Here is a 62,412-nt window from a genome sequence, read left to right as displayed (position 1 = left end):
ATGGTGTACATCCGGACTTTCCCAACCACCCTCCGGGGTCGTTTGGTTGATGAGCACCACCTGCGCAATCCAATTGTGTACATCCAGACCTTCCCAATCACCCTCCGGGGTCGTTTGGTTGATGAGCACCACCTGCGCAATCCAATTGTGTACATCCGGACCTTCCCAATCACCCTCCGGGGTCGTTTGGTTGATAAACACCGCCTGCGCAAACCGTTTGGGTACATCTGGATCGTCCCAATCGCCCTCCTGGGTCGTTTGGTGGATAGAAACGCTGACTGCGCAATCCAGGTGGACATCCAGACCTTCCCAGTCTTCTGGGTCGTTTTGGTTAATAGAGTGCTGCTTGCGCAATCCCATGGTGGACATTCGGACCTTCCCAAACACTCTCCGGGGTTTGGCGGATTAGCACCACCTGCGCGAATCCAGTGGTGGACCTCTAGACCTTCCCACTCACCTCCGGGTCCTTTGGTTGATATTCTCCACCGGCGCAGTCCAATGGTGGACCTTCCCAATCACCCTACGGGGTCGTTTTGGTTGATAAGCACCGCCTGCGCACTCCAATGGTGGATCCGCCGGACTCCCTAAGCTCCCTCCTGGGGCGTTTAGTTAATAAAGCGCCGCTGGCGCAATCTGGTGAGTGAACCTTTAGAAGTTCCTATTCCACCCCTGGGTAGTTTGGTTGATATCTCCCACTGGCGAGCCTGCGTCTGCCATGGGCAAGATTCTGAGAGGTGAGACTGTACACAGCAAGCCAGAGTAGGATGTATTTCCTCCTTGGTCACCTCCACTCCCCCACCTTTCCTCCCTAGGGTCACGTTCAAACGCACCCTCCCTCCCTGGAAAGGTTCGGTCTGAAGGGGGGGGATCAGTATTTCGGTCTCTACCGTGATTTTGGTGCGATCTTCCAAGATGGCGTCCGAAGTACATAGCAGTACTTGTCGTATGCATTACCCCCTTCCTTAGGCGGAGTATTTGCACTACTACTGGATACAGTACTCCCTTGGATATTACCTCTCTATTAGGGTCTAACGCACTAGCACTGTCAGTGCCGACAGTAGGCGTTCCTCCTTTTAGTAGGTGGCAGAACTGGATTCCCACTGGGGACAGCACTTACTGTAGGCATTAGCCTTCTTCCATAGGTGGCGCTATGGCATTATCCCTGGTTCAGTGTTTACTGTCTTACCTCCTTACGTAGGTGGGGTTTTGAGAAGGTATTATGCCCTGCCCTTTCCGTACGAGACGTATTCTCTATACTTGGATTCAGTTCCTACTGGATGCATTACTGCATTATCACCCTTCATTGTGGAGTATTACACTACCAATGAGTGCAGTACTTGCCGTAAGCATTGCCCCCTTTCATTGGTGGGATAATTGCAACATTGCCCCTTCCACAAATGTTCCACTACCGTGGGGAACGAGTACACATCTTGGATGTTGCACTTCAACTACGCCACGACTATAGATGCTTAGCTTCTTCTACAAGTGGAGCGTAGCGAGTATCGATACACGCTGGTGCCCTGTATTATTCTTCTAATGGTATTTCGGTGCCGCCAGTGGATACTGTGGCTGTTCCACGTTGTGTCCTTTTCCTTCGGTGCAGGTTTGGAACATGGAGATGACAACCTATCTCCTCAGGGGGTTGCCCAGCATCAGTCATGTGTCCTAGCGTCCCCTATCTCCATGACCCTCCACTGTTCAATGTGTCTCAACAAGTGCGTACTCCATGGCACGTAATATTGTGCTTACGTTCCAGCATGTCAAGTGTTTCACTGACTCTATATTCCCTATCCACCATTCCTGATGTTGGAAGTGGTTGTGCTGGCACTCTGGTTTAGCTTTGCAGCGCGTTCTCCTCCGCAGGTGCAGATGTTATGCTGGTACTAGCGCTCGCAGTCACTGCAGTGGGGCGATCCCTCAGTTAGTGGTTCTACCCTGACGCTGGCTTGGCGGTTGTTCCTGTTCAACGCCCTTCCCAGGTGGAGTGTTTAAGGTTAGCTCTCCTTCCCTGGGGCAGTGTGAGACCATGGCTTCTACGGACTCTAGTCTGCCTGTCAGTTTGTGCTGGCGGGCACGCTGCGACTCCTACGGTACGGGGGTCCTGGAGTAGCCATTACGTACTCTGGTTCCCCCCGCACGGCTCCTTCGTCGTGTGACGATTCTTCTAACGCCAAATTCGGTGGCGGACGCTGCATGGCCTCCTCCTTAGGCGGAGTATGGCACTGCCACTATCATCCGGTGGCTTATTCTGTGTAGTGCCAGTCTCAGATGGGGAATGGACTTCGCCCTGCCATTTTTTTATTTTTTATTTTTTCCTTCTCTGGCTCAGGGTTCACGGCCACTCCGCAAACCTTGGTAGCTCCTACGTTACTACTTCCCCTCATCTACGTTGATGCAGGGATTTGGTTCTGTGTTTTTTCTTCGTCTTGCTCCGGAACTGTTGGGCTGTGATGTTTTCCATATTCCCCCTTCTACAGGTGATTCCTACCAGTTGGTTCTGGGTGTACTACTCGTATCCACAACTACCTCTTTGAAGAATTGACTAGTGACTGCCATGTCAGTCCGATGTAGTCATGCATTTTCTGTGGCTAGACTACGAGACTCGCCACGCCAGACTGAGCGGGGGTGCTGTCACGACTGTTGATGGATCTCCTCGAGGCAGGAGTTTTGCTCTCATCTTGGTCTGATCGACTGTCAGTACACGGTCGCTGACGGAATCCCTTATCGTCTCTACTTCTCCTATCCAACGTATTGATTCCTTGGCTTGCGGTTGGTCATGCCTCATTCAGGCGTCTTTTTCTCGTTTCTTTATCAGCCGGCTTCTCAGTCTCCCCACAAGCCTCTTGGCTCGGGGGACATTGGTGGACCACTTACCGTTTACGTGGCGCGCTTCCCTTTAGCAGGGGTGGTTCCTTCGGTTCCGGGTTTTTGGTCTAGCCTTCGGTTCCTTGATGGGCCAGGTACGGCGCTGGTATCCTTTCCAGCGTCCTCTGACCCTCCCGGGGCCCATAATACCTCCCTTCTGGGAATGGCACATACGGTTTCTCCATACCGTCCTCCTTTACCACCTTGGGATCTGTACTTAGTCCTTTTTAGCGCTTCAGAATTCTCCCTTTGAACTCTTGCGGAAGATGTCATTCCGACTCCTGTCCTGGACGGTAGTTTTATTTATTTAATTTTTTTCTTGTGTCTATCACACCCATCAGACGGGTGTCCGGGTTGGGGCGCTCTCTTGCGGAAAGCCTCCTGGTTCTAACAGGGATAAGCGGTTGCCCGGCCTATTCATTCCTTTCTCCGACGGTGGTTTCTGCTTTCCATTTCAATGAAGAAACTGTCCTCCATCACTGTGTCCCTTCCCTTCACCCCCTAGGGAACGGGAGTTAGATCATTTGAACGTTGTCAGGGCTCTGACGGTTTATTGCCAGCCTCCAGTCCCTTCCGGTGTATGGACTCTCCTTTTTGTCATCACGGAGGGTCCTCGCAAGGCATTGGCGGCCTCCAGGGTGTCATTTGCACATCTGCTTTTGCTTAAGCGTACTGCACCCGGGGCAGGGTTCCGCCCTTCGGTGTCACGGCTCACTCCATCAGAGCGGTGGCGCTCTTGGGCTCGGAGGACTCAGTTCCGTCGCGCAGTTGTGCAGGGCGGCTACTGTCCTCCTTGCGTACATTCTCAAGTTTTTGCCAGATGCATGCTTATGCTTCGGCGGGCGCCGTCTTTGGACCACTGGTCTTGCAGGCGGCAGTTCTTAGTTACATACAGGGGCGCTTGTTCCATGGGTCTGTGTTTTTTCCCTCCCTGTGGACTGCTCTAGGACGTCCCACGGTCTCTGTGTCCCCCAATGAATATGGGCGAGAAAACTAGATTTTTGTAAAACTTACCTGTAAAATCTCTTTCGCGCTCTTCATTGGGGGACACAGCACCCACCCAGTATTGTTGGTCGGCCACGGTTGTGGTTGTTGCTGGTTAGAACCTGGTTTGGTTCTTGGCATTGTTGCTGTTCCACGTTTTTTTGTTGGTTTACTTGCTTCTCCTACTGCTTCTCACAAACTGAAGCTCTCTCTCCAGGCTGGAGGGGGTATAGCTGCCGGGGGAGGAGCTAACAGCTTTTACTAGTGTCAACGCCTCCTAGAGGACATAGCTATACCCACGGTCTCTGTGTCCCCCAATGAAGGGCGAGAAAGAGATTTTACAGGTAAGTTTTAAAAAAAAATCTCGTTTTTGCACGCCTACATCCACTTGATTGACATTCTCCTAATCGTGCGCCGTTCTGTTTAGTATTCGGCGCAGTGAATGACGAACGCTCGGCTGCTGCCAGCTTCCTCACTGCACCTGCGCCGATTACGTCACAGGTCTGCCTGGCAGCAGCCGAGCGTCCGTCACTCACTGCGCCTACGTCGAATACTAAACGGAACCCTTTAAATGTTTATTATGATTTAAAAGAAATAATCCTTATTGATAGTAGTGTCTCTTTTTTAATATTCTGGTCTACTACAGATAACTGAAGGCAGGTGCAAAGCTTCGACCAAGTGATGCCTACTCATGGCACCCAGCGTTCACTGGCAGTGCTCAGCGAGTGTCTCCTCACAGACATGACAAGCTGCCATTCATTTATTATAGTATCTTCACCTGGGGCACATTTGCTGCCAAAAAAATCTAGAGCAATCTGTGTGATAGTTTTGTCAATGTTAATATGTATTATCACCTGATCCAAGCAGAGTATGGCATGCTTGCAAATCCTCCGTGACCCTTTAAATATTTGCACTGATTCTTTCTCTGTAAAGTATGAATGAGGTTCTGAGTTATCCCCTTCACTTACATTAAATTTAGCATGCAGCAGATTATCTGTGTGAAATATGTACCAGATCCTCACTGTGTGAATATAGCCATAGTGAAAAATTGTGCATTACTATGTTCTATAGAAAAGCAAGATCAATACTCTTTTTTGCAATCCCTATATGGCCCGTATTTTATGTGCCAGAATCTGCTTCTAATGTTAATAAATAGGGCTGTTCACGTGGGCGTATAATTTCCATCATTTATTTTTTTTTTTTTCAATCTTCGGCATGTCAAAGTTTTGTATGACCATATTTTTCGCCCTATAAGATGCACCTAGGTTTTAGAGGAGGACAATAAGAAAAAAATATTTTTAATTAGACCTCAGGTCAGACAACCAATCAGACCCCCATGTTAATCAGACCTCAGCTAACAGCCCCAATCAGACCTCCAATGTTAATAAGACCCCAACAAGACCTCAGCTCAGACCCCAATGTGAATGACCCCCAATCAGACCTCAGATAAGAGCCCCATGCCTCTCAGCAGCCCCCAGCAGTCTCATATCAGCCCCCAGCAGCCCCATTCCTCTTATATTAACCCCCAGCAGCCCCATTCCTCTTATATTAGCCCCCATCAGCCCCATTCCTCTTATGTTAGCCCCCAGCAGTCCACATTGCCTCTCATATTAGCCCACATTGCCTCAGATCACCCCCCCCAGCAGCCCCATATTGCCTCAGATCACCCCCCCCAGCAGCCCCATATTGCCTCAGATCACCCCCCCAGCAGCCCCATATTGCCTCAGATCACCCCCCCAGCAGCCCCATATTGCCTCAGATCACCCCCCCAGCAGCCCCATATTGCCTCAGATCATCCTCCAGCAGCCCCATATTGCTTCAGATTACCCCCCCCCCCCCCCCCAGCAGCCCCATATTGTCTCAGATAACCCTTCAGCATGTAAATCAAGATTAAATACTGAAGCAATACTGATGGTATATCATCCAGAATCCGATTATTTGGCGGAGTCGGCATATGCATGGATTTCAATAGAATCATTTGAAAATGGCCTAAAGGTGGGAGTGGGTTTCTGCTTAGAGAATAGGGAAATCGCTCTCCCTCCATTATATGTATATCTAGTCACTTACCGCCCAGTGCTATAAAGACAGAAGGAAGAATGGATATTGAATGGCAGCTCTGTGACAATGCTGCTTTTCAGTAGCATGTCTTTTACTGTAGTGCTTACGCTTCACTTTTTTAATGAGACAGACGTGTTTAGTTAATCTTTTATCTATTTTTATTCTTTCAAGGACAAAAAAAGTTACAATATTATTACAACCTATTACCAGCAACATGGAGGTAGAGACATGACACATTCTCAAACTATTCACACGAGAATACAGCAATAAATGTTTACAACTAACTATATACAAGTAAAACTTGAAAAATTTGCATATCAGTAATGCAACTTAAAAGGTGAATCAAATATATGAGGATGCTTTTAATAGCAGCCTTCAGCTCTTCTACATTGTTCGGTCTCATGTCTCTCATCTTTCTCTTGGCAATGCCCCATAGATTCTCTGTGGGGTTCAGGTCAGCTGAGTTTGCTGGCCAATCGAGCACTGTAACCCCATGGTCATTGAACCAGGTTTTGGTACATTTGGCAGTGTAAGCAGGTGACAAGTCCTGCTATAAAATGAAGTTACCATCTCCATAAAGCTCGACTGCGGAAGCAAGAAGTGCTCCAAAATCTCCTTAATGAAGCACAGTGGACCAACACCAGCAGATGACATGGCTCCCCAAATCAACACAGACTGTGGAAACTTCAAGCATCTTGCATTGTGTGCCTCTCCATTCTTCCTCCAGACTCTGGGCCCTTGGTTTCCAAATGAGATGCAAAAGTTGCTCTCATCAGAAAAGAGGACTTTGGACCACTGTGCAACAGAGTTCAGACCAGTTTAGCCCAGATAAGACTCTTCTGACCTTGTTTGTTGTTAAGGAGAGTCTTGACAAGAGGAATCCGACATTTGAAGCCCATGTCCAGGATCCGTCTGTGTGTGGTGGCTCTTGATGCACTAACTCCAGCCTCAGTCCACTCCTTGTGAAAGTCCCCAACCCTTTTGAATGGCCTTTGCAGGTGTTATGGATCAATTATCTGACTAGAGTGTGACACTTTGAGCCTAGAATATTGAACCTTTTCACAAAATTCTAATTTTCTGAGATTATGACTGTAAGCCATAATCATCCAAATTATAACAAATAAAGGCTTGAACCATCTCGCTTTGCATGTAATGAGTCTATCTCATATGTTAGTTTCACCTTTTAAGTTGCATTACTGAAATAAATGAACTTTTGCACAGTATTCAAATTTTTCGAGTTTCACCTGTACATGTTATATATATATATATATGTAACCAGACAAGATCATAAACTTTATTTCAGAAATATGACTTGTAGCTGGTTATAGTTTTATGTGTGCTACACATGGTTTAAAGTTGGATGATCCTTGAATAATTAAGAACTAAAAAGGTATAATTATTACCAAAATGATTCCTTTTTTGGCACCAACGTTCCTAAAATGATACAGTTCATTATAATAATATACAATAATGCAAAATAACGTTCTAGCAAGTACATAGAGGGGGGACGCTCTTCCTTCTCAGAGAGCTGTTACCTGACAGCTCATAAGCACTTTTTAATTTAAGCTAAATTCTATTCAGTTTTGATACTGCTTATGTAGTACAGTGTATTATACGTCAGTACTATACTGACAGGGACTATTAGGCTGTATTACACGTCCGCAATGTGTTTTTCCGGATACAACGGAGACACGGATCCGCCAAACACGGAAAGCGGCAAATGTGCTTTCCGCATTTTGCGGACCGCACATTGCCGACATAATAGAATATGCCTGTTCTTGTCCGCAATTGCGGACAAGAATAGGACATGTTCTATTTTTTTGCGGAAACGGAAGCACGGATGCGGAAGTGCGGATCCGCAAATGTGGATGCGGACAGCACATTCCGTCCCCATAGAGAATGAATGGGTCCGCACCCTTTCCGCAAAATTGCGGAAAGAATGCGGACCCATTTTGCGGACGTGTGAATGGACCCTAAGGCTATGCCTCTGGAACAGCCTTTTAGGGAATACACTGCAGACAGACCTAGGGGCCATCATTAGACCCCGGCTGTCATATTAAGACATCAGCACCTCACAATTTCACTCGCAGGATGTCGATGCCTGACAGAGGGAGCCTTCTCCCTTTAAACCACTTAGATGCCACTGTCGCTATTGACTATGGCATCTGAGTGTTTAAACGGCATGGATCGGTAGGTGTGCTGATCTGGGCCATTAGAGCAGGAGCCCAACTTTCATATGAGAGGTGGGCTCCTGCTCTGCACTGCACAGGAGACCCATTCACTTATTTAAAGAGGACCTGTCACCTCTCCTGACATGTCTGTTTTAATAGCTATATGTATTCATCATGTAATAACTCGCTCGCTCATCATGGGTAACTGACTTTTGTTATTTGCAGCTTCATTGGTTTGTCTCTTGTAGCCATAGCATCCATTTCTTGGTGTGTGGACCCATTACTATGCTACAGTGCGTTTATTGGCGACTGGATATTTTTCTTTTGACATGTTATTGGTTTCCACACACCTTATGTTCATGGCTCTACTTTAGCAGTAGGCATAATAACTGGTTTCATGTTTATTATGTATCATTGATTACTGTCATTAACAGCCTCCAATTGCTGCGGCTTGTAGGCGCAGCCTACATGCTTTGATGTGTGGACCCACTAGCATGCTTTTGCGTGTTTGACTGGATAATGCTCCGGCCTGTTGTTGGTCCCCACACATTGTATGTATGCAGTTTCATTCAGATTTTCATGTACAACAATAGTCTGGTTATTTTTCATTGTATATGATTCCGGCTACATGTACATTTTACCTATGGGTATTTATACCACTATTATATTCAGCTGACTACCCGTGTTGCTTCTGTGTGGTCTCCTTACCAGGGGCTATTTGGGGTGAGGGGTTCTTTTGGCCTCCTCCCTCCTTTTTTGTCTTCACCTTGTCTATATATATTTTTGTACTATTAATAAAGATTTGCTACATATTATATGTCAATACTCTTTCATTATTATTGGGGGCTATTGGGTCGGTCAGGATAGGAGGTGCAACTTATATGTCTAGGCCCCCTTATAATTTGATATTATTTTATCTGAGGTATGTGTTGGTTCTTAGTACAGTACAGCAGACCTGCGGTTGAACAGGAACTCACAACCTAATAAATCACTATGATGCTGCAAGGTTTGGTCAGAGGAGCTGCGGTTGGTCTGAGAAATGTGGCCATCACATAGACCATTTTTCCCAGACCACACATGGCTGTCTGAAACCAGCCATACCCATAAAAATAAGCCATCTCATGGGAACCCTGTGGATCCATGTATATTACATATCTATTAAATAGTTTAGTTTTTTGGGTTTCTTCATGTTCTTCTAGCTGAATATTGATAAGGCCTCTTTCACACTGCAGTATGTTGAATTCAGTGTTTTGCGTTCCGTTTTTCACGGATCCGTTGTTCCGTTTTTTGCTTCCGTTGTGGTTCCGTTGTTCCGTTTTTCCGTATGGCAAATACAGTATACAGTAATTTCATGTTAAAAATTGGGCTGGGCATAACATTTTCAATTGATGGTTCCGCAAAAACCGGAACGGATACGGAAGACATACGGATGCATTTCCGTATGTGTTCCGTTTTTTTTGCGGACCCATTGACTTCAATGGAGCCACGGACCGTGATTTGCGGCCAAATATAGGACATGTTCTATCTTTTCAACGGAACGGAAAAACGGAAATACGGAAACGGAATGCATACGGAACACATTCCGTTTTTTTGCGGAACCATTGAAATGAATGGTTCCGTATACGGAACGCAAAAAACGGACCGTATACGGAACGCAAAAAACTGTAGTGTGAAAGAGGCCTAAGAGTTCCCACACCTCTCTCAATCCTTTGGCTTTTCATCAAGATCAAATCCGTCATTTTCCTGTCCATATGGCGACACTGGAGAGTCATCTACTGCAAGTTTTTTGCCACATATCCTTTTATAAATTTGGTAACCTAGGCATGAAAAGCATGAAAATTAGCCATGAAATACATATAACACTGGGTTCCAATCTATTCTAATGTCCTCCTCATACAGTCAATGAAAGAAAAGATGCAATTGTGCATTACTTGTACACAGTGTTGGACTGCCCACCAGAGCACCAAAGGATCCTCCGGAGGGCCCGAGCTCTGACAATAATGGACCCCTATTAAATAGCGCCCTTAATGTCCTATATACACAAAGGATGGACCCTCAAAATAATTTCCTCTGGTGGGCCTAGACTTCAATCTGACGCTGCTTGTACAGCCCATAATCTACAGATTCGGTCTGTTGGTCTGTTTTTGATGAACCAGTGAGGCAGTCTATCACATTTATTGGTTCAAATATTTCAAATTGTGCTGGAACAGACACAAACTAATGTCTACATAAGCATTCTAACATCACAACAATCAAAGGGGTTGTCCGCTTTTTAAAAATATTAATGACCTTTCCTTATCGACAGGGGGACAACTCCCGGAACCCCCAATGATCAGCTGTTTGAAGGGAAAGCTCGTTCATAGAGTGATCTGCGGCACCTTTACACAGGCAGATTGTCAATAAGTGTTAGTAAGTGCGTTTGTTCCTGATAATCTGCCCACAATTGGGCGGTGTGACTGAGCCATTACTGATACAAGAGCAGGTCCAGACACCAGGTCTTAGCAGGATCCAGACAAGCAGTAGGATTATATGCAGGAGTTTGCTAAGTGGCAAAATACCAATGAAAGTCCACTCATACATCTATCATTTATGAGGTGAGTAGATGCTTAGCATTATATTTATACACAGATAAGGTATTTATAAGGTGCCAGTCCCACTGTTATGTGTAGTGCGCCACGATCGTCACACCCGTATTATTAGATTAGGTGGGCTGTCGCTTCTTCCAAGTACACTGACTAAAGTACTGACACCACTTTGTAAGTGTAGTTGTAAATTTCTGCTCCTGTCTAAAGTGTTCTAAAAATGAAAAAAGCAGGTAGACTTACCCAATAGAAAAAGGATAGCAATTAGGATTTGGAAAATACTGTATATCAATGGGAATGTGAAGATCAGTCCTAGCTGCTGAGGTGTAAATGAGAGTTGTACAATGGTAGAACATAGCTGGGCGTTCTGCATGCCAGTCTCCAGCGCCACTGTGCGACACCTAAATACATTATTCACTATGATTATTTCAGAGGCACAGGAGATACAGTACATAATTGACTTACTGTACCGTAAATGATAAACTGTGTATAAGTTACAGTACAGTAAAGCTTATTTCTATAAACTAATGTAAAGGAAAATGGGGACATTCTGCAAAGAAATTTACCAAATAGCTTTTTAATTTTTAATCTGAACTACAAAAAGAACATTAATTTCCTCTTATAACTCCTCCCCCCCCATGTGAAATATTCAAATGTGTCAAGAATTTGCAATTTATGATCCCCCTGTGGGAAGAAATGGGAATAATATGACTTTTAAAGGGGTTCTTTGGGACTTTTAAGTTGATAGCCTTAGGATGATTCTTTGGCTAGATCATCATTATTGGCTTGCCAGTGGTCCAACTCCCGGCATCTCCATTGATCTGCTGTTTTGCAGTAGCTCTGCCACCAGAACTGTACACCCCCGTGCAGTAGGTAGATGGAGCCGGTTACTGCATCTCTGCACCCACTGAAGAATATGAAAGCAGTACTGCAGTAAACAGCGCCATAATCGGGGTATCGGAAGCTGGACTCCAGCTGATCTGTCCTGGAGAACCCCTTTAAGGAAATGTCCAGCCCTGTATTGCCAGCCCCATACTATATATTTGTTACATCCTTCAGGAGGGGGACAGCATTTTTATAGGTTATAATCTATTTATCTAGTACTTGTGAGTTCTGCAATGGCAAATGGTAACTTATGGCAATTATGGCAGCTCTGAACCTCCCATTTTATAATTATTTCTTTTACATATTAAATTTTTTACATGAGTGGTAAAAGCTATGATTTCCATATGTTCATTCCATTAAAGGGGTTATCCAACTCTAAAAATGCCCTTCCAAATGCCTGGGCCCCTCACACAGATTGTACTTACCTCGCTCCCCGGCACCTGCGTTGCTTCTGATGCCCGCACGGATCAAAACATACGGCAATGGGGAAGGGCAGCCAATAACAGGCCCCGACGGGAATGAACCTCTCTAGTGTCACCCGCGATGCTAGGGAGGCCCCCCCGTCGCCGGATGTTTTGATCGGCGTGATAGGGAGATGCAGGGGTGGCATCAGAAGCGACACGGGTGCTGGGGAGAGAGGTAAGTACAATCTGTGTGAGGGGCCCAGGCATTTGGGGGGAATTTATGGGGGTTGGATAACCCCTTTAAGTTGTATTAAAGAACACTGTAAACTTTAAAAACATTGGTCATCCAACTACTGCTGCCCAGCTACTCCATCACTCTGTGAAAACCACTGTTTAGCACCAGTTTTTACAAGACAAATATCCCAAAAAGCATTACTAAAATGTATCTATTATACCTAAGGAAAAAATGCATACCTGCTCCATGATAAATTGGCCATGGTGGCTAGGAGAAAGCCCATTGTGAATCCTACAGCTGGGAATATGGTTCCTACAATCCACAATTTTGGATCAATAATCCAGGATCCTTTGTACAATACTCCTCCGACCACAGCGATAGTGACAATGAGAATGCCTCCTGTTATTGACCCCACCTACAAAGCAAAAACATCTCTCATTGCTGACTTTGCTCAGTGGATTTATAGCATAATTGACATAAAAGATTAAATCAGTGTCTAAGTTCCCTGGAAAATATAATTTTTGTGCTTAATATATAATATTTCATACTACCAGGGAGACCACCGTGTTGCTTGGCTGCTTCATTTGGGTGCTTTCATTCCTGAGGATGATCTGGCATCTTGTGGGACAATATAATAATATTTTCAAAGACAGGTGCACTCTGCGGTCTTACTAAACCCTCAAACTGATGTTAAAATTGAGAGATTAGCCAACAAAACCTACTATGTAGGACATGTCTGAGCCCGAGCACCGCACCAAGGTTTCTCAAGTAGCTTGAGTCCTAACACTGCCCTACCTGTGCCATATGGGCAATACCAGGGGCCAGTGGGCGAAGTACAGGAGCGTGAGGCCACTGGTATTGCCCTATACGGCACAGGTAGAGTGTTAGGACCCAAGCTACTTAAGAAACCTTGGCGCGGTGCTCGGGCTCAGACATGTCCTCCATAGTAGGATATGTTGGCTAATCTCTCAATTTTAACATCAGTTTGAGGGTTTAGTAAGACCGCAGAGTGCACCTGTCTTTGCAAATATTATTATATTGTTATATCACATCCACATAATTGCTATCTTGTGTAGGATGTCTATTGTGGTACTTGTGGTCCGCTGCAGGCATCCTCCACTGTATGCATTTTTGCTGGAGATTGCCATTAGCAACGGGCCACAAGTGCAGGATTTGCTCCCCTTATATATATGCACAACTGCATAAGGGTTTGAGCACTTCCTGCCTGTTTAACACCATGACATTTTTTCATCTTGTGGGACAAACCAATTTTTTGTGTTTTCATTTCAAGGCACACGGACGGCTTCCATTTTTTACGGATCCACGGTTTGCGGACTGCAAAATACGGAACGGTCGTGTGCATGAGGCCTTAGTCTGAATTCAGCCATCAGTGCTTTTACGGAAGTAAAATTTCCACCAAATCTAAAGGTTTATCCCATTATTTACTAAGCTCTAATCTTATACTACAGTATCATGGTACTGACCAGAAGCTTTCAATAAGATCACAAAATAAATCCAGACCAGATGCCAAAATTATTCTGTTCTAGACCCAAAACTTAATTCAGACCATAAATCAATATCCCTAGTTAATCTCTTAATATATTCAGTCTCCAGATAATACCAAGAAATCAACTGAGACCCCAAACCAAACCCCTCCATTTACTTAACACTTCTTCCTCCCATGTTTGGTCCTCTTTAGAATTAGGTGCCACCACATTAGGTCCTGATGCTGTTGAGCGTCAAGACGTTGTGTGCACCCTGAATACAATGTTCTGACTCTGAATGCCATGAGGACCCACAATGGTGCCCAAATCTAAAAACTACAAAATAGAATGAGGAAGGTAGGTATATGGAGGAGTAAATGTAATAACTGAGACCCGTGTAGTCTAACCTAGTGGAACCTGCAAAGGGCTCATTTACTACAGAAAATTTACTGACAACCTTGGTGAGTGGGAGTCTCAGGCTCCCTGGCACAGGGTCTGGTTGCTCCTGCGACTACTGTCGCCCTATAGCTAGACCACTGTGTATGGACCTTCTCATTCAGTGTTGTTGCCTCTTGCAGAACTAACAGTAATATGTAGTGTATGTGTATGCATCAATTTTAATTGATATTTGACTTCCATACTTTTTAATTTACATTTAATTTCCTTACCTTTAATATACGTTTTGCTTGCTTGGGCCATTTATAGTTTACAAACATTCCAATTCCAACAGGAACTACTAGAGTTACTAAAGAAATACCTTAAAAAAAAAAAAAAAAAAAAAACACATGTAGTAAGTATTAATGCCAGGAGAGTGATCCCTACTGCCATGCTTCAGTTATACACTGTCTCTGGTACTTTTTGTTGATTTGTAATCTTACTGTTTGCAAAGACAGTGTGGCCCCTTAGTTCGCCAGGCAGCGCTGCCTGTCCAGCACAGAAGAGAAGTGCTACCCCTTTGCTGACTCTTTATTCACTTAGGGGCAGAAACTATGGTCATGCGAGTGATGACGCTGGTCTGTGTGTCACCACTCCAAAACCAAATACTGTATAAGCAATGTTTGAGCAGCAGGGGAAGGGTACCTACTTCAACCATAGGGAGTGAGCACAGAGGAGAGGGGATCCCCTCCTGCAATATGAATCGTGCATGTACCCTGCTGAAATGTTGTGGTAGTTCTTACAGTTTCACACATCACCTCCTGGCTGGGGGTGTGATGAAGAAAATGCCCAAACTTATTGAAGGGGTCTCAAAGGCATGAGTGTGGAGACTCAAGTTACTGTCCCTGGCTAAGGATGTGGCGTAGTGGTCAATGCGCCTGTGGTAACCTGAAGTGACGGGCAACAGTGATGGAGCAGCTCATGATGTAAGCAACTGCTGGAGCTGTGGCATGCAAGGAGAGAGAGCTTCCCTCCCCACAGGTGTGCCACGGATGTCTGTAGTGAGGTGTGATGTGTTGCAGTCATGATGACAGCAAATAGTGACCAATACCATTAAACAGCACCTGAATAATATTACCATACTGCAACTGATCATAACACAGTACAAAGACCAATATTGCCAAAAATACCATCACACAGTAACTGAAAATAAACATCATACTGTTACTGAATAAAATCCATTGTACAAAGACCAATATTACCCCAATACAGTGACCATATAGTGGTAGATATTTGTGCTACACAAGCAATCTACAGGTCGTATAAGTGAATGCAGTACAGTATATTCCAGTGACTTGCAGTTCACTTTCCCTGTCTTTTCCACCTGGTCCAGACCAACTTGATGACTTCTTCCATTGAGGACTTGTGTCTGCAGAGTTTGCAACAGAGACTTCTTTGGCTTCTCACTTATCCAGAATCCTAAGTTCCTACCTTTTCCCAACCTACACCAGGGAGTTATTCTAATTGCCTGATTAGAGTCGGGAAGGAATATTTTATTCCCCTAAAGTGGGGAAAATTGGCTTCTACCTCACAGGGTTTTTTAGTTTTTTTTTGCCTTCCTCTGGATCAACTTGCAGGATGACAGGCCGAACTGGATGGACAAATGTCTTTTTTTGGCCTTATGTACTATGTTACTATGTTACACCCTTACATCCTGCTGATACCCCTTAGAAAGTAGCAATGCCCCTGATGTATCCTTCTGTATGCTGTTTGAAGATAATAATCTCCAGAGTTCCTACTGAGAAGTAATAATGTCCCCTGGGTGCCACCTAAAACATAGTAATGTGCTTCTGAGTGCCTCTTAAAAAAAATAATGTGCCCCATAAAAGGTAATGATATGGTCCCAGGTATCACCCTGAAAAGTAATAGTACCCCATGATTGCCTTCTTTAATAAGAAATAATGCCCCATGTGGCCCTCTCTAAAGTAATGGGGTATCACACACTAGAATAATTGCCACCTTTGTGTCCTAGGAAAAAAAAAACAATATGCATCTCACTAATCCCACTAGGGATCCTCTTGACTGCATAGTTAGGGTCCAGGTACAGAAGGCACAGTGCAATGACGGGACACTGATGCCTTGTGCGTGGTTTCAACAATCTGTAAGCAGGAGGCCTAAAGTGGACTAGTGGCCTACAAAACAGAAAGCATTAGGGCAGGGAGCTTTGGTATTGGTGTCCTGCAGATGTTGATACAGTTGTGCTCATCCGAGTCCTCCCCTGGTGGAACGCCTTTATCCTTGTGGGCCCAGAGCAGCCATACACCCTGCACCCCTGCTAGCTACACCTCTGCCTGGTGGGCCAAGATTATCTTTTTGAAGAATGTAGTTTCCAAAATGCCTCTTGTGGGTTTGTTATGTTTTGACACCTCAAGTCCTCTGTTGCTTGAAAAACTTTCTAATAAAAAGTTGTTGAAAATCATAAGGTGCTCTTGCATTTTTGAGACCTATGCTTGGGTCAGTTAGGACACTATGGCAGCATGTGGGATATACAGACGTGGACAAAATTGTTGGTACCCTTTGGTCAATGAAAGAAAAAGTCACAATGGTCACAGAAATAACTTTAATCTGACAAAAGTAATAATAAATTAAAATTCTATAAATGTTAACCAATGAAAGTCAGACATTGTTTTTCAACCATGCTTCAACAGAATTATGTAAAAAAATAAACTCATGAAACAGGCATGGACAAAAATGATGGTACCCCTAGAAAACACAGAACATAATGTGACCAAAGGGACATGTTAATTCAAGGTGTGTCCACTAATTAGCATCACAGGTGTCTACAACCTTGTAATCAGCCATTGGGCCTATATATATGGCTCCAGGTAATCACTGTGTTGTTTGGTGATATGGTGTGTACCACACTCGACATGGACCAGAGGAAGCAAAGGAAAGAGCTGTCTCAAGAGATCAGAAAGAAAATTATAGACAAGCATGTTAAAGGTAAAGGCTATAAGACCATCTCCAAGCAACTAGATGTTCCTGTGAGTACAGTTGCACATATTAGTCATAAGTTTAAGATCCATGGGACTGTAGCCAACCTCCCTGGACGTGGCCGCAGGAGGAAAATTGATGACAAATCTAAGAGACGGATAATCCGAATGGTAACAAAAGAGCCTAGAAAGACTTCTAAAGAGATTCAAGGTGAACTTCATGCTCAAGGAACATCAGTGTCAGATCGCACCATCCGTCGTTGTTTGAGCCAAAGTGGACTACATGGGAGACGACCAAGGAGGACACCATTGTTGAAAACGAATCATAAAAAAGCAAGACTGGAATATGCCAAACTACATGTTGACAAGCCACAAAGCTTCTGGGAGAATGTCCTGTGGACAGATGAGACAAAAATCGAAGTTTTTGCCAAGGCACATCAGCTGTATGTTCACAGACGAAAAAATGAAGCATATCAAGAAAAGAACACTGTCCCTACTGTGAAACATGGAGGAGGCTCTGTTATGTTCTGGGGCTGCTTTGCTGCGTCTGGCACAGGGTGTCTTGAATCTGTGCAGGGTACAATGAAATCTCAAGACTATCAAGGAATTCTAGAGAGAAATGTACTAGCCAGTGTCAGAAAGCTTGGTCTCAGTCGCAGGTCATGGGTCTTGCAACAGGACAATGACCCAAAACACACCGCTAAAAACACCCAAGAATGGCTAAGAGGAAAAAATTGGACTATTCTAAAGTGGCCTTCTATGAGCCCTGACCTCAATCCTATTGAGCATCTTTGGAAGGAGCTGAAACATGCAGTCTGGAAAAGGCACCCTTCAAACCGGACACAACTGGAGCAGTTTGCTCATGAGGAGTGGGCCAAAATACCTGCTGAGAGGTGCAGATGTCTCATTGACAGTTACAGGAAGCGTTTGATTGCAGTGATTGCCTCAAAAGGTTGCGCAACAAAATATTAAGTTAGGGGTACCATCATTTTTGTCCATGCCTGTTTCATGAGTTTATTTTTTTACATAATTCTGTTGAAGCATGGTTGAAAAACAATGTCTGACTTTCATTGGTTAACATTTATAGAATTTTAATTTATTATTACTTTTGTCAGATTAAAGTTATTTCTGTGACCATTGTGACTTTTTCTTTCATTGACCAAAGGGTACCAACAATTTTGTCCACGTCTGTATCTAAAAACTGCAGAATAAGGCCTCTTTCATACAACCGTTTTTTTTCCCGTTTACGGGCCGTTTTTTTCGTTCCGTATACGTTCATTCATTTCAATGGTTCAGCAAAAAAAGGGAATGTACTCAGTATGCATTCCGTTTCCATATTTCCATTTTTACGTTCCGTTGAAAGATAGAACATGTGCTATTATTGCCCACAAATCACGTTCCGTGGCTCCACGCAAGTCAATGGGTCCACAAAAAAAACGGAACAGATACGGAAATACATCATATGTATTCCGTATCCGTTCCGTTTTTGAAGAACGATCTATTGAAAAACGGAAAAACGGAACAGAAACGGAAAACAAAAAACGGATCTGTGAAAAATGAATCGCAAAACACTGAAAAAGCCATACGGTCCTGTGAAAGAGGCCTAAGGATAATAAATATTGGCGGGGATTTATCAAAACTGGTGCAAAGGAAAACTGTCTTAGTTGCCCATAGCAACCAATCAGATTCTACCTTTCATTTTCCAGAGCTGCTTTGGAAAATTAAAGGACTATATAGTCGCCGGCCTCTAGATAACTTCAGCATATCCAGCATCGGTCTAAGGCCTCTTTCAGACGGGCGTTGCGGGAAAATGTGCGGGTGCGGGTGCGTTGCGGGAAGACGCACGATTTTTCCGTGCGAGTGCAAAACATTGTAATGCGTTTTGCACTCGCGTGAGAAAAATCGCACAGGTTTGGTACCCAAACCCGAACTTCTTCACAGAAGTTCGGGCTTGGGATCGGTGTTCTGTAGATTGTATTATTTTCCCTTATAACATGGTTATAAGGGAAAATAATAGCATTCTGAATACAGAATGCATAGTAAAATAGCGCTGGAGGGGTTAAAAAATAAATAATTTAACTCACCTTAGTCCACTTGATCGCGAAGCCAGCATCTCCTTCTGTCTTCATCTTAGCTGTGTGGAGGAACAGGACCTGTGGTGACGTCACTCCGGTCATCACATGATCCACCACCATGGTAAAATATCATGTGACGGACCATGTGATGACCGGAGTGACGTCACCACAGGTCCTTTGACTGCAATCAGCAAAGAAAGAGACAGGAGAGATGCCGGCTACGCGAGCAATTGGATTAAGGTGAGTTAAATAATTTTTTATTTTTTTCCAACCCCTCCAGCAGCTATCGTACTATGCATTCTGTATTCAGAATGCTATTATTTTCCCTTATAACCATGTTATAAGGGAAAATAATAATGATCGGGTCTCCACCCCGATCGTCTCCTAGCAACCGTGCGTGAAAATCGTACTGCATCCGCACTTGCTTGCGGATGCTTGCGATTTTCACACAACCCCATTCATTTCTATGGGGTCTGTGTTACGTGAAAAACGCACAAAATAGAGCATGCTGCGATTTTCACGCAACGCATAAGTGATGGGTACTAAGTCATGTGAACAGCCCTATAGAAATGAATGGGTCAGGATTCAGTGCGGGTGCAATGCGTTCAACTCACGCATCGCATCCGCGCGGAATACTCGCCCGTGTGAAAGGGGCCTAAATGTAAGCCAGCTTCCTTGCTGGCTTACATTGAGAGCATTTTCTACGCCTAAAACAGGTGTGGAAACGATAAACGAGACGGGCCTTCTGGTGCTGTGCTTCGAGAGATGCTGAGAGCCGACTGCGCTCACCAGAGCTCCGGTGAGCGCGGCGGCTCAATGAAATAGCTGACCTGAGGATAGGTCATCATTATATTTACCAGGACACCACCTTTATTGTCCATTCAGAACTGAATTGGTCTATAAAAAAAGATAGGAGTTGAAAATTTCTTAAAAAATTTGGAGAATTGCTCTAAACTTCTAAACAATAAAAGGCCATTCAAAGATGCTAACATAAAGCAGACATATGGCAAATGTTAGGCTACTTTCACACTTGCGTTCGGGGCTCCACTTGTGAGTTCCGTTTGAAGGCTCTCACAAGCGGCCCCGAACGGATCCTTACAGCCCCAATGCATTCGGAGTAGATGCGGATCCGCTCAGAATGCATCAGTATGGCTCCGCTTGGCCTCCGTTCCGCTCAGCAGGCGGACACCCGAACGCAGCTTGCAGCGTTCGGGTGTCCGCCTGGCCGTGTGGAGCCAAACGGATCCGTGCAGACTTACAATGTAAGTCAATGGGGACGGATCAGTTTGACATTGACACAATATGGTGCAATTTCAAATGGATCCGTCCCCCATTGACTTTCAATGCAAAGTCTGGACGGATCCAGTCTGACTAACTTTTAGAGTTAGAATTTTTTCTCAAATATAATGCAGACGGTTCCGTTCTGAACGGATGTCATCGTTTGCATTATAGGAGCGGATCCGTGTGTGCAGACACCAGACGGATCCGCTCTGTACGCAAGTGTGAAAGTAGCCTTAGTTATTAACTAATTAATTTGAGTGGTGTGACTATATGTCTAAGGCCTCTTGCACACGAAGGTTTTTTTTTTGTTTACGTTCGTTTTCTTGCGTTCCGTATACGGACCATATACGGAACCATTCATTTCAATGGATCCTCAAAAAAACGGAAGGTACTCTGTATGCCTTCCATTTCCTTATTTCCATTTTTCCGTTCCGTTCAAAGAACATGTCCTATTATTGTCCGCATAACGGACAAGGATAGTACTGTTCTATCAGGGGCCAGCTGTTTCGTTCCGCAAAAAAATGGAATGCACATGGACGTCATCTGTATTTTTTGTGGATCCGTTTTTTGCGGATTCAGGTGAACAAAACTGATTTTAAGGCCTCATGCACACGACCGTTGTTCTGGTCCACATCCGAGCCGCAGTTTTGGCGGCTCGGGTGCGGACCCATTCACTTCACTGGGGCCGCAAAAGATGCGGACAGCACTCTGTGTGCTGTCCGCATCCGTTACTCCGTTACGTAGCCCCGCAAAAAAAATATAACATGTCCTATTCTTGTCAAGAAAAGGCATTTCTACAAATTGCAAATTGTGGAAGGCACATGGGTGGCTTCCGTGTTTTGCGGACCGCAAAAAAACTGAATGGTCGTGTGCATGAGGCCTAAGTTTGAGAATATCTTCTGCAACAAAATCTGCAGTGTGTGAAGGCCCCTATAAGGTTGCTTTCACATTGCTGTGTGTAGTCTGTGAAATGTGGCCCGAGGCATTTCTCAGACCAACCGTGGTTCATATGAACCGAACTCACAGCATCATAGTGATCTACAATGATAGTAAGTTCTGCTCACATAAGCCCCAGGGAAAATGTGGCAGTCACACATACTTATGGTTGTGTGAAAGCAGCATTATAAGCAAAACAAATATACAGATTTGGAAAATAGGTCATTTTCTGTATATTTTGTTCATAAATAAACCGATGACATGGTGACCAAGATTTACCACTAGCATGAAGTACAATGTGTCGTGATAAAGCATTCTCAGAACCACTTGTATAAGTAAAAGCATATCCGCAAGGTCCAAACAGGCTGCGTCCTTAGGCTACTTTCACACTTGCGTTCAGAGCGGATCCGTCTGAGACGGATCCGCTCATATAATGCAGACGGTGGATCCGTTCAGAACGGATCCGTCTGCATTATATTGTAAAAAAAATTCTAAGTGTGAAAGTAGCCTCAGACGGATCCGTCCAGACTTTACATTGAAAGTCAATAGGGGACGGATCCGTTTGAAAATTGAGCCATAGTGTGTCATCTTCAAACGGATCCGTCCCCATTGACTTACATTGTAAGTCTGGACGGATCCGCACGCCTCCGCACGGCCAGGCGGACACCCGAACGCTGCAAGCAGCGTTCAGGTGTCCGCTTGCTGAGCGGAGGCCAAACGCTGCCAGACTGATGCATTCTGAGCGGATCCGCGTCCACTCAGAATGCATTAGTGCTGGACGGATGCGTTCGGGGCCGCTTGTGACCCCCATCAAACGGCGCTCACAAGCGGAGCCCCGAACGCTAGTGTGAAAGTAGCCTTAGCGTGCCGTCACACACAGCAGATATTGTTGCAGAAAATTTCTGTGACTGAAAATCAGTTCCTTTCATTTGAATGGAACATGTGGAAATCCATGTGCTTGACCCAAAAACAGATGAAATTCGCTGAAAATGTAGTTTTGGCAGTGTAATACGGTGACGGCAGTGTAATACGGTACCAGCACATCGAAGGAAATCTACAGCATGTCAATTGTCGTGTTTTTTTTGTGCGGATTTCTGCAGCAAAACCGCATCAAATCTGCACAGAAAAAAACACACAAATAGTGCGAATTTATGTGTGTTTTTGTGTGGTTTGGTGCAGATTTTCTGTACACGAATCTACACTGTGTGCACCCACCCAATAGCCTCCTGCAGGTGAACGCACATAAGATCATACTTATGCACATAAGATCATAATTGCAGATTTTGGTGTGGATTAGATGCGCTTTTGTCACAGATCTCACCCTTCATTGGAAAAGTGTGAAATCTGCAGCTAAAACTGCAAACATAATTGACATGCTGCAGATTTGGAAATCCGCACAGCAGGTAAACTTCTGCATGGAAAAAATCCACCGTCTGCATGAGATTTGTGTAATCTTTTACTGCTTGCTCCATGGTCTTTCTTTCTTTGCTGGTACTGTACTACTCGGCTTATTTATTTTTTTGCACGGGAACCGCACATATTCCACATCGTTTGCGGGTGGCCTAAGGATACCGGCGCATGTTACGGATCGCATGCTTTTCTTTTACATTTTGAATGTACACTTTACTTTTTCATTCATTGCAGAAATTGACCTGCTGTCCGGATTTAAACTGTTCAGCAATCTGCATCAAAGCCGTATGAAACACATGCAGAATTTGGTGCGGTAAGACGCCCTGCGGCTTTTATTGCAGACTTTTCCATGGCTGAAAATCAGTTCCATTCACTTGAATGTGGCTTGCGGAATTCTATGTGCTTGCCGCCCCATTCAAATCAATGGGACTGATTTTCATTCGCAGAAAATTCTGTGACAAAATCCGCATGTGAAGGCACCCTAACACACAGAAATCCGCATGGGGTTCAAAGATGAATGATGTTTATATTTAATTTCATAGCAGCCCCCCTTTTGTCTACCCCCCATCGACGGATGTTGATTTCTGCCAGCAGGTTAGATGCAGCCACTACGGTTGCAGTCCTGGATCCAGCATTGGGGACCAGGTAAGTATGTGCAGGGTCGCGGGGTCAGGCATCCTAGAGGAGGTTATTCAAACTTGGACAACCCCTTTAAGGCCCCTTGCAGACGAGCGTTCCTCCCGCAGCGAGTCCTCAGCGCAGCTCCCGGCCTGACCTCCCAGCACTGACGGGGTCACATAGTATTATACTGATTTATGATGCTATGTAACCCTTACAGTTCTGGAATGTATTGGATAACACTGACATAATGCTGCCAGTGTTATCCAATACGTTTCAGAACTGTAAGGGTTACATAGCATCATGAATCAATATAATGCTATGTGACCCCGTCAGTGCTGGGAGGTCAGGCCGGGAGCTGCGCTGCGGACTCGCTGCGGGATGAACGCTCATCCCCAAGGGGCCTAAGTCTTGCATGCCTTCTTTAAATATGGATTTGTAGCTTCATAACAGGAGTCACAAGGTGCATACCACTGTAAATGTATAAACCCGTAAATCATAAAAATCTATAAAAACTCCCTGTGAACTACCAGGCAATAAGGCATACTGCGGTCCAATGTACGTTAGTTCAGTGACGTCATCATCAGTAGAGGAGTTAGGCCTCTTTCACACGAGCGTGACGGATTGGCTCTGGGTGCGTTCAGTGAAACTGGCACTATTTCGCAAGCAGGTTCAGTCAGTTTTGTCTGCGATTGCGTTCCATTGTTCAGTTTTTTCCGCAAAAGTGCAATGCGTTTTGATGCGTTTTTCATGCGTGTGATAAAAAACGGAAGGTTTACAAACAACATCTCTTAGCAACCATCAGTGAAAAACGCATTACATCCGCACTTCTATGCGGACGCAATGCGTTTTTCACTGAAGCCCCATTCACTTCTATGGGGCCAGGGCTGCGTGAAAAACGCAGAATATAGAACCTGCTGCCACGCAGAACTGATGCGTGAAAAAAAAACCGCTCATGTACACAGACCCATTGAAATGAATGGGTCAGGATTCAGTGCGGGTGCTATGCGTTCACGTCACACACTGCTCCCGCGCGGAAAACTCGCTCGTGTGAAAGGACCTTACTGCATGCAGGGGCTTGACTCACTTGTGGAAATATATACTGCACGTCGTGCATATTACACTGGTGTGTTTGGTAGCGCATTTCTATTAATGTGTAAACCTCTGAGAAACCAGCGTGCGCTTCTCCTACTGCTCAGTATGCTGAGAAGATATCCACACCTCTCAACTCACTTCATTTACCTTGTCCAATAACCTCGTGCAGGCGTTAATCAGTAGTAATAATATCTTTATCTATTCTATTTATCACCTCGGCTTGATTTGCTTCCACTATTTCCCAAAGTCAATATCACAGTGCCCTCGAAAATCACTACCTGAATAATGGAAGTGCGCCATGTGATTACTCTGCACTTTTCAAGGAAAGATTTCAAAATAATGGATTCCAGGCAAATGAGTTTAAAGTGTCAAAGAGAAGATAAAACGGTAAGGAATGAACTAGTAAATATTTTACGGCTCCCTCTGATCATTCTGTAACCACTGAACATTTCAGATAGACTCGTTATATGGACTGCATGGAGAAATGGAAGCGAATGTCTGGTTTACAAAATTCCCTTTTGAATACCATATTAGGGTCTGGCCAGTGTTTAATCAGCCATTTCCATCAGCGACTGTGAGCCAAAACACAGAACAGGTACAATTCTTTCCATTAAACCTTATCTCGGTGTAGCCTCCACTCCCGATTCTGGCTCACAATCACCGAGAAAAATCACTGACCAAACACTGACTTTGTGAAAGTGACCTTATTGGAGGTTCTCCCATTCAGGACCATTGTGCGTTACCAAGAACTGGGATTGGATACCAAGAGTGCCTTTTTCTACGGACCAATGGGTTCTACATTGTAATGCCTCATTTCCCCTGGGGTTCTGCTGCAGAGAAATTGAACACTTGTTGGCGGGTTCCTGAACAGGTTATAGCTGATCGCTGGGGGTCTCAGCAGCAGGATACCTTGTAATCAGGCAACCACAGGAGACCCCTCTAGCAAAATGTTTAAATCAAGTCTCCTTTACCTGTGTTATAGGCTTTGTTCACACAGTTTTAGGGCAGTTTTAAAGCTTTTAAACAATAAGGGCTCATGCACTTCACCATTGTTTTTGTCCACATCTGATCCGTATTAGTGTTGATCGCGAATATTCTAATCGCAAATTTTTATCGCGAATGTCGGCACTTCGAGAATCCATCAGTAACCTCCCATCTTGCTTATGGGCCAATGAGAAGGCTGCAATATCTTTGTCAGAGCTTAGCAACATCCCTAGCAACCAATAGGAGAGTTGCCTACCCCTTTACTGTATATGAACCTCCCCAGCAGCCATTTTCTGTAGTTTTTTGCAGTTCTGAGAGAGACAGCAGTGTCATTGCTGTGCTCTGTGCTTTCATCTGGATCTTATTCCTTATCCAATTACATTAGATAGTTAGTTAGCTCATATATACATAATACAGATAGTTAGTGGGAGATAGTGTAGGTTAGATAGTGATATAGTGTAGCTGATGGGTTCCAGTGCAGGGTGTTAGGTAGTGTGATAGGAATTACTGTTTCTCTGCTGTCCATACATACATGCTACAGACATAGCGCTGTGATGTCACATCAATACTTAGTGCACCAATCAGTAATATCTACTCAGATATGATTAATAGTGAAGTTGCATGTATTGCACAACAAATATGCGCATCATTAGTGCCAATTTGCGCAATTGCAAAAATAATGACTGAAGATCACGAATTCTAAAATTTGCTAATTTTTTGTGAATATTAAGTGAAAAATTCACGAAATATCGTGAAAACGAATATTGCCTATGATGCTTATCACTAATCCGTATTATAAATTTGTGCCCTGCAATTTAACCACTCTAATGTCATGCTCAATCCATTCTGATCTGAGTGGCTACTCATCGGAAGGAAATTGCTTCTGTGTAAATGCCAAGCAGTTGTCATGGCAGCTGCGGGCCTCCTATCTCATGACACCTATTATACCCTGCCTCTGGCAGGATGTCACAGATTACCAGTAAATATCCCAATACGTTGTATCACAGTGTATGGTACAAGTGTTCAAATCTCAGGTTCAAATCCCCTTAGTGGACTAAAGAAAATTGTAAAATCTAGGAGAATAAACGCATTAAAAATATTTTTTTTTAAATGATCAAAAGATTGCATGTATCCAAATATTGTATCTAGAGATGAGCGAAATTTTGAAAAATTTGATCCGGCAGCTTCACTGAAATTTGACAAGTAATTAGATTCGTTACGAATTAATTTGTCACAAGTCTCTATAAATCAGTTATAACCAGGCCAATCTGCCTAAACGTAACAGTGACCTGTAATACTGATACACGATAAGGCGTCTTTCACATGGGCGTGTGCGCCCCGTTGATGTTTTGCGGATTCGCAATACACGGGTGCCAGTCCGTGGGCATTCCGCATCACGGATGCGCACCCATTCACTTCAATGGGTCCGCAAATCCAGAGATGCGGAATGGTGCGGAACGGAAGCACGGAACGGAACCCTACGGAAGCACTGTATTTACAGTTCTGCAAAAAGATAGAACATGTCCTATCTTTTTGCGGAACGCCCGGATCGTGGACCCATTCAAGTGAATGGGTCAGCGATCCGCTGCGGCTGCCCCACGGACTGTGCTCATGCATTGCGGCCAGCATTTTGCGGGCCACAGCATGACCACGGGGCACACACGCTCATGTGAAAGAGGCCTAACTCTACAGCTAACAAAATGGATTAACTATGAATATTGGTGCACTGCACACTTATGTGCATGGCGATAAATTAGATCCGCCTGTAATGCTGACGCCACAGTTATTCTACAGCTAACAGAACAGATTAGCTACAGTAGGAATCTTGTTGCACTGCACACTTATGTACACGGCGATAAATTAGATCCGCCTGTAATGCTGACGCCACAGTTATTCTACAGCTAACAGAACGGATTAGCTACAGTAGGAATCTTGGTGCACTGCACACTTATGTACACGGCGATAAATTAGAGCTGCCTGTAATACTGATGGCACAGTACCTCTACAGATAACTGAATGGATTAGCGATAAGTTGCAGCTGTAGTTCAGCAGTCTTCAGCGCTCTCCCTGCACTCTCCTTGCAGTCTCCCTGCACTCTTCATCTCCAATATTGTCCTACACTCTCAGTTAATAGCAACACTGCCCCAAGTGCATGAGTGTCTTGTCATGTCTCTCCCCATGCTCGGCACACAGATAAATGGTGTTGACGGCACAGTATCAGGGCTTTATAGTGTCCTGCCTAGCTGTGACATCACAGGGGGATGGCTACCGGCGGATTGGATGGCTTCACAGCATTATAGTTGATCTCACATTCCCAGGCTTGCCTCCTCTACACTTACTTTCATTTTCTAACACGTGTAGCTGCCATTTTAGAAAACCTGATTCGTTACCATGAAGCGTGAGGAAATTTGGATTAGTTTAGAATCAAGGTTTTCCTAAAATTCGGACTGAATTCCGCTTCGGATGGTGCGCTCAATACTAATTGTATTAATAAAAATAAAAAATACAGGTCATCCTATTAAAAAAATGATCCCCTCCTAAGCTCTATCACTTTTTTAAAACTTTGGTGGCTATTGATTTGCTGACAGCAGCGACATGCATGTAGACATATAATGTATTCCTATGATCGCTGTATTTTATGTTTTTTCTTATAGAAGTTATTGTAATTTTGTATTGTGTAATGATTTTATAAATATTGTCTACGTTAATTGCCAGGTAGAGAACACCTGTGTGAACCCATGTCTTCATGCATGATAAAGGGGGGGGGGGGGGTGTCCCCCCAAAACATTGCGTGAAAAGGGTGGTTGATAATGGAAAACCTCAGCATGTATACTAGTGAAAAATAACTGGAAAATTCCAAGGAATGCTACAGTACCTTGAGTAGCCCGATTCTTGATTTAAAAAAAAAAAGCATGGTTTGCCTGCCTTTATTATGAGGACATGCATGTAGATGGCACGTCACACTTGTGGTCAGGCAGGGTTTGAAAGTGGCAGAGAGGGGAGCTCATGCTGGACCCTGATCTGACCTGAAGACGTGAGTCTCTCTTTTTTGTTTTTAATATACATTTAGACGATGCTTGGCCCACTCACCCACTTTATGCTTAGGCTATACTCACGGTTTTGACTTAACAAATCAATACTGTATGAACAAGCCTTTATAGTATGCTTTATACATTCTAACAGTTAAAAATTAAAGAGCATCTACCTGTTATATAGGCTTCTATAGTGGTAGTGACTCTATTTAAGACCAAACCTATTTATGTCTAAAACAAACATCAAAAACTGGACTAAAGGACTTACACAATTATAAAACTAAGGCCAGATTTAGGTACTAGTAAAGATTAATGTGTTGTTCCATGATGTTGGGTTTAAGCACCCTGGTTTCCTAGAATTCTTTCTTTAAAAATAAAGCAAAACACGACACACACGATCCCAGTAACCACAAATACAGACATACTGTATTTTACTTGCAGTGAGAAGGAAAAAGATTAAAAGTTGCTTAAAGGGGTTGTCTGGGTTCAGAGCTGAACCCAGACATACCCATAATTTCATCCAGGCAGCCCCCCTGATGTTAGCATCATAGCATTTTATGCTTCAATGCTCTCCTTTGCCCTGAGCAGGATCGGGCAGGGCAAGGGCTCTTTTGTTTACCATAACACGCTGCTGGGCGGAGGATTCCGCCCAGCAGTGTGTTCGGTGACGTCACCGGCTATGATAGGCGAGCTTTTGCTTTGCCATAGCCATTTTACAGGCTAGGGCAGCGCTAAAGCCCGCCCATCAGGGCTCACTGCTGGGCGGAAGAAGAGGCTTCGCTCGGCAGAAAGGGACCCGGTACGTCACTGACTGTAAGAAAAACTGCACTTCCGGCTGGGATTTTCTCAATGGCAAAAGTGGCATAAGAATTGTCTGGTAAACAGGGGTCGAGTGGAGGGGGAACGCATGGGAACGGCGTTCCTGCACTTTTTTCATGGCAGGAACGCCGTTCCCTTTCAGCCTCAGCCCTTTCACGGCTGAATCAGATTCACAGGGGGAGACGGAGCGCACTGTGCAGGGCAGGTTAAGGGAGGAGGGGCGGCTTCAGTTGAGAGGAAGCTGTCTGTGCGGTGCCGCTGCCTGCGACTCCTCTCATGGCGCCCCGCCCCCTAATGACATCATCTCCTTCACTACGAGATCATTTAGAATGTCTTTTAGAAAAGTTTGTCCTGGGATTCGAACTCACGACCTCTACACATCAGAGGAAGGCATTTACCCTCACAGCCATGAAAGCCGTCTAGGTAAATGCTTAAAAAAAAAAATATAAGATTTCTAATTATACCTAGTGTACTGATATCTAGTGTACAACCATACACATGACAGCTGCCCACTGTGTATGGATGTAGCAGAGCTGGGTGTGTTGGGGCAGCTGTCATGTGTATGGTTGTACACTAGATATCAGTACACTAGGTATAAGTAGAAGTCTTAGTTTTTTTTTTTTAAGCAACTACCTCAACAGCTTTTATGGCTGTGAGGGTAAATGCCTTGCCTGTAATGTGTAGAGGTCATGAGTTCGAATCCCAGGACAAACTTTTCTAAAAGTGTTTTTTTTTTTTTATAAGACTTCTACTGATACCTAGTTTACTGATACCAAGTGTACAACCATACACATGACAGCTGCCCACTGTGTATGGATGTAGCAGAGCTGGGTGTGTTGGGGCAGCTGTCATGTGTATGGTTGTACACTAGGTATCAGTACACTAGGTATAAGTAGAAGTCTTAGTTTTTTTTTTTTAAGCAACTACCTCAACAGCTTTTATGGCTGTGAGGGTAAATGCCTTGCCTGTAATGTGTAGAGGTCATGAGTTCGAATCCCAGGACAAACTAAAAGTGTTTTTTTTTCTTTTTCTGATACTTCTACTGATACCTTGTGTACTGATACCTAGTGTACAACCATACACATGACAGCTGCCCCAACACACCCAGCTCTGCTACATCCATACACAGTGGGCAAAGTTACCTACAGTAGAAGTCTTATATATATATTTTTTTTAAGTAGCAAGCTAGACAGCTTTCATAGCTGTGAGGGCATATGCCTTGCTTCTGCTGTGTAGAGGTCATGAGATCGAATCCCAGGACAAACTTTTCTAAAAGTGCTATTTTTTTAATTTATTTTTTAGTCCGCAGCGACACAAATTACAGCATGCTAGATTTTCTGTGCTTTTTTATTTTTTGGAGGGGGGGGGGGGGGGGTTGCAGTGGATCTTGGGTGAGTTCCCACACTTTTTTTCCCAGGACTTGACCCCTGCTGGTAAAGATAGGAGAGGCATGAGTGTAAAATTTAGGGCACTGTTGTCCACACACACCAATCTTCCCAATCCTGGACAACCCCTTTAACACTTGGATCAAACTTCCGAGCGGGCAGCATTAAGAATTGCATGCTGTTTGTAAAACAGAGTGGAAGAGAGAGGGATCACCTTAGTTGCTCCATGGTACCCTTTTTTCCAAAGTGATCATGGAAATTGGGGATCATCCAAAAAGGATCAGTTTTTGAAGGTTCTTCCTTGCGGGGTTTTGCCAATTATTTAGGTTATCCCCTACCCACTGGGACCCCTACCAATCAGGAGAATGAGGTCTCGTTAGGATGGAGCGGCAGGTCATGTATGCGCACTGCTGCTCCATTTATTCTCTATGGGAGGTTAAATGTACTTGACTACCTACAGAGCTCCCATAGAGAATTAATGGAGCAGCATTGCGTTCGCATGATAGATGAGGGTCCGATCCCCAGCAATCAGCTAGTTATCCTGTATGCTGTGCAGAGGGGATAACTTAAAGTGCATCTGTCATATTTTTTTTATTTGCTAGTATATTAGAGCTAAGCATGTATATCTGAGTTAGTGTGTCAATTATTGCCAATCGAATTACCTTATAATAACAGCTTTCATTAATGTTGCCTGTCCCTTTCCACTGGTCCCTTAAAGTACTGTTGCTATAGCTTGTCTGTCTTCCCTTTAGTATAAACAGAAGACAGAGGGCCATTGCATGCCTGCATTAGGCTTCAGAGTGAGGAGGCGTGTCTCTCAGTAATCCAATCTGATTGGCTGGCAGGAAGCTGCTGGCTACAGCAAGTGTATATGGGAAGTGATGGAAAGCAGTTTTGGCCTCAGAGAACTGGCACAAGAGCCATCTTGAGAAGATCCTTATATTGAAGGGTTCAAAACAGCTGTAACTAAGGGAAAACCTCAAGAAAAACAGTTTTATGTAAGGCTACTTTCACATTAGCTTTTTTTGCAGATTCATCATGGATCTGCAAAAGCGTTTCCGTTACAATAATACAACCGCATGCATCCGTCATGAACGGATCCTGTTGTATTATGTCTTCTATAGCCATGACGGATTCGTCATGAACACCATTGAAAGTCAATGGGGAACGGATCCGTTTTCTATTGTGTCAGATTGTGTCAAAGAAAACGTATTTGCTCTTCACCACATGACGGACAGAAAAACCATGCAGGCAGTGTTTTGGTGTCTACCTTCAGAGCGGAATGGAGACTGAATGGAGGCAAAATGATGCATTCTGAGCGGATCCTTTTCCATTCAGAATGCATTAGGGCAAAGCTGATCTGTTTTGGACCGCTTCTGAGAGCCCATGACGGATCTCAGAAACGGAAAGCCTATACGCTAGTATGAAAGAAGCCTAAAGAAACTAAAGATTGCTTTATGCATAATTCTGCGGCAGCGGTAACATATGCTAAAATTGATTCAAAAACACTTGGCACAACCCCTTTAACGGCCCCATAATTGGGCTCTCAAGGAAGCATTCACTCAGCCTAATAGGTTTAGTTATCCATTATATTATCAAAAGAAGATCTCGGCAACATGGCCAAGAAGGAGGTATTTGTGTTCTTACTTACCTATACTATCGTATGGTATAACAATGGCATTGGAATCAACCCATTTTTTGGTGTATACATACAGACACAAAGGCATCATACCAAGGGCAAATAAAGTGGAACAGGTGGTCATGCTCAAGCTGCAAAGAAGAAAATATTTATTAGGTAAAATTGGCATATCTGAAACACCAAGTAAATTGTTATAACTTTGGAAATTAGAGCATTTTGTGAAAAGAAAGCCCATTTGACTCACATTACTATAGTTGTCACCTAAAACCTACTGTATGACCAGAGGAAGTTAACTTAGTTTACTGAGTTACATACAGTAAAAAAAATTACCGAGCAGCCTAACTATATACAAGGGGGTTAAACCCACCGCCTGGGCAGTCCTGGACAGACTGGAGACTATGTCCATGACAGTGGTCTCCTGACTGCTGTCATTACAGCATTGGTGTTTTGGTGAACAGTCAGCAGGGGCAGGAAGTTGCCGCTCAGGTGCCAGTCCAGGCTGCTGACCTAAGGTAGTCCAGCGTCACACTGTTAAGGTGGCATGTGACTTGCACTGTGCAACGAACTCTGTCAACTCATACAAGCCCTATTAAAGTAGCACCCCCACAAAAATGTTTATTCGCTGGTCTATTACAAAGGTAAATTATGTAAATTGTAGTAAAACTAATCTTTTTACCTGTGACTGAGTTATTCACTTTGTTATCAGCTGTGTCATGTGACCACCTACTGACACCGCGTCTTATGTAGGGACAGGAAGTCAGTTTCTCCATTCATTCCTATGACACTGACTTTGAGGCTCTTTGGAATGACTTCATGTCCTTACATAAGAGGCTGTGTCAGTTGGAGAGTCAGAGTGTTGGTGACACAACATGTCCATGCAATGCATAGAAAGGACTCCTAAACACGTGGCCCATAATGGAGAGGAATCCTGGAATTGAGAGGAATCCTGGAATTGTCCTCTCCTCCTATGGATTACATTCACTGTTTGAGAGCACACGGTGGGAGAATAGAGTATGAAATGACTGACCTGGACTCAGCGTCCGCTGTACTATTCATACATTGGTGCAGATAATAGGGCATGTGAATTATTTCTCACCTATACTGTGAATAGATAGGAGATAAGTGATGTTCATGGGGTAATCCCTTTATAGAGGCACTTGTCTGGCACTGCTATTGGGGAAGTAGTTGGGTCTGCCATAGGGGCACTGTGTCTGCTTATTATAGGCAGTTTTGTCATGGGACCACTGAATGTCTGCATGGACATGCATATACAGCCACGGTCTCCTGTAACTATGGTCCTGATCCATTGACGGAATTCTGTGTTAACCTCGGGTCCCAGGTGTTTTTTTGACATCATTCTTTCGTGACATTATCCACTTATTGATCAGGTTATGTTAGAGCAGACATAGTGATTCACATATATCGAGGTAAAATATATAGATTTTTCTTGTGTTTAAATACCATTTCAAAATGGTATATGGATTTTTATTGTATACTGTTTATTGGCAACTTTTCTGCTTCAACTATAACCGTGTATCACTGTGGTAGAAAGGGGAAAAAGGTTTTGGAAATGGCCATATTAGAGTTCGGCCTGTATTAAACTGCCCAATGTTTGGTGGATGATAATACAGCCATCTTCACTTGTTTGCACTGGCCTGATTACACAGGCGGGAGGAAGGATTGGTACCGCAGCCATGCCCCCCTCATTCATTTCTTATGGTTATCGGCAGCACATCACTGATTTCATATGGAAATGTGCTGCCGATAATCTGGCATCTTTCATCCGGATAAAAACTGGCAATCGGCCAACAAACGAGTGTTTGCTTGTTCATCAGTTATCGAGAACGAGAATTCCTATAAACGCTCGTTCCTGATAATTGGCCTGAAAATAGTGCAGTCTAATAGGGACCTAAGAAAACGTCACAACTTTCTGGTGGCATATGTAGGTGCAAAACAAGATTGACAACAGATAAAAAAAAATCAAGAAGCTTCCTGCTCGCTTATCTCCACATCTGGTCTGAAGAGTCTGCTGAGATATGACCATATATAAATGTATGCAGTAGATAAGGTGAAATGGATTTCTCTCAAGTCTTATCTCATATCAGCTAAAGAGATATTTGTGTTGATAAGGACTTGTCTCTAAAATGCTTAAAAGGGTTTTCTGGGATTTAAATACTGATGAAGGTCATCAGTATCTGATCAGTGGGGGTCTAACATCCTGGACCCCCGCCGACCAGCTGTTTGAGAAGGCACCGTTGCTCACCAAGCGCTGGACCGTACATTGTATAGCGGCTGTGCTACACCATTCACTATAATAGGGCTGAGCTACATCTAGGCCATGTGACAGATGAACGTGTCATCACTTGGCCTAGGGAAAGCTGAGAGAAGGCAGCGGAGTATCTGACTCCCACCATTCAGATACTGATGATCGATACAGAGGATAAGTCATCAGTATTTAAAGGAGTTGTCTCCCTTCAGCAAATTGCATTTATCATGTAGACAAAGTTAATACAGGTGCTTCCTAATGTATTGTGGTTGTCCATATTGTTTCCGTTGCTGGCTTGATTCATTTTTCAATTGCATTATACACTACTCGTTTCCCCGGTTATCACCACCCTGCTGGATTGCAGGTCGATGGCCGTGCTTGAACACTATAGAAAAAGGCACCGGGACTGCGGGAGTGCGCATAGGCCAGCGCCCTTTCCTAGAGTGTCCAAGTACGGCCACTGTTGCTGGATTGCAGGTTGGTCGTAACGCCTGAAAATAAGCAGTATATCATGTAATGGTGGATAATCACACTACATTAGTAAGTGACTTGTATTAACTTTCTCTACCTGATATGGCATTTGCTACAGTGAGACAACCCCTTTAAGTCTCAGAAAGCTGGATTTGTTCTCTGGCCAAGGAACTGATTCAGTCAAAAACTGTAAAAACGCAAAAGCAAAATTGGCAAATGCGAGAAACAGTCTGTTAATGGTTCTCAGTTGTAAGATTAACAATGTAAATCATTTACCCCTAACCTGGATCACATTTAGTGCAAAATATTCCTTCACAGTTCTTTCAGCAAATAAATCACTTTGTTTTCAGGTATTTAACCCCTTAAGGACCAGCGCTGTACATTTACGGCGCTGGTGGTGATGGACGTGACTTAAGGACCAGCGCTGTACATGTACAGCTCCTGCACCCACCCGATCAGCGGCCCGGCAGTCACTGATAGCTGGACCACTGCTGTATGCGTCCGCATCGGTGAAAATACAGATGCTGGCGCATTAACCCTCGCACTGCCGCGGTCAGCACTGACCGCAGCAGGTGCGGGATCCTGCCGGGTGGCGGGGTGGCCAGCCTAATATCAGCCCCCAGTAGCCTCATAGCAGCCCCCAGTAGCCTTATAGCAGCCCCCAGTAGCCTTATAGCAGCCCCAGTAGCCTAATATCAGCCCCCAGTAGCCTCATAGCAGCCCCCATTAGCCTAATAGCAGCCGCCATTAGCCTCATAGCAGCCCCAGTAGCCTTATAGCAGCCCTTACTAGCCTTATAGCAGCCCCCAGTAGCCTTATAGCAGCCCCCATTAGCCTCATAGCAGCCCCCAGTAGCCTTATAGCAGCCTCCAGTAGCCTTATAGCAGCCCTTAGTAGCCTTATAGCAGCCCCCATTAGCCTCATAGCAGCCCCCATTAGCCTTATAGCAGCCTCCAGTAGCCTTATAGCAGCCCCCAGTAGCTTCTCATCAGCCCCCAGTAGCTTCTCATCACCCCCCAGCAGCCTCTCCATCAGCCCCCAGCAGCCTCTCCATCAGCCCCCAGTGCCTCTCACCAGCCCCCAGAAGTGTCCATCAGCCTCATAAAGATATATATATAAAAAAAAAAACACTTACCTCTCCTGCTCCTGGATGCCGCCATTCCTCTACTCCAGCGCGATCTGCATCCTCCTGCTGTCGGCTGTGCCGTGAAGGCTGCGCACAGCATGACGTCACAGAGCGCCTCACGCTGTGCGCAGCCCTGCACAGCCGACAGCCGAGGACCAGGAAGTAGTGAGTACAAAGCCTTCACCGCTTCCCAGTCCTCCGGTTCTAATGAGCGCTTCCATAATGGAAGCAGCTCATTAGTATTCACATTAGTATATGACTTATGGGGTGAAGAATACGGTATATTTACGTTTTTAACTATTTGATATGATTGAATTTAGTAAAAATAAACCTTCGTATAGTATCTTTTAAATGGAATAAAACTGGGAACAACAGAACAAGAGAAGGATTTGGTATTGTGGTAACAGGTAAACTAAGCAGTACTCAATGTCAGACAGCAGCTGCAAAAGCAAATATGATTATAGAGTGTAGAAAAAGAGAGCGAAAGCCTTGTGATCACAATGTAATATCACCCTTTTGTTAAACCACATCTTAAAAAGGACATCACGTTATGGGCTCCATATACTAAAAAAAGATATAGGAGAGCTAGAGAGGGTTTAGGGAAGGTCCACCAGGTTAGTAATCGGCTTAGGATGTCTCTCTTATAATGAGAGGCTTAAAAAATGGGGCTTGTTTAGCTTGGAAAAAGAGGTGATCTCATTTACATGTACAAATACATGTGTGGTCAAAACAAAGAAATGGGACATGATTCATTCCCAAATTTACCGAGGACCAGGGGATATTCTTTACTTGTGGAGGAAAGATGATTTAAGCCGGTTTCACACTTGCGTTGTTGTTTTCCGGCAGAGGATCTCAATACCGGGAAAAAAGTTTCTGTTTAGTCCTCATGCATTCTGAACGGAAAGAAATCCGTTCAGGATGCATCAGGAAGTCTTTGTTCTGGCAGAATCCCGTTTTGTGTCTGGTCATAAAAATGGAAAAAAACGGATCCGGCACCAAAAAGAAAACTAAGTCAATGTTGTCGGATGGGAGCCTAAAAAAACTGATCCGACACCCATTCACTTTCAATGTATTTAGTGACCAGTCCATTCTGTTCCGTTTTGGTTTCACACAACTGCAATGGATGCATCCTGATGTGCAAAATCAAAACGGATCCGTTTAATTCCGGTTTTCAGATCTTTTGTCGGATCTCAAAATCGGAATTCACAAAGCAAGTGTGAAACAAGCCTTACACTCAATACAAGAAAGGGTTCTTTACAGTAAGAGTAGTCAAGCTATGAAATGCCCTACCCCAAGAGGTAGTAATGGAAGATACTATGTCAGCATTTAAAAAAGGGCTAGATGCTTACTTAATAGCAAACTGCACTAATGGTTATAATCAATCTAACAATGAACCTCATATAAATTAATCTGAGAAAGGTTGAACTTGATTGACTTGTGTCCTTTTTCAACCTATATAACTGTAGAAGCCTGGATTCCGCACACTAGTAATTTTTTCAGTAGAAGGATGGAAAGAAGCAACTGTCAGACATACTACTTACTACTAGTTTTTGATACTACATTTGTAATTAAAAAAAAAGTAAGCAAAAATTATACAGAAAACAGAAGTCATTACATATATAAGATGAATATATAATTTGCAATCTTACCTTAAATCCATGTCCCCATCCACCCAGTAGGTCAAAATGTTGGAACCAGTGCCTCCTGGACAACATCCCATAATAAGAACAACAATAGCTTGAAGTGGATGGACATTAAACACAAGTGCTAGCACAAAACCAGCAACTGGCATGATTCCAAACTGACAAAGAAAACCTACTATAATACCCCAAGGCCACCTAATGTGGCCCCAAAACTTCTTGACGTTCACACTGCAGCCCAGGGAGAACATGACAAGAGCCAACAATATTGTGATCGTTGTAGTCAAGACAGTGTTAAGGATCTTATTAAAGTTGTCGGGGGGCAATAGACAGCTTGTGCCATTGCAAATGGTGGCAGTTGCCGGACAAACTGAAACATTTTTATCGTCTGATTTTAGGAGATTGAGATCCATTTGTCTTCAGTCTTCACCTATTAACCAGGAAACTACTCAACCGCTGCTGCATAATATCTAAATTGTGAGCAAGGTTTTGCTGTATATATATATATACATTTAAAATCTAATAAAAAGTGAGAAAAATGAATTATGAGGTTAGCATTCCATGGTACATCAGGAAGAACAGGAAATACCAGGGTTAAGGGGTAAGGTTCTTGAGATATATTTAGTGTCAAATTTTACAAGAAACTTCAAGCTTAATTATTGATGAAACCTTTGCTGGTTACCAGAGGTGTGCCATTTGGGTAAACTTCAAGCTAATATTTTGTCAAAACGAATTCAATTTACATAATGTTTACTTGATAAATTACACAAATGACAATGCACATCAGGTTAGACATTTTTACTGTGGATTCCATGGAGGATTTTTTTGACCAGCCTGTTTTGGGCCTTACTCACCAAGCTTTTTTCTTCCCTTTTTAATCTTCATGTTCCAAGAGCTATAACTTTTCTATTTTTTAGTCTATATAGCTTTATGAGGACTTGTTTTTTGCAGGACAAGTTGTAGTTTTTAATGGTGCCATTTTGGGGTACACATAACATTCTGATTAACTTTTATTAACTCTTTCTGGTAGGGAGATGGGAAAAACAGCAATACTGCCACTGCGTTTTTATGTTATAAATTTTATGGCGTTGATTTTTCGGTATAAATAACATAATATCTTTATTCTCCGGGTCACTACGATTACAGTGATACCAAATACATATAGGTTTTTTTTTTTTTCGTTTTACTACTTTTTTGCAATAAAACCCCTTTTTTTTAAGAAAATGTCTTTTTTTTGGCGTTCATAGGGGATAATTTACATGATATTTATGTAGTCCGGGTCATTACGGATGTGGCAATATCAAACATATGGGGTAGATTTTTTTTTTTTTTCATTGAAAAGCGTATTTTCAATGGAAAAAAAATCTTAATTTTTTTCCCCCCAAAATAAATCACTGCTTTCAATTCTTAGAGGTTTACTATTATGTTATATATATATATATATATATATATATATATATTCATACATGGGGGGAGAACAGAACTGGATTCGCACATCCACAATGCTATGCTTTGATCTAACTTGCTTATCAGCGCTATAATAAAGTGTACAGCCCCCCATACTGCATGCTGTACAAGAGGCATTAGTGTACATTTTGATCAAAAGGCATAAGCCCACTCACCACGCCAAGGTCGCCTCTTTTGAGTGGGACCTACTCTGACAAAAGGGCGCAGCGCAGTGCGGTGACAAATCAGTAATGCCCTGGTAGGCGGCGGGACCCAGGAGTCAAAGCAGCATCCCTGCTGTCTGACAATGCCACCCATGGCACTGGGTCCCACCAGAACAGCACCACAAAAACAAAGGCCACCACGCAGTACTGCACCATGTGAACAGCTGTCTAACACAACATGTCCATTGCTATCAGGAGCTACAGGTCAATGACCACTATATGCAGACTTGTGTGATTAAAACCACCTGTGCCGAATGGGAGGAGTGCTGATACCAGTAAAGAAAAAAATAGACCATTAGTATACATGGGGGGGAGAACAGAACTGGATCGCACATCCACAATGCTATGCTTTGATCTAACTTGCTTATCAGCGCTATATAAAAGTGTACAGCCCCCATACTGCATGCTGTACAAGAGGCATTAGTGTACATTTTGATCAAAAGGCATAAGCCCACTCACCACGCCAAGGTCGCCTCTTTTGAGTGGGACCTACTCTGACAAAAGGGCGCAGCGCAGTGCGGTGACAAAACCCTACCCTTTTGTCAGAGTAGGTCCCACTCAAAAGAGGCGACCTTGGCGTGGTGAGTGGGCTTATGCACCCGCCGCTTCTTAGGTAAGTTGCCCCCTCCGGTTTTTCTTTTCACCCCCCTCCAGGTTCCGTCCTGTCCACCCCGCAGTCGTTACCCCGCACCCGGCCGGTCCTCTGCCTCTCTCGCCTCTTCCGCCTGCCGTCATGCGCTCCAGCGTGGAGTGCATCGCGTGACCGCCGCGCGGTGAGCCGGAAGTCAGCGGGGGCTGCCGGCCGTGCCCCCTGTACCTCGCAGCCATTGCAGTTCATTACCCCGGGTTCCCAGCGTCGTCCCCCATAGATCCCCCTCCGATGTGACATACAGGAGACTGTGATGTTCATGACATACCGTCATGGGGTGATTCCCGGCGGCTCCAGAGCCGCCCCACGCTGGGCCACCCGCATCCAGCTCCCTCATGAACATCTGCAACCATGTCTCCACAATGCTCCTCCAGCTTTCTGTGTGGTAGATTCTCACACAGAAGCAGCAGCGGGCTCGGCACTGGGGTGATGATGCTGGGGGCACCCCCCACCACCCCCCTCCCCCGATGTAGCAGAGCTGGGTGTTCCACACACACAGCTCTGCTATGCCCAGCAGCTTAAACTGTTAGCTGCACCAGCCTGCATCCATTTATGGTGCCCCATCTGCTGGGTTGTCTGGGGTCGTGGGTTCCGGCAGATCCTCGGGGGGCCTACGCTCATCCATAACTCGCACTTGTCCTGCGGCCGCTCCGGATGGGCGGGGTGCTGCTCGATGGGGGCGCCTGTTTCTCACGAACAGCAAGAACCCCTTTTGGTGCGACATTGGTTGCGTGGTTGGTAGTTGCGCAAAGGGTCATGAGTGCGACACAGCATTCCTCACTGCCTCAAACGGTTGCATTCCTTCCCATTCTACCCCGCTGCCAGGCACCAGTTTGGATTTGTCACATCTTTCCATCAGCTCCAGACCATTGCCCGGGCATCCACTGTCACGGCTAGCGTCCGCATGGCCTCCGTCACTCATTCCGGCCGAGTGGTGGCCACCATGCTTCTGTGACAGGGGAGAGTCTAGCGGCTTGAAGGTTCTGCCACGGCCGCCACAAGTTTAAAAAAATAAATAAATCAGGTTTTAAACACATCCTTCTTCCATACTCTCCTGTCCGCAGGAACGCCCTGCCTTCTTCACATTACTTTCCTCTCACTTTCTTGCACTTCAATCCCACCGCCACCCTTGCTCAGGTACCCCCCCGCCCCATTTGTCAGGGTTTTTTCCCTCGTCTCACCACAGGTACGCCCTGTATTCCCATCTTTCCATTTGTCGTTTCTATTTTCTGTGTCCTATCCCTCTCTCTTGGTCTTCTCCTCGGGTCACGCAACCCATGTCGTTTCCCGCTGGTGCGCTGCATCACGCATTCTCACACCAACCTAATGGCCTGGTACGCCCAGGCCCCACGTTTCCCAACAGTCATCCTTACCAGGTACGCCCTGGACCATTTCTTGCTCTTGTTCACATATTTCCGGCCCCCAGGATCGCCCTGGTACACGTTTCACTCAGCAGATCCCGTGTTGCTAGTCTTTCCATTTTGCGCATTCCCCACGCCTTGCCCGCCTCCGCAGCAGTCACACATTCGTTTCTGGCACCAGCACTATCATACCCGATGAACATCTGGTCACGTCCCAGTCACAGTTCATGAAGTCAACATGTACAGTCTTGTTCTTTCAGGTGCTAAGCTAACCTGTGGGTACCCGTTAGAATTTATTCATCTTGTTCCAGGTAAGTAGAAGGCACGATTCGTTATTTCGGTAGCCAATCGTGGCAACTGTTCTTTTCAGATGAAGCCCCTTTAAATCTCGGCACAAACGGCTCCGGTGAATTAAGGTAAGTTGACAATCATGCCCAGCAAGGGGACTACAAGTCCCCTGGTCGCCGGCCAGATGGAAGACCCCCCTCCCACCTCGCTGCGAGCGTTCCCCGACAGCGCCACTCAATCTCATTCCCCAATCATCCCCCTCCAGCTTCTCTCATGTCCCTCTTCGTTTTTCAGCAAAAAAAAAACATGTCTCACGTTTCCGACCTCAAGGACGCTCTGTCAACCGTAGAGTCCACGATGTCGGAGCGAGCAAGCCGTTCATCTTACCAGACTTGGACAATCCCAAAGATGATCGCCGAGCTGAACAAGCGAGGGAGCCGCCATTCGGCCACAGCCTGTAAGACCGAACTATATCGCCTTTTGTTTTCAGAGCCATCCACGGGGTTCACGGAGCAAGTCTTTATGTCGACCATCCAGTTGTCCCTAACTCAACTGCATGCCACCATCAACAACCTGTCCGACATAAATAGCAGACTCCAGGCAGTCGAAAGCAGGGACGCGTCACCTTCCGCTCTCACCAGTCCCTCCCCTGGTCCTTCCACTTCCCGGCCTTCTTCCCCAGGTAGGTTTTCCAGGGCCCCCGCGATTGCTTCTTCCTTTTTTGTACCCGAAAACTTGCACAGAAGTATACTTTCAGGCAAGGATGTAAATTTGGCGGTGGTCCTCATCTCCACCCATTACACCGTGGAAAACAGGACCATCTCAGACAGCGATGTGTCCGTTGTACTGAAAGCCAAAGACACTCGCCTCAACAAAAAACTCTCCATCCCAGAGTTCGTGCTTGCGTTCAGCCTGTATCGGGACATCATCTGCTCGGCACACCCAGCTAGAAGGGAGGAGCTTGACTCATACCTATACAGGGTCACGGAGCTCGGGTACAAATACGGAGGATTCGCCTATTACGACTACCATCGGTCATTCTCGGCGAAGGCAGCCGCAGCCCTCGCCCAGTTCCAGCATGTCACCAATTGGGCATCCTTAGATATGGAACTGTTCTGGTCTGACTGGTGCCCAAACTCGCACGTCACCTCCCAGCTCAAACAGCAGCCCAGCACTTCAGCCCCCCAAAAGCCAGGTCCGCTCCTGGATAAATTAGGTCGCCCCATTGTATACCTAGGGAAAAATCAATTGTGCAACAATTTTAATGCTAGCTTCTGTAATCACAACAAGTGTAAGGCTCTCCACATCTGTTCTACCTGCTTTCGGGCCAATCCCCAATCCTCCTGCTCCCAGCGCTCGGCAAAAAGTTGACTAGCCAACATCAATGTCCCCATTCTTGTCTCCCTCTTCAAAACCCACCACAACCCGGCTTTGTCAAATTCCTGCTGTCCGAGTTTTCCGTAGGCTTCCACACCAGTCTTGTCATCTTGCCCCGGGGTTCATGGGAGGCCCCCAACCTTGTGTCAGCCATGGAGGACCCGGCCTCGGTGGACTCTCTTCTGCAGGCAGAGTTGCAGAAGGGATTGATCATAGGCACCTTTTCCCAACCTCCTTTCCAGGTCTATATGGTAAGCCCAATCGGTCTGGTCAGCAAAAGTACACCAATAAAAAGCGTTTGATTCGCGACTTGTCAGCGCCTCATGCATCAAGTATCCTGAGTCTCAACTCATTGATCCCGTTTGAAGAGTATTCCATGCACTACTCTTCCCTGGACAAAGCCATACAACTGATCCTACAAGTGGGGGCGGGCGCTTGACTTTCAAAGGCGGATATCTCGGACGCCTTCAAGCTGTTGCCAGTCCAACCTCAACTTTTGGAGGTTTCACGGACTCAAATGGAGGGACTAGTACTACTTTGCCACCTGCCTCTCGTTTGGGTCAAAGAGCAGCCCCTGGCACTTTGATGAGTTCGCCCAGGCCCTCCATTGGATTCTGGTAAACCACGGCAACTGTCCCAGAGTAATCCATTACCTGGATGACTTCTTACTGGTCGAGCAACCAAACCATGTGCCCGACAGGTTGGAAAGTCTCCTCAGCATTTTCACTGCTTTACAGTTCCCGGTGGCGCAATCGAAGGTCTATGGCTCTTCCACGGTCATCACTTTCTTAGGCATCTCTTTAGACACCCGCAGAATGGAGGCCAGACTCCCAGAGGACAAATTAGTCAGGCTCCAAACGTCCATTTCTACCCACGTAGGATCCAGGACCATGTCTAAGGGCAACCTACAGTCCTTGCTTGGCTCTCTCAACTTTGCCACCAGTATCATGCCACAGGGTCAATCCTTCACGTCAAGACTCCTCCAATTGTTGCCTACAGCCACAACACAAGATTCACTGATTCAACTGGACCGAGAAGCCCTGGCCAACCTAGCCATGTGGAGGGTCTTCCTATCAGAATGGAATGGCATCTCCCTGTTCGTCCCTTACTGGAGTCCCACCTGTCCGACCGTGTATTCCGATGCGGCCCGCATCCGTCGAGTTCGGTGCCTTATTTGGCCACCAGTGGTTCGCGGACTCCTGGCCCTCCCAAATCCACTCAGACCCTCAGGCCATTCAGTCCTCTCCTCTCCTAGAGTTGTATCCCATCGTGGCGGCTGCGCAAGTCTGGGGCGAAGAATCGAGCAACATGCCGGTATGCTTCATTACTCACAACCGCACAGTAGTCTACATCCTCACCAAAGGCAGGTCCAGCTCGCCCAAGGTTATGCGCTTCCTACGCAAACTCACTTGGCTAGCTTCTAAAATTCAGCTTCCACATCTCTTGTGCCCACATCCAGGGCATCAGGAATGTTGCAGCAGATGCCTTGTCTCGCCTAAATCTAAACCTTTTTTTCCAGGTCATGCCACAAACCGAAAGAGTCGGGATACCCCCCGGATTTCGGCTCCCTGATCTTGGACTAGACAGGCACATATCAGTGTCTCAGTTTCTCATCCGCAAGTCCCTGTCCGAGAACTCCACCAGGAACTACAAGTCAGGTTGGAAGGCTTTCAAGATTTTTTCTCACCTTCATCCTAGGGGCAACGCGAGCGAAGTCACATTTATCATGGCTTTCCTGGCATACTGCCACAAACCTTTCATACAGCACCATCAGGTTGTATTTTTCGGGGGTCCAGCATTACCTCATGATCTGTCATCCGGACAGCAACTCCATTTTTTCTTCCCATGCCATAAAAGCCACATTGCGGGGTATTCAGAAGAGATCAAACAAGGCCGAACCCTCCAGGCAACCCTTCTGGGGGGACTTGTTCAGGAAAATCTCATCCTCCCTAGACAGCAGTCCTTTTGGCCCATTCTCAAAGCAGCCCTCTATCTAAGTTTCTACGGCTTTCTCCGGCCCGGGGAATTCACCAGCACCTCCCCTCACAATACAGGCCCCGTACTAAGCCAACTCACCCGCAGACACGAGCGTTTTATCTTCTTCCAGCCAGCCCTCTCCTTTCTTTCCCTTCACGGCCACTTTCGTCCTCGCAGTTCATCAAACACATGCGCAGCCTCGCATCAGGTTTAGGGTTTGACCGTCTCGGCCATCTCGGGCCATTTATTCCGGATCGTAGCCGCCTTCGCCGCATCCAAACACGGGGTCCTGGCTCATATCATACGCAAAATGGGTCGATGGAAGTAATCTTGTTTCTCACAATACATCCCGTATCCAAAAGCTGAAATCACCAGAGCTTTCTCCAACTTAGTACGGTAATGCTACCATCTACAATAAAAGGGTTGTATCATAACCATTTCCTACTCGCATTTTCTGCCCCCTTTATTTGGCCTACCCTCGTCACGTGGCTAAAGGCACACCAGCCTGCTTTTGTGGGAGGGGCGTAGGGGGCTTCTTAAGCCCCGCCGCCCAGCTCACCTGGTGCTCGTCCTCTCTCGCCCCTCCCTCCCGACCCTTCTTCATACATCTCCCTCAGGGTATGCCCTCTTTATTTGGCCTACCCTCATCACGTGGCTAAAGGCACACCACTAGCCACCTAGTTAGATTAGGTTTCAGACTCACATACCAGGCTTCGCAACGTAGCCAGGACCACAAATATATATATATATATATATATATATATATAGCAGAAAAGGAGATTTGGCGGCACCAGTCTGTTGGCTCAGGTGCTGTGTCCAAAGGAATGAGCTTTCCACCTTGTAATATATGCAGAGAATCGGACAGCACTCCAAGACTTGAAAAAAGTAGAAATCTTTATTCACCCATGTGAAAAATAATTGCAACGTTTCAGCTCACAATCGAGCCTTTCTCAAGCAATGAAACACAAGACTGTGCATGTCTTATACAGCTTTTTCAAAAATCAGACAACCAATGAATTTTACAAATCAAGACATGTGACTGGTGAACATGTGAAAGTAGTTCACCTCATTAGATCATGTGAACAATTACTTATGCAAAGTACCATACTGCTGGATACACAGGGATGTGTCCATTAGTGTTGTATCCAAGCTTGTAACATTTAAATAACGTATACTACAAAGTGCATATGTGCATAAATAAAGTGCATGAAGATACAAAAAAATTAAATCATGTATTAATGTTTAAAATCATACACCACAGAGGCTGAGGGAAAACAGTGAAGGTTTGATCATGTTCGACAAAACCGCATGTTCATGTGAATACTGGCCAAAAACAGCCCTGTTAACTAATACTGTCAAAACCACAGCATGTCAAAGACAAACCTCCACCCACAATGTGCGCTCGCAACTGCGCTCCAATATATCCTCGGCAGCCAGATATCATACTTTTGCCGTGTGGGAGCTATTGCATACGCACAATGTGACATTATTAAAGGCATCGTCTTTGTAGCAAAGCGCTTGACACTGTATATGCTTCACTGTCAGGACCAATCAGAGAGGGATCCAACCTTCCGGGTAGATCAACCCCTCCAAAGTTATGGTCAGGTAAGGGGGACACCACATGCAAATGTAGTGCACCCCGAACCGTCCCATTATAACGGTCCATAGACAGTGTAATGGGGATCTCCCATATAAATCACTTGATAGCAGAAAAATGGTTTTGACACATCGTGGATGCAGTAACAGAAAAAATTCTATCCAGTTAAATTCATACACATAGAACATCACAAGCTGTCGCATGTATCCAGACTTCTATGTTCACTGTTTCCGCATCAGTCTGTGTGGTGTCTAAAAAACAAATAAGAGAAAATTACTCATATGCTTGTGAATCTTATCTAAATTCCATCATCACAACAGGGATCATGCCAGAAAGCATAAAGAGTGGGATATCAGGCAAACAGTAATCTAGAAGCATCCAGGATTATATTCCACATTTAACCCTTTAGGTTTTAGGCTATCTAAAGTGTAGATCCACCACATTTCTTTGTTTTTCAATATTTTTATTCGATTGCCCCCTCTCCTGGGGGGAGGTACATGATCTACAATCCAGCATGTTAATTCACGTTCTGAATGTTTCTGCTCAGAAAAATGCTTCGGTACTGGTAAATCATGTAGTTTTTGGCGAATTGAAAATCTATGGTTATTTAACCTGGTTTTCAAATCAGTGGAGGTTTCTCCCACATACAGAATTTTACATGGGCAGGTTAACACATAGATTACAAAATTAGAATTGCACGTCAAATGAAAATTAATAGGATAAGTTTTACCAGTGGCAGGATGTATAAAGCTGCGTCCCTTGCCTATGTATTTGCAATTTACGCAGCTTAAACATGGGAAGCTGCCCAATCCATATTTTGACAATTTCATTTGACGTGCTCGCTGCCTTGAGCCACAATCTGCTCTCACCAATTGGTCTTTCAGACTGCTAGCTCTCCGGTATGAAAACAGGGGAGGCAGTCTAAATTCTTCAATATCACTGAAGGTATTGCCCAGTATACTCCAGTGTTTTCTAATAATCTTGCTGATAGCTGCACTTTCCTCCGTATGAGTAGAGATAAAAGGATGGCCGCATGGCTACTAAAAACCCAAGTCGAGGCGGAGGAAATCAAGCGTTCCAAATGGAACAGAGATTTGGACGATTATAAGAAAGGGAATATTTATACCTGGCAGACGGATACCAGAAATCCTAATGTGAATTATAATGATAATAAAAGAAAGAAGAGATTGCCACAGTTGTCCACATCCACATCTTCTCGCGCCCCTTTTTTAGGGAAGGAAACAGCACCTGTAAACGGAACCGGACCCGAAGAGGAGGACGTAGACACAGACGGCATAAAAACCCGGAACAGCAAGCTACGACCACAGAACAAACCGCAGCAAAGGAAGAAATGACTGTCATTAATTTATCCTCCAAGTTACTCACACCGTTTCAAGTGAGTGTACTCTCTAAGGGATTATCATATTGTCCAAATGCACATGTTAATTGGTTTAATCTTGAGACAGATATGTGTGGTTTTTTTAGATCTATAAAATTAAAAATATGGTTTCACAATAAAGTGCAGACTGACTCCCCTCCTGCGAGCGAGTTTTGCATGAGGAGACTCAGTCTACCAGGGAAAAGTACCTTCACACCAGTGGTTGACAACCCTGCGTTGGAGGCCTTTATGAATGTGGTTAAAAAGGATTTGTCCGCTCTGAAATCATCTGTTACTCATAGATTTACCCGTCCTAACATGACGAAATTTGAAATAGCCGCCTTAGATCAATTAAGGAATGATCCCCATTTGGTAATTAAACCTGCCGATAAGGGTGGGGGGGTAGTCATCCTGGATAAACATAAATATATTGCGGAAATAGAACGTCAGCTTGGTGACACAAATGTGTATTTGTTGATTAATTATGACCCAAAATTTGAGATTGCTAGGATTATTGGACAGTGTCTTACTGATGCATTGGCGGCAGGGGTGATCGACCGGGATCTTTGTGAGTACCTTGTGGTGACACATCCAGTCACACCTGTGATGTATGTGCTTCCCAAGGTCCACAAATCTCTGGTTGATCCCCCTGGCCGGCCGATAGTATCTGGCTCTGAGTCAATATTCAGCAACATTGCAATTTTTTTGGACAAGATACTTCGCAATTTTGCGACAGGGGCGACCTCATACATTCAAGACACGACCGATTTTTTGTGTAAACTCAACGCAATTGAGGTGGATAGAGAGCAGACATATATTCTTGCATCTTTCGATGTAGTCTCTCTCTACACCTCAATTGACCACACGTTGGGCATAACGGCTGTTGAATGTATGTTGGCACTCTCCTCAATGACTGAATCAGCTATACATTTCATTTTATCTCTTTTGCGCATTGTTCTACATTGGAACTATTTTCTGTTTCAAGATTCCTTTTATAAGCAATTAAGGGGAGTAGCGATGGGGTCGAATGTGGCCCCAACGTTCGCAAATATTTTTATGCGAAAATTTGAGGAAGACGTCATCTATGTTTCACACCACTTCAGACATGTTCTGCGGTGGTGGCGTTATATCGATGACGTCTTCCTCATTTGGACTGGCACGGAGAAGGAACTAATTGACTTCCATATGTATTTGAATAGCATTGATAGTGATCTCCAATTCACTTTGATTTTCTCACACACTGAGGTACAGTTCCTTGATACCACGGTTGTCTGGTCTGGGGAAAAGTTCCTTACTAAACTATACACTAAACCTACTGACAAGAATACCATATTAAGGTATGATAGTAATCACCCGAAAAATATGGTTAGGCATTTACCGTACTCGCAATTTTTGCGGGTGCGTAGAATAACATCAGAGGAGAGCAATTTGACGGAGGCCCTTGAGGATATGTCAAGGAAGTTTGAAGATAGGGGTTATCCGCCAAAGTTGCTACAGACACATAAATATAAGGCCCTGGAGATGGACAGAGAGTTGACCTTAGTGAGGAAAGATAAGGAAAATCCCCAACGTCGGATTCCTTTTATCTCTACTCATACGGAGGAAAGTGCAGCTATCAGCAAGATTATTAGAAAACACTGGAGTATACTGGGCAATACCTTCAGTGATATTGAAGAATTTAGACTGCCTCCCCTGTTTTCATACCGGAGAGCTAGCAGTCTGAAAGACCAATTGGTGAGAGCAGATTGTGGCTCAAGGCAGCGAGCACGTCAAATGAAATTGTCAAAATATGGATTGGGCAGCTTCCCATGTTTAAGCTGCGTAAATTGCAAATACATAGGCAAGGGACGCAGCTTTATACATCCTGCCACTGGTAAAACTTATCCTATTAATTTTCATTTGACGTGCAATTCTAATTTTGTAATCTATGTGTTAACCTGCCCATGTAAAATTCTGTATGTGGGAGAAACCTCCACTGATTTGAAAACCAGGTTAAATAACCATAGATTTTCAATTCGCCAAAAACGACATGATTTACCAGTACCGAAGCATTTTTCTGAGCAGAAACATTCAGAACGTGAATTAACATGCTGGATTGTAGATCATGTACCTCCCCCCAGGAGAGGGGGCAATCGAATAAAAATATTGAAAAACAAAGAAATGTGGTGGATCTACACTTTAGATAGCCTAAAACCTAAAGGGTTAAATGTGGAATATAATCCTGGATGCTTCTAGATTACTGTTTGCCTGATATCCCACTCTTTATGCTTTCTGGCATGATCCCTGTTGTGATGATGGAATTTAGATAAGATTCACAAGCATATGAGTAATTTTCTCTTATTTGTTTTTTAGACACCACACAGACTGATGCGGAAACAGTGAACATAGAAGTCTGGATACATGCGACAGCTTGTGATGTTCTATGTGTATGAATTTAACTGGATAGAATTTTTTCTGTTACTGCATCCACGATGTGTCAAAACCATTTTTCTGCTATCAAGTGATTTATATGGGAGATCCCCATTACACTGTCTATGGACCGTTATAATGGGACGGTTCGGGGTGCACTACATTTGCATGTGGTGTCCCCCTTACCTGACCATAACTTTGGAGGGGTTGATCTACCCGGAAGGTTGGATCCCTCTCTGATTGGTCCTGACAGTGAAGCATATACAGTGTCAAGCGCTTTGCTACAAAGACGATGCCTTTAATAATGTCACATTGTGCGTATGCAATAGCTCCCACACGGCAAAAGTATGATATCTGGCTGCCGAGGATATATTGGAGCGCAGTTGCGAGCGCACATTGTGGGTGGAGGTTTGTCTTTGACATGCTGTGGTTTTGACAGTATTAGTTAACAGGGCTGTTTTTGGCCAGTATTCACATGAACATGCGGTTTTGTCGAACATGATCAAACCTTCACTGTTTTCCCTCAGCCTCTGTGGTGTATGATTTTAAACATTAATACATGATTTAATTTTTTTGTATCTTCATGCACTTTATTTATGCACATATGCACTTTGTAGTATACGTTATTTAAATGTTACAAGCTTGGATACAACACTAATGGACACATCCCTGTGTATCCAGCAGTATGGTACTTTGCATAAGTAATTGTTCACATGATCTAATGAGGTGAACTACTTTCACATGTTCACCAGTCACATGTCTTGATTTGTAAAATTCATTGGTTGTCTGATTTTTGAAAAAGCTGTATAAGACATGCACAGTCTTGTGTTTCATTGCTTGAGAAAGGCTCGATTGTGAGCTGAAACGTTGCAATTATTCTTCACATGGGTGAATAAAGATTTCTACTTTTTTCAAGTCTTGGAGTGCTGTCCGATTCTCTGCATATATATATATATATACACCCCTGCTATTTAAGTGTGACTCGTATCAATATTCTGGTGCCAAATATATATATATGATATATAATTATTGAAAATAGTGAAAATAATGTGGGCTTTTTAATGGTATTAGTAAAAGTTATATTTTAATAGGGGTATTTTACCTTTTCAGAGTTCACTGAAAAAACTATAGGTCATTAGACCGTACTGGATTCAAACGTATCACTGCCTGTATGTACAGTTAAAATAAATATTTATTAGAAACTTGAATAAAAATGGGCTGGATGGGCTTTTGTCCTTGGAAAGGGATGATACCATTGTTATAAAGCCCTCAGATAAGGTGGGGAACATAGTAGTCTTGGACAAGCCCCATTACATCACGAAGTACCTGCTCAAGGACAGGGAATGCTATCACTGCCTAAATGAAGACGGTACCGTAAAGTTCCACAAAATATACAATACTTAATAGATACCTTAAAACGTAACTTTTAATAATTAACAGTTAAATCCCTAAATGTATATGATATACACCATTCGCTGCGCCAATGGTAACCAAGAGCTAGGGATATGGGGAAACTAATACTGGGTCTCTGACCACTAGTCTCTCCCTGCAATGGATGTACCTTGAAGGGACAGTTGCACTATCCACAGAAATATCCCACAGTTGCCCGTGGACACCTATTAAGCCCTCCCTGTTCCTACACAGCAATGGAGACTGCCCAGATTTGGCACACTGTGGTGGAGGGCCCTGTTACCAATATGTCATTCTTTTGGTCCTAGTAATTGTCCCAAAAATGTCATTCTTTTGGTCCTAGTAAATGTTCCAACGTGTTTCGTTGGACATTAGTCCGAGTCATCAGGGGACCTGTTGGTAATGATCCCAGTTTCTGAGGTGGTAGTCTCTTTGTTGGGCTGTGCTGGTGACCGCACACCCAAACTCAAAACCACCACTTTCCACTGGGTCACAATACAACAATCAGATGCAATTGAGAAAGTAAACCCCAGTAAAATGATGCATTCAATTACATAAGCCTCAGTACTTATCTTAGCCCCCCATGTATCGGTCCACACGGATACGGCTGTGTTCTGGCTTGTGGCAGCAACATTGCCACATGTAAAGTGGCGCCTTTTAAAGAAAGCCGGGAATGCCGGCATGCCTCCCTCAGCGGTCAGCTGTCTGCCACGTGACCGGGTCATGTGTGTAGCCCGGTGAAGCAAACAGAAACAAACTGCCACCTCCCCCAGTGGATCACATGACCGCCACACCTCCCGATCATGTGTGAGTCTCGATGATGCGCATGCCATGTGACCCAAGGGGAGTGACGTCAGGGAAGGAGTGTGTCCCTCCCCTCTTGTATCCCGCAGACGGAGGCAGGTATTGGAGTGAAGGAGGAGGGGACAATAACTGCGGGATGACAGCGCCTCTCCTCTCCACTATTTATCGTAAAGCATTTACTAAATAGTAATAGATTAACTACTGTTTTTTGTGAATGCAGATAGTGCGCTGTAGGGCATTTTGGACATCATAAAGAAAATCAGCAACTCCTCTGTATATCTCCAAACCAAAGCTAACCAACAGAAGGAGTAAACAAACCTCTGAGATCCAAATAATTCAGGAGTAAATTCCCACGGCTAACGAAAAGCAACTATCAGGCCAAAACAGCTCAGATCTATAACCCCACTCTATAGCCCCCACGCCAGCCGGCCATAGGGGTAGTACAATAGGAGGAGCAATCAATTAAGGCTCAGTCACAGTAGACTCGCCATCGGACTGAGAAAGAGGAGTCAGAGAAGCCAGATCGAACTCAGGCTAAATGAAGCAGCCATATGATAGCTGCTCATTGAGCCCCCCAGGTTGTACAGTTCTCAGTTCAAAAATCCACCATGCCTCGCACTGTAGAACTCTTCTATCCCAGTCCCCCCCTCTTTTGGGGTACGGCACTGATTCGATGCCCATGAATTTAATGCCCGAGAGGGTGCCCCCGTGGTGACTCGCACCATGCTTTGCCAAGGGAGTATCTCTATAATGTCGCATGTCTCCCACGTGTTTACCCACACGCCTTCTGAGTCTGCGGGTAGTCTTACCCACGAACTCAAGGCCGCATATACACGTGGCTTTATATATGACACCTTTTGTTAGACAGTTGATAAATTGTCTGATGGAATACTGTTTCTGGGTGACATTACTCGTGAATTCACGACCCTGGGTGACATAATCGCATGCCACGCATCCACTGCAACAATAGCAGCCCCACAATGGTCTCAGCCAGTTCAGCCCTTCAGCTTGTAAGGCACACAGAACATCAGTGTATATGTGGACACGATCTTACGTCCATTTGTGAAGGCGCTGCCTTCCTATTTACTTGACACAATGGGCGTCCTTCAGAGGGTGAATGGTATTGTCCTAGAGGATGATGTACTACTAGCAAGTCTTGATGTGAAGCTCTGTATAGTTCTATACCCCATGATTTGGGGATTCAATCTATACAGTACTTCCTTCAAGAAAGACAAGTTCATTGTAACAGTCATAATCACTTGGTTCTGACACTTCTGGAGTTCATCCTGCCACACAATGTGTTCATCTTTAATGGTAAAATTTTCCACCAGCTCAGAGGAGTTGCCATGGGGAGCCCATGTGCCCCGACTTTTGCAAACTTATACCTGTGCTGGTGGGATAAAGAATGTCTCTTTGGTGAAAATCTGGATAAACGGTCTTCATGTGTCCAATTATGGCTAGGTTACATTGGCGACATTTTGATCCTTTGGAAGGGGGGGGGTCATCGCAGTTTGACACCTTCGTCAGACAATTGAATGACAACAATGTAGGACTCACTTTTACCTGCACAGTGGATCCCTGTCAAATTACGTTCCATGACCTACTAATAACCAAACAAAATGATGGCCATCTCACTATTAAGATGTACCAGAAATCCACCGCGACCAACAGCTTATCACAATTGGAAAGTTGCCACCCATACCCTTTGCGTAGAGGTATACTTAAGGGACAATACCTTAGGGCCAGGATTGATTTCAAATATGCGGCTGATGGTCTCAGAATGAGATTCTCAGAATGAGATTTAGGGCCTGAGGCTATCCTGATTCTATCCTTAGAAATGCATACCATCATGCACGATGCTCTGACCGTAATTCCCTATTGGTCCCTAGGGAAAGGAATACGGAGGAGCATTTAACTAGAATAATTGGCACCTTCAATGCGGGCCAAATTACACGCAGATCCCGATTTGGTGCAATTGGTTGGCGAATCACACTCGATTACATACTGGAGGTGCAGGAACATCAGGGATCGTCTAGTTCACAGTTTCCTTTCTCCTCCGCAACAACGGACATGGCTGCCCCCAAAACCAACAGGTAGTTTCAGATGCAGTGGATGCGTCGCGTGCGGATCAATACAGCTGGGGAGAACTTTCCGCAGCTCGACAACTCAGCAGACCAGATAAAATCATTCATTAACTGCAGGACAACAGCGGTGATATATCTTATAACATGTATCTGCGGGTTGCAATACATTGGAAAAACGATCCGCGAATTTAGATGCAGAATAGAGGACCATCTCAATGATGTACGCAATAATAAGGATACCCCGATTTCCAGACATATGAACGAGGTACATACAGGGAATAGATGATGAGATTTCAAGGTATAGAACATATCAGGCAGATGCCATGAGGGAAGGGGGATCTGGACAACAGACTTTTGAGAAAGCAGCTCCAATGGATTTTTCGGATAAATACGGAGACTCCAAGAGGCTTAAATGAACGTAGCAGTTTTGTCTGCTTTATTGAATAACTCAGTTTCAATAGTGTTAACTCTCAATGTAGCTCCGCCTTTTAGTGTTATGCTCAAGCATTTCCAACACTAATTTTGTCTGTATGTTCCTTGTCAGCTGTATACTCCTCAAGATACCATCTTCATGTGGTCAACTACTGTATGTGTGGGTTTGACGTCATTGACCAACAATTATTGTTGGCACTATGATACTTTAGATTTCTGTAGGGTGCCTCTCTTAGTATATTAGCCACTCATAATAGTTCCAGTCAACCTGATGAGGCTTTACAAGTTGCCTAATGATTCCCCATATAATCTTACAAGGAGCCTGGTCGCATCAGATGTAACTCAGCAGCGCGATCGGGAGCTGGGCCGTGCGAATAATTTGCTGACACGCCCCCCTCCTTTGATTGGCTGATTTGAACAGCGCCCACCCTCCCTATCACACGCGCTTTTTTACTAAATGAGCTGGAGTCGGCGGCGCGCTCACGGCCATCATAGCGCCGCTAATGCTGCGACTCACACGTGCAGCGTTCACCGCCGACTCCAGTATAATGACTGTCAGAATATGATTCTTTTTGTGCCTGGTGCTCCTGAAGAAGTGTCCCGCTGATATGGGCACAGAAACATGTAGAGCGCATGCAGGGCATTTATATCTGACATAGAATGCTGCGGGTGCAACAAAGAGCGCAGGGATGTACAGTGTATTAGCGCAATAGCGCTAAGTCTGAATGAGGTTCTAGGCTTTTTTTTTTATTTACATTTTTTTATTTTTATAACGTAACAAGGTACATTGCTCTATGGAAGGAGGGGTAGATGACAGCCAACATTTTGGAATTAAAAGTCGAGCTGCCATTAGAAGCTGTTTGAAGAGGAAAGGCATAGGGTGAGTTGCCTTGTCCGTATCAAGGTTAAGTAGAGCTTTACTCGCAGACATCTGCACCTTGGTCTTGCATATTGAATTGCTAATTTGGAATATTTCTTCCCACCACGCTTTAATAATTGGGCGCTCCCACCATATGTGGAAAAAAGTTCCTCTATCAGTACAACACCTCCAGCATATGTCAGAAGCTGTTGTTTATCAACGAGGTGATATCAGGGGTTTCGTACCATCTGGTTAGGATCTTATACCCATTTTCCTGTATACGGACACATCTGGATGAGTAGTGTGGGGAAGACAAAAAGTCTGGCATTATGGAGCATGAGAGCTCCTGTCCCAAATCCCTTTCCCAATGGCGGACAAACGCTGGCTTAGTGGAGGTCGACGGAATGTTTAGCCTTTTGAAAAGTTGTGAGATTAATCTCTTTGGGGGGATAGGGTTTGAGATTAAGGCCTCAGACCATAGTAAAGGTCGATAAATGTAATTTACTGTTATATGTTGAGAGATGAATGCATGTATATAAGATATGGAGGGGATATGTCGGCGATCAGAGGTAAAAATCGCTTGGAACTCCTTAAGATTGACTAAGGAACCATTGGAATCGAAAAGTGGTAGAATTGGGAGTGTTGATTCCCTCAAGTCCCTTGGGGTACATTCTATTACCTCGGGCATTGCTGTTCCCAGGATATCCCTAATGGAAAGAAGAGGGGAGTGAAAGGGTATTGAACAGTGAGATGACTGAAACCATTTCCACACATTCAGAGTGGCTTGAATGATTGGATACGGTGAGGAGGGTAAGTTACATGTGCTCCTGTTACCTAGTAATAGGGATCTAAAGGACTTATTTACTAAATCCTGCTCCATTGCAACCCAAGATTTTGTGCTATTGGGTCTGAGCCATTCTATTAATCTAGACAACAGAACTGCCTTCCCATATACCTCTGGGTCTGGTAGGGCGATACCCCCGAAACACTTAGGACGTGATAGAAGTTCATAAGACAGTCTTGGTTTTTTCCCTCTCCATATAAATGAGCAAAATAATTTCCTTAAGGAGTTATAGTAGGTTTTGGGGATTGGAATGGGTAGGACTTGTTGTAAGTATGTAAGGCGAGGGAGTATCAGAGACATAAGTAAATTCTTTCGACCAAACCAAGAGATGGTTGGAATATCCAATTTATCTATGCTAGAGGAGATATCATTTAGTAGTGGGGTATAATTCAGTGAAAACAGGTCCTTAGTGTTTGAGCTAATTTTAATCCCTAGATATGTTATATAAGGGGAGGACCAGTTGAAAGGGGAGTCTCTTTTTAAGCTGTTTTGGGTCGGTTGGGGAATCCCCACACAGATTACTAATGATTTTTGCTTATTAATTTTAAAGTTGGAGAAAGAGCTGTAGCAATCTAGATGTTTTTGTATAATATGCAATGAGTCTTTAGGGTTAGATGTCATGATCATGATATCGTCTGCGAATGCGGCAATTTTATGGTCCCTGCCTCCCAGAACCACTCCTCGGATATCGTTGTCCGCTCTCATTCTCAGGAGAAGCGGCTGCAATGCCAGTACGAAAAGCAAAGGGGAAAGGGGGCATCCCTGCCTAGTACCGTTTTGGATAAAAAAAGGGTCAGACAGATCGCCATTGATCAAAACTGAAGCAGAGGCCTGTGCATACATTGCGAAGGTAGCTTGTACAAAGGGATCAGGTAGGCCAAACCGTATAAGGACGTGTTTCAGAAAAAGCCAATTAATCCTGTCGAATGCTTTTTCTGCGTCCGTGCTCAACAGGAGGAGAGGTCTAGAACGATTAGCAGAAAATTGCACTATGTTCAATACTCTGGCCGTATTGTCTCTACCCTCTCTACCTTTGATAAAGCCCACCTGATCCCCGTGTACTATTGAAGAAAGGAAAACCGACAGACGATTAGCTAATAACTTCGCAAGCAGCTTAAGATCAATATTGAGGAGGGAAATGGGTCTATAATTGGCCCATTGTTTAGGGTCTTTTCCCTCTTTAGGGATCAAGGTAATATGGGCTTGTGTCATATCCCTGGATAATTTTTCCCCTTTAAGGGTTAAGTTACAAACCTCAAGTAGGTGAGGGAGTAAACATTGCTGGTATGTTCTGTAGTATTGTACCAGTAGGCCGTCGGGGCCTGGACTTTTGCCAGAGGGTGTTTGTTTTAAGGCAAGTTTGAGTTCCTCAAGAGTGAACGGGGAGGCCAGTTTCTGTTTCTGATCTTCAGGGATAGTCGGAATTGGGATTGAGTCGAGGAAGGATGAGAGTATAGATGTATGGGGGAAGTGTTTGGGGCAGATTATATAGAGCTTCGTAAAACTCTCTAAATTGAGCACCTATTTCTTTAGAGGAATATAAGGGGGAACCCTGGGGGGATGATAGTTGGTGGATGTAGTTTGCTGTTCTTCTATTTCTTATTCTGCTCATCATGAATTTGGATGTTTTGTCTCCATGGGCAAAAAACTTGTGTTGCGAATTTAAGAAAAGCTTAGTTGTGGACTGCTGTAACATGGATTTCAGTTCAGCTCTATACCCAGACAACTCCTGGAGTTGTAGTGCCGAGAATGTACGTTTGTGCGAGGATTCTAAGGATTGTATTTTCTGGCATAAAAAATCTAATTTTTTGGTTCTCTCCTTTTTTTCATGAGCTCCCATGCTTATGAAATGTCCCCTAACAAAGGGTTTATGGGCATCCCATAGGGAAAGGGCAGAGATATCGGACTTTTATTTAAGGTGAAGTATTCCTCAAGGAGTTCAGCAATCTTATCTCTAGTGTGCTGATTCCCTAACAGGGATTCATTTAGGCGCCATTTAAATTTGTACTGTTTGGGGACCAGGGTGGAGAGTGGCATGGTCAGAGAGGTGTATAGATCCTATTTGAGGGTTACGACAGTATTGAAGGTGTTCTTTAGATACAAACAGGTAGTCCAGGCGTTGGTATGAGCCATGAACGTTTGAGTAAAAAGTATAGTCTGCTGTAGTGGGATGCAGCGTACGCCAGACGTCTATGAGGTGAAGGTTCCAAAAACCCTCTCTAATGTACCGTAGAGTTTTAAGAACTAGGGCCGATTTTGAAGTTGAGGAGTCTAGTTGAGGGTTTAATGTAGCGTTAAGATCCCCTCCTGCTGTAGTCAAACCTTCTGCGAAGGAATTAATAACAGGAAAAACCTTAGAAAACCAACCGTGATGGCCAGTGTTTGGTGCGTAAAGGTTGATGAATGTATATATCTGAGGGCCTATTTTGCCCTTAACCATTAGGTAGCGACCCTTAGGATCTTGTAGATGAGATATATATTGAAAAGGGACTCTCCTCTGAAACCCAATACTCACCCCCCCTGAAGCAGAGGAGTTGCTGCCACAGTGAAACCATTGTGAATAATGGCCATATGAGAGATTGGAGTATTGATTAAATTTCAAGTGCGTCTCCTGGAGGAGAAGGACAGTGGCTCCCAGTTTGCGTAACAATGAGAAAACCTGACTCCGCTTTGAGGGAGAATTAAAGCCTTTGACATTGTAGGACGCAAAAGATAGGTCAGCCATTGTGTTTAGTCTGTTGTGCATTACCTCGCTGACTGTCCTTCCTCCTCCAGGAGAGCACGGCTTTGTAGAAAATGCCAGGTGAGAACTGGGTGAGCATAGTGGGATCCAGAGGGAGCTCTTGCATCTGACGGGCCCTTAGAGCACAGAATACATGTACCTTCATAACAGAGTGAACAAAACAGCAATTAACAGAACAAAAAACAGAAAGAAATAATATGATGAGGGTCGTAAGGGGGGAAATGGTTAATCAACCCAGTTACGATCCCCTCAGCACCAGCCTAGATCTTTAGGAAGAGGCTGTCTCAAATAGGAGAAAGATCAGACAGACCATAAGAGAGCTAATCTGTAAGATTTACATAAGGAGCAGACAGGGGGATGAGGGTAAGAGAGTGGGTAAACAGTAAAGTAAGAAATAGGGGAGAGGAGATTGGTATAGAGAAAGTATATTTAGAGGTAGGTCAGCTCTAATAAACTTCTCAACATTGCTTGGTAGCAAGAAAAATCACTAAATAGGAGCTCATGGTGTGAACTGATTGTTCCTTCTTTTAGCCTTATGCGATTTTGGGGTACGCTGCTGTTCGAATGGAACGATCACCGGCAGGTCTGGAAGATCCAGGATATCTTGGTAAAGCTCCCAATTCTCCATCTCCATGGGTGGGATTTGCAGATGGGCGAACACGCCAGTAAGATCGGCATATGTAGAAATCGAGAGTCGGCGCCCTTCATGCGAGAAGGTAAGTCCGAATGGGAATGTCCACCGGTATGGTATCTTTTTCGACCGGAGCCAATCGGTCAGGAGTTTCAAGGATCTCCGTTTTCTGAGAGTCGAAGGTGCTAGGTCTTGAAAAATCGAGACGGCCGAATCTTCACATGTAATGTTTTCCTGGTTCCTGGCAGCCTCCAGTATCGCCGCTTTATCCTGGAAATTTAGAAACCGGCATATAATGTCTCTGGGTGGTTCAGAGGGTTTGGGTTTGGGCCGCAGAGCCCTGTGGGCCCGTTCAATGATGATGTCAGTCTGTTGATCTGTGCCCAGTAGTGACTTGCACAGAGCTTGCACAGTGGATGGTATATCGGTCACCTGGACTGATTCTGGTATCCCTCTGAACCTTAGATTATTCCTGCGTCCACGGTTCTCTTGGTCCTCCAGTGCATTCTGGAGGTCATTTAGGTGAGTGTGACATTTCTGTAGAGAGGACGCAGTAGCAGATTGGTGAGCTATAATCGCAGCTTGGTGCGTCTCGAGTGTGACCACTCTCTCGAGTGTGACCACTCTGTCGCCCACGCTCGCTCAGGATCGGGTGGGTGATCGGGAGAGCCGACTTGCTAAGTGTTTCCTCATTGTCCGATTCTCCATCAGAGAGATCAGTGGCGCGCTCGCAGGCTTTAGGCGCGGGTGTCGGCGCCATCTTGGGCTCCCGTGCCGCAACAGTGGCGGCTGCCTTTCGGATAAATTTATCCATTTCTCCTCCCGAATTAGCAGCTCTGTTGGAGCTGGCAGACTCACCCGACCTGGGTTGGCCTATCTTGACCATTTCTCCTTCTGATAGCTTAAATTAGCTGGTGCTGTGAGGATCCTAGTACGGAGCTCACACGACTAGGCTGCCATCACAGTCAGGCGCTAGCTCCGCCCCCCGAGGTTCTAGGCTTTTGTAACTGTCACTGTTTTCCCTGACTCTCTTGGCACATCTTTAGTCAGGCTAATAGTGGGCCAATGCACATTTAAGCCCCTACCTGATGTAGAGTCCCAGTGGTCATACGGCTATTTTGTTGCGATACCTGGTGAGTTTATCCAGGATAGACAAATCGCGTATGACACTAATATTATTTGTGGTACTCACGTTAGGACAAACACCAAGGTCCAGTGAGTTTTCAGTTCAGATTACCACTATTTTTGTTCTGTAGGAAGTGGTCTAGGGCAGAGATCAAAGAGTGCTATTTTGCACATAGGTATTGCAACTATATATCAGCATACCAACTGCCCTGGCCATTTACAGTGCCATTGGAACTGTGGTAATCTTCTTACAGTCCCAATCTGGCACTTATCCTTTTCTGCCTTTTTATTTTTTATTCAAGTTTCTAATAAAGATTTATTTTAACCGTACATACAGGCAATGATATGTATTTTACCTTTTCCCCAGCACCCAAGTCGCTCCATATCCCTGCACGGCCACTGCTACATCTCCCCTTTGAGCGGATCAAAGCATCTGGCAATGGGGAACAGGACTTACCATCCCATTCTTCCCCTCTTGGTAGGAGTGGGCTGGTCCTGCTTCCTGCCAAGGGAGAGGCAGAGCTAATTAGAGTAGTTGAGAGTTGTAGAAAAGAAAATAGAGGAGTGAGGGAGTATGTGATCCATCTCCCGCTCCCCCAGGCAATTTATCTAGGAGGAGAGCATTGCCCAAGAGAGACTGCAGGGTACTAGGCTACAGAAGATTTGTAAGCAACGGTGTATTTGTATCAACAGAGTGATCAAGCAATAAAGCTATCAAGACTCCACTGCATGGTGGTGGGAAGCACGTTAAGACACTATCACCATGGTTTTGAACAGGCATAGCAAGAAGCCTGCATCATACAGTGGACACTTACAGTCAGAGGTGCCAGAGTACAGCTGTAGGAAAGGGAATCAAGAGAGAGACATTGTCATCTAGCAAACTTCTGAGTATCATCTTCTACCACATTGCCAACCACCATACCCCATTATCTGGGAATTGCACTTTGTACGAACTGCTAAT

The 62,412-nt window shown here is 44.6% G+C and overlaps 1 protein-coding gene across 1 annotated transcript; it reads right to left on the bottom strand.

The window, feature by feature from the left end:
* Positions 1 to 9,653: 9,653 nt before the first annotated feature.
* Positions 9,654 to 38,394, bottom strand: LOC122932654 (ileal sodium/bile acid cotransporter-like). The gene is made up of 6 exons (XM_044287187.1): positions 37,823 to 38,394; positions 32,323 to 32,441; positions 14,337 to 14,425; positions 12,424 to 12,599; positions 10,904 to 11,061; positions 9,654 to 9,895 (listed from the first exon to the last, which is right to left on the bottom strand). The coding sequence occupies exons 1-6, from the start codon at positions 38,224 to 38,226 to the stop codon at positions 9,780 to 9,782; spliced, it is 1,062 nt and encodes a 353-aa protein (XP_044143122.1). The 5' UTR covers positions 38,227 to 38,394; the 3' UTR covers positions 9,654 to 9,779.
* Between the last annotated feature and the right edge of the window lie 24,018 nt (positions 38,395 to 62,412).

This window comes from Bufo gargarizans, chromosome 3, assembly GCF_014858855.1.
Source record: "Bufo gargarizans isolate SCDJY-AF-19 chromosome 3, ASM1485885v1, whole genome shotgun sequence".
NCBI classification, from domain to species: domain Eukaryota; kingdom Metazoa; phylum Chordata; class Amphibia; order Anura; family Bufonidae; genus Bufo; species Bufo gargarizans.
This window is presented reverse-complemented; position numbering and strand designations above follow the sequence as displayed.

Excerpts from the sequence above, each read along its gene's own strand:
- LOC122932654 (XM_044287187.1), bottom strand. The coding sequence starts at position 38,226 with ATGGATCTCAATCTCCTAAAATCAGACGATAAAAATGTTTCAGTTTGT. Across the intron at positions 32,442-37,822 it reads GATGGGGACATGGATTTAAG|CTTGAGCATGACCACCTGTT; the intron begins GTAAGATTGCAA and ends TCTTCTTTGCAG. Across the intron at positions 9,896-10,903 it reads TGCTATCCTTTTTCTATTGG|GTTACCAAATTTATAAAAGG; the intron begins GTAAGTCTACCT and ends TTTCATGCCTAG.